This window comes from Equus caballus, chromosome 5 (assembly GCF_041296265.1).
Source record: "Equus caballus isolate H_3958 breed thoroughbred chromosome 5, TB-T2T, whole genome shotgun sequence".
Classification (NCBI taxonomy): Eukaryota; Metazoa; Chordata; class Mammalia; order Perissodactyla; family Equidae; genus Equus; species Equus caballus.
Genome location: NC_091688.1, coordinates 99294537 through 99355484, shown reverse-complemented (window position 1 = coordinate 99355484; position 60948 = coordinate 99294537). Strand labels below are relative to the sequence as shown.

Below are 60948 nucleotides of genomic sequence, written 5' to 3'. Positions count from 1 at the left end.
GAAAAGTGAGCAACGAGTGGTGCCAGAGACCATGAGTGTTACCATAGAGAAGTCCCTCTCTCCATAGGGAAACAAGAGGAGCAGGGAAAGAAGGGTCCCTGCCTAACTTTCCCTTACCTTTTGAAGTTAGCCACTAAGTTTCTGGTCAGTCAAGGGTGTGTCTAGCACTCTCTGGAGAGAGCTGAGCAGCTTTTAGGGAGGTTCTGCTCCTACCTTATGAGGTGGCTCCCCCATGTGCCTTTTTGGACTATCCTAGGAGTGTTGGTCAATAGTTTAATTCTGCATCCAGAAGGCTCTAAAATATACATTAATCATTATATTAATTAAATTAACTCCAGAAGCATGATGTGTCAAGATAAAAATTTCATTTCTTATTTTATTTCCCATCTCAAATTATAGCCAGCCCATTGCCCAGTATAATTCATCAGAGGTACTGTTATAAGATTAACATACTCTAATAATAAAATGCTAACAACATAGAGATGCCTAGTTTTGAATATAAACCTTCTCCATCTATAAAATTCCTCGTGAGACGTTAAATTCCAGGATCAAAGTCCCAAGGAGACTGAACTAGTCTGACCTTGTGGAAACAATTCGATTGTCTTAATGACTTACAACATCAAAAAAATTATGACTTGATTGTGTTACACGAGGGCTGTGTGTTGGCTGAGGCTCTTCTGGGCTTTGCAGAATTCAGCTGGCCTTGGTTCCCAACATCTTCTCATACTGGCACCCAGGTTCAAGGAGTGGCCACTGCCTGAGACCTGCTGTTCTCACGGTGGGGGACAGGAGCAAGTGAAACCAAGCGAAACACGCCAGTCATGGCTGCTTACCTCCTATTGGTTAAAGTCAGTCACCTGACCAAGCCCAAGCCAATGGGATAGGAAAAGACACTCTAGCTCTGCAGAAGCACGGCAAATAGGGACGAAATGAGCAACCGTGAACAAACTGGGGATATTGTAAACAAGTGCTCAAAAACTTTGCCCTTATGAATTAAGGTCTCCAGCTTCCACTTCTACCCCATCTTTCTTACCTTCTCTTCTGCCGCATCTCTTTGATTTCTGCATTCTTCTGCTTTTAAGGGATCCTGTGATTACATTGGGCCCACTAATAATTCAGAATAATTTCCATGTTTTAAGGTCAGATGGTTAGTAACCTTAAAGTCATCAGCAAAGTCTTTTCGCAACAATATTCAGATTAGTGTTTGATTGAATAACAAGGGGTGAGAATCTTGAGGAGACATCTTTGGAATTCTGTTTACCACACTGGCTTCAATAATAAAGTGAGAAAAACTATTTATGTACTCATATAGTGCTGGTGCATGCCACTGTGTTCTAGGAAATTGGTCTATTCAAAATATATCCATTCCCAAGGGTCAATTTTGATCACTTGCTTTTTTTTTTTTTTGGCTGAGGAAGATTAGCCCTGAGCTAACATCTGTTGCCAATCTTCCTCTTTTTTCGCTTGAGGAAGATTAGCTCTGAGCTAAAATGTGTGCCAATCTTCCTCCACTTTATATGTGGGTCACTACCACAGCATGGATGACAAGTGGTGTAGGTCCACACCCAGGCTCCAAACCCTTGAATCCAGGCCACCAAAGCGGAATGCACTGAACTTAACCACTATGCCATGGGACTGGCCCCCCATCATTTCCTTTGTGATAGTAAATCACCCACTTTTTTCTAGATTTTCAAATTTGTTGGCATAAATTTACATGTAATAGTGATTATGATTCTTTTATTCTCTCATATTTCTATGGTTATTTTTCTCAGTTGTAATCCCTCCTTTCTCTTAAATCAGGCTTGAGAAAGGTTTATATATTTTAAAAACAAACACACCAAACAATAACTTTTGTTATCCTTTTAAGCTATACTTTTATTTCTACTTAAGTATCTCTGATTTCCTATTCATAAATTCTTTTGGTTTATTTTATACTTTTTCTATTTTCCTAGGATGAAAACCTTGGGATCTTTTCACGAAGAAGGAGGAGGAGAAGAAAAGGAAGAAGGAGACGGAGGAGGAGTCCGGAGTGGAAACAGATGAAACGGAGCAAGGTTACGTCCTCACCTTTGAAAGCTTCCAAAACACCCCAAAGCCTTCCCTTAACTGAAAGGCTTCTAATTAAACCCATGCTTTTCAAGCACTAACAATTAAGATTTTTAAAAGTCCTTAAACAAATGGATTATAAATGAACTTTTGAAATGCAACTTGTTTCTGAGTTCTGTCTTTATGCTGTTGGGATTAATGAGAAGTTGATGAGAAACAGTAAAATAGCTATGTGATAATATACTTAAAATGGTCAATACTTTATAGGATTTGCTGCCAAAGTTATTTAGCTTATGAAAGATAAGTTATTCTTTTAAATTATTTAACAATTCAGAAAAAAGTCAAAGTTATGCTTGGAAAAGGCATTATATAGCAATGAAGTTCCAACGTCTACTAACAAACAGCTATTTGAAATTTTACAAAGACTTTTTAATTGCATGAGTTGCTAATGTAATACTATTTTCTAATTATTATCTAAAATACAGATATACAATTAATTCCACATGCAGCAAGTCAAAGGTACATTTATCAGATTTGATATTCAATTACAGAGCAAGGTAGTGCTGTTATTTGGTGTCCAGTAGTAAATCAGTCTGCGCCATTCTTGGTCCCCAACAGACTCTACTGTAGGAATGCTGATGGCTGAGGAATCTAATTGAGATAACAAAAGTTCATGAACAAGTTCCTCCTGTTGATAATTATTTCCTGATTTTGTCCTTGTATTTACTAAAAATGTTGGCTTTTCTTGAACAGACCACTGTTGATTTGTAACTCCAATTTCTATGCTTTGCTTTCTTGCACCATCCATTAGAACGTTACTATTTAGATAAGAATTTCTTCCATGATCTTGGAACTCATGATTTGCGTCTTGCTACCCAAATATCGCTGTATACACAATATTTTGTGAGCTGTTTAATTTTCATTTGGCAAGTTTAACAAATCGTCCAGTGGCGTTACATTACTTAACTTATGGACTTTGAGTTTATTTTTTAAAGGCTTTGAGCAATATTTGACAGGTAAGGCACTAAATTTGCTCACTGGTTTTACTGTAGAAAGCATTCTTCCAAATTTGCTAGTTTTAGCACTCATTTCTTGAGTAAGAGTTTTTTCAAGGAAACCCACAAACTTTTTTGTTAGGTTGGAAAAAGTCTGTGAGAAATTACAGAGTTTATTCCAGGATATGTTGTCAAATGTCTGCTTACTAGCTTCCTTCCTTGAGTTATCCTCGGCAGCTCTATGGTGCACATCAAAAGGCACAGCTTGTGTACCTTCCCTCCTTTCTGTCGAAAGAGCTCCTTTAGGTTTAGAAGGAGTAACAGATTGATAACTAATTAAAGATTTGAGAATTTCACGATTTCTTTCTAAAACCAAATTTGTTCTTTTTTATGGGTAAATGTTTCTGTTTTCCATAGGATGGTAAGGAAGCCTATTTTTGGTCAAAAGTAACATTTGTACATATCCAGTCTCATGAAAAATTATGGGGTTTGTGTCCTTTTGTTCCTATGGATTAGAGAAAAGAGTACTTAGTTATCAGTCTATTGAGGCAAGAAGGCTACATGTATTTTTAAACATGAAAATAAAATGGTAAAAGATTCTAAAAATGACTACATAGAAGTTTTTAATACCATTAACAATAATGATATTTGAACACACAAAAAAGATATACTCTTATGTGACATACTTCCTTCTCTTCTTAATACTCTGTTGAGATGTTAGAGGCAAAATCTAAACTTTTGGCCTCCTAAAACCCTTTTTGAAATAAAGTGGATATAAAGAAATAAATATATTTCTTAAATGTTTGAGTGTTGTCATTGGGAAATAGGAGAGTTGGTAGAATGGAACACTGTTCTGACATTTCTTAGATTTCCATGCCCGGAAACAAGAAACATACCAAAAAATGGATTGAGTCAAAGACCATAACTGATTACAAACAAAAATTAAAAGTCTGGATATCCTAATAAATAATTCAGAAAATATAAAATTATCTTTACAATGATTATTATTGTACCCCAACACTTAGTACATAAAAGGTGCTCAATACATAGCTGTGGAATAAAATAGCCAAAGTAATGGACTGAGTTAAAAATAGACTATTTTTATCACAGTAGTAGAAAATCTGTATGTATGAGCTACTCACTAAACTCTTTCCCATGTTTCCATTATAAGGTAAAATGATTAATTCCAACGGAACCAGTCAAATATGCATATTGCCAGTATTTAGTTTGCAAACTTTAAGTCAATGATTGCTACTTTTCCTTTAGAAATATAATTAATAAAATAAGAAACAAGGATCATCGAATTGTCTATTAGTGTACTTAGTGTGAAAGTTACATTAATGCCTCTGATTGCTGAAAAGACAAAAGATCTAGCCTGGCAATCTAGTGGTGATGCCAATGTTATCCATTTAGGCAGAGTACTGGAGGTTTGTCATGTTGTTGGTCTGTCCACCACCTTTGGGCATTTCCCACCTTATCAGTCTATGTCCCCTTAGGCAGAGGTATCAGCTGCCCTTGAGGTTAGGGCACAGGCGTGTGACCTGGGCTCTGCCAATGAGATGCACCTGTGAGAGTATTCAGCTCAGAAAAAGCAAGCACTGTGACCAAGTGGGCATTGTGAAAACTATTCTAGTGAGGATGGTGGTAGATATATCTAGCTTTGAAGGGCAGCAGTGGCAAAGGTCTTAGAAATATGTCCCCAGCCCAGCATCAGAATAGTAAACTGTTATCTGCTACAAAAGCCACAGCCCCAAGGGAGCGGTCTGGGGCTGTAATGGTGTAACTCCTGACTGGCTAAGCTTACAAGCCAGGTTGTCTCTGCAGCCTTCCTAGAGACTCTGGGAGCTACCAGATGGTCTATGAATGTATTTTCTGTTGAAATACCCAAAATAGATTGATAGAAAAGTGAAATAGGGGGCAGTCATTTTTTAAAACATCATTTGAATTTTATATTTATTTTATAATCAAGAAAATTTGAAAAAGCCTTCTTCATAAAGAAAAACAAAATTTTCAGCTGGTGCAAAGGACACCCCATTTTTGGAGTGGTGATTCTAAAAAGAGCATTAAGAATTGGTGTTGTCGTCACTTCAGAATGTGAAACCAAGAGGTCAGAAGGATTTATCAAAGCTTCTGGTCACTAGAGTCTAAGATTCCCACAAGTAGTAATAATACATATGTTTGCTCAAGAGTAGTGGATATTCTTATTACCATGTGAGAAGTTACTGTCTTTGCTGGACTAACGTTGATTATCTTGGCATTTGGCTTTTTCAATTCATCCTCGAAGCACAAGGGGAGCAAGCTTTTCTTTCTAACTAAACAATACTCACTTAATTGGTAATTTGTGGTGGATTTATTTTCTTTTGTACTAGAATCGTTCGTCTGCGGAGGAGATTTTCTTCTGAAAATGAACACAAGTTCAGCGTAAATGTTCACAGGGCTGATCTCAGCTTGTCAGTTCTTGTCTGTCTCCCCCCAGTCCTCAAAGGCACTGCCAACACCTCCCCCAAACCCTCTGCCACAGATTTTCAACCTGACAAGACCATCCCTTCCTACCTGGTTTGTAGGGGAAATAGCAAAATCAGAGGTGGAAGCAAGACAGTAAGACGTGTGCCTCTTTGGTTTTTGAGTAGGGAGGAGGGGTGTTATGTAGAAAGAGGAGAAACAGCAAAAGTAGAGAGAAATTTGCCACATCCTTCACTGAGATTCTGGGAGACAAGTGCTTCGCAGGGCAGCTTCATGCCAACGTAGGCTGGCCCCGGCTTTGTTAACAGGATGGAATGGTGTGGTTAGGCAGACAGAGGACACAGTTTCATTCCAGACCTCCCTTGGGTCACATGTGACATGGATACTGACTTTAGGCTTGTCAAGGAGCTTGCCATTGCAGAGGCCTTTGCCATAGCAAAGCCTTGGCATGGGTAAAGGACAGGTTAAGGACAGATGAAGGACATGACAGAGCCTCAGAGAGTTCCACCATACTAATGAGAGTTGAGAGTAGCCCCTATCTAAGTTCAGAGAGAATAGACCAGAAGTTCATGAGCTACAGATGTCAGCAGCCACAGAACATGTAGGAATGAGACCAGCAGTACAAGGGCAGTGACCAACATTCTTGGTCAACTCCCTCTTAGTGTGACTAAGTCCAGTGAACTGCTCATTCATATACTCAGATACCATCTTAGAAAGAAACAGAAAGACACAGCTCAACGTAAAGAGGCTATACCTTATTGCTCCAAAGTTTAAAACACACTGGACTAATATGATTCTTTTCATCACACAGAGTTTTAGGATCTCGTGAGAAAGAGTACATCCATGTTGCAGTGAAATTAAATTTTTGTCTCTACTACAAAAACACAATTGTATTCTCTCCCTTTAATTTTCCATGTTTTTCTCTCCATTTGACTGTAAACTTGCAGCAGAGAGAACCTGTGCTTAAGGTCTGAATGTGATGCTGACTAGCTGAGCAATCTTGGACCAGTCATTGGCTTACAGCATGGCCTAAACGGTAATAGGAAGTCAGAAGAAATTCTTTCTTGTCCACTAGAAAATAAAAGCAGAACTCTTCCTATTACAAACATCATTGAACAGAATAAAACATTAAAAATTTTAAAATAAATTACCTTTTATTTACATAATCTTCTAAGTGACCAACCAAATCAAATGATTCCCCAGGTTTTTTGTCAGTTTGAGCTGAAATTATAAAAGATTTTCATCAAAGACATATTAATATTATGGCATTTAGAAAATACCCTATATAAAATATTTTACAATGTAAAATAACATATGGAAACCACCTGGTATTGTGCCTGATCTGTCATAGCTACTCAGTAAAACTTCTCAAGCAAACAAGATAGAACTGGAGAAGATCAAGAATCTAATGGTTGGCTAAGACAGATCAAACAGAAAACTGGTCTTGGAGACTTTTGTGGAAGAAAGGCATTCCCAAATTTTCATGTCTCTCAAATATGTAAAGCCATCACTGGCCAGCAGGAAGCCTCAGATGGTTAAACGCTGGTGGCATGGAGGGAAGTGAGTTAGCAGGTGTCAAACAGATTTTGCCACCTGGCTTTCAGAAAGTGTCAGAGGTTGAACTCTTCCAAACATGCCTGGTGGCCATTCCGGTATTTCTCTACTTTCTTAAGAGTGTTCCCAGACACACGTGCTACTAGCAATAAATCCAGCTTTCTCCTTGTCCTCAAGTAGTTTCTATTCTAGTGGAGAGCTTCCCAACCTTTCCATGTCATGGCAAACATTTTAATTCATGTTTTTTGCACGGTACACTGGGATAAGCACTTGAGTGCACTTGTAGCCAGGCTACCCCAGGGCCAACCCAGCAGTCTTGAAGGCTGAAGATCAATATTTCAGCACATCTCTAACACCTTCGAGCACAACAGGTGACCACAGGATATTGGTTGGGAAGCTCCATTCTAAAAGGAATAAATAGCCAATAAACAAGCAAACCAACCAACATACAAGTAGATAAAATAATTTCAACTACTTGTAAGTATTATGGAAAAATATGAACATGGTACTTCACCTAGGGTGGCCACAGGCGGTCTCTCTCGGGGGGGATATTTGAGTTGAAATCTGAGAAAGAGAACGAGGCAGCCAGGTGAAGAGCTGGAGGAACAGACTACTAGGCAGAGGGAGCTAGGGTAAAGGTCTCACTGTGCAATCAGCTTGGAATGCTGAAGGCAGCGAAAGGCCAGCATTGCTGGAGTGCAGGAGGGGGAGAGTAGGGTAAGATGAGATAGGTAGCAAATCATATAAGACCACACAAGCCATACTGAAGAGTTAAGATATTATTCTGGTTATAATAGAGATCATTTGGAGAGTTTTACATGGAATAAGAAAGTGGTTTGATTTTTTCTTTGGAAAGGTCACTCTGCCTGCTCAGAGATGAACAATCCGTGGAAGTCAGGGGGAATGTGGATGGCAAGAGTGGCAATGGAGTAACAGTTAAGACTGCTGCTGTGGTCTAGATAAGACATGTTGGTGGATTAGACAAGGATTGTAGCAGAGGGGGTGGTGGGCTTCAGCTTATATTTTGGAGGTAGATTGAACTATATTGACTGGTGGATTGGATATGGAATATCAGGGGAAAAAAGAAATCAAGGATGATTTCTAGATTTTTGGCCTCAGCAATTGGGTAGATGCCATTTACAGAAATGGGAAAGGCAAACGGGAGGAAGACAGATGCACTGCCTGAAATAAGGGGCTGGGTGGAGATTCCCTGGCTTGCGAAAAGAGACTAGAAATCAATCCTTTCCACTGCCAACTGGGGACCAGGAACTAAGTCAAACCACACCGAGGCACGATGACTGGATCTGCCATATCCCCAGTATCTCCCAGAGGGGGAGCCCCATTCACAACTCTCAAATCTAGTTTGGCCTGAGGGCCATGAGGTCTGAGTGGCAGCAACGGGTGGTAAAACTTCTAGAAAGGAAGGAGTAAGGTGAAGTGGGTAAGTGTTGAGTGAAGAGAGAACCTTCTAAAATTCTAAAACACTGAAAAATATAAAGCTAAGAAAGACAATCAGCAAAGTCAACAAATAGAAGATAAATTTGGCAATAAAATTAAATAGAAAAACCTAAAAACAACTTTAAAATTCTTACCATATCTCAATTCTATGGTGTATGTTAGCATTCTGTCATAGTTTAATTGACAGTATCATTGGTGACATCTTAGAGTTAATAAAATAATGGTATGTTTAGGAACTTCAAAGACACAAATGAAAAACTATTCACATAAAAAAACAAGATATGGTGAGATAAAAACAGGCTGAAGTGAAAAAAAAAACACAAAAAAACAGAACAAGTCAATATAAAAACACTTGGAAATCTTGGAAATAAATAATATAACTCTGGATTACAGAACCAAACAGAGAATTAATGAATTGGAAGAAAACACCAAGGAATTCACTAAGAATGCGCAGACAGATAAATGAAAAATATGAAAGAACCATTAGAAGACATGAAAGATAGATTGAAAGACTTAAACACTTTGTCTAATAGTTCTGGAAGAGGAAAATGTAGGAAATGGTGGAGAATCTGTATTTGAAGAGAGAATGGCCAATAATTCTAACTAACGGAAGTGTATTTCACAAATTGAGGATGAGAGATAAGAAGAAATCTATACCTACATGCATTGTAGTGAATGCAGATCATAAAGAATGCAGAGAAAATTCCCGAAATTACCAGAAAGTAAAGGAATGACATTAATTGTCATTCTACAAAGGAGTGACAATTAGACCAAGAGGAGATTTTTAACCTATAATTGATTCCAGAAGCGAATGAGGCTGTATCTTTAAAGTGCTGAGAGAAAATAATTTTCAACCTAAAAATCAATATCAACTAAACTGTTATTCAAGAGTGACAGCAAAATAAAGGCACTTCCAGATATACAAGGATCAAAAAGAGTTAAGAACCAACAACTCATCATTGAAAGAACTATTAAAGGATGTCATTCAAGAAAAATAAAAGTGAACACAGATGGCAGGATGCAGGAAACAATGATGAGCACAGAATCTGATAAATTATTTATATATTTAATTATAACATAATTCATGACTTTAAAAACTAATCTTAGTTTGTATTTTAAATGAAATATTATTAATATTCCCTGCATTTATACAAACACTTTTCTCATTATTTTAGATTATTAAATATTAAATTATTTTCTATAGATTATTTTAGATGTAACAGATTATTAATTTATTATATTTTTGGTGTTTGAGACTTTTGTAGTGTTAGTCTTTGTTTTCTTTTTAATTTACCTTTATTGAGGTATAATTTACATACATTTAAATACACACATTTTAAATGTATAGTTTGATGATTTTTGACAACTATATATATATTAATGTAATCATCACCAAAACCAAGATGTTGCGCATTTCCAGTATCTCCAGATAGTTTCCCCACTCCCCGTTCAGTCACTTCATTCAACTTGTTCTGTTCTCCTCTTTAAACACACTGGTTAACTCAATGTGGGATATCTATTTTCTCCCCTCAATCTACTGTCTTGTCTAATCTAGCCACATTTTTGTGCCTTCACATGGCATTCTATGTGATTTTCCTAAAAAATGTTTTTAGCTCAGATAGCACAATTTCATCCTTGACAATTACTTTTTATATTTTCAAATCTTATTTCATAAAATTCTTATTTTCTTTAGTTTTTTGAGCACAAAAAATGATTATTGTCTAAATTATCTCCTGTTGTATGGGGTACAAAAAATGTGACCGTCAGCTATCTTTTAAATTATTTCCTTTTTTTGCTACAGAATCTCTGATACGTCCCATGTTTTGTTTTTGTTTTTCTATCTACTCACCTTTGACTCAGGACACTTAAACCTGGGCTTGATATTAGTCCAAAAATAATAGGGGTACATTTTCTTTGGATGCTCTCCTTGTTTACCTGAGTACTGTTAAATTCTCCCCTGAGAAATTAACGTGTAAATCCAGATATTTTTTCTGTATCTGCCTGAGTAGACTGACGGGGGAGCTGGAGCCCTGAAAAATCATGGGGAAACCTGTTTCTGAGCACTGCATGTGTGTGAGACCTCTTCATGACTCTGCTGTGGTGGTGGTGGTGGACACTGTCCATTTATGTGCAAGGTGCCATTTGGGTTCCAGTTTTTTACCTCTCTCTTGGGCTAAGCAATTCGGTTTTGAGAGGAACTTAGTCAAAGAAAGGCCTCGTGGCTCTTAGGCTGTTTGATGGGGACCTATGTTTTTCTTCACGCAGTTATCTTGGTGGCTATTATTCACACTTGCAAAGATGGTTCCTAGGAAATTCCATCATGTCTCTTCTGTTGTCGACCCTCCTTGCACGACTTGACTCCTCCAATTTAGGAGGTTTTCCCCCTAACTGAGTACATCTGAAGCAACACTAGGAAGCCAGGGAAATAACTGACTAAGTGTGGTCATTACGTGTTTCTCAAAACACTGCTAAGACAGACTTGGAGTGCTGCTGACTTGGAATTCAAGGGGGAGGATTTTCCATCTCTCCGTGACCCACCATTGGTAACTCCTTTTCTTTGAGTGCGTGCGTGTGTGTGTGCGTGTGTGTGTGTGGTGGGAGGTGATGATTAACGGGAGTATTTTTAGCATATCTGCTACTAGCTCTTTCAATATTCTTCCTCTCAGGAGATGGAATTGTGAATCAACTTCTGGAAAATTCTTTCAAACTACTTCATATTGTAATATGCAGCAGATTTTTTTGAGTTTGGGATTAATGTCCTCGTTTCAATTTAACGAATTTTTCTTCTTTTTCTTTTCATTTTGGCCAAGATAAACTTATATTTATGTTGCCAACGTTCCCAGAAGTCTTAATATGGGACTTTGATAAAAGAACTATAATGCCCCTTCTGTAGAGAAACTTAAGAAATTTTACAAAGGGAAATTTGCTTTGCCGACAGAGTAGAACACCCTGCCGCTGCTTTCAGGGAACACTTGAGAGAAGACACAGCATCTGAGTGGAGTCTTAAAGAATAGTGTGGGAAACAGAGGATTGCCTACTTAACAGTCCCTTCATCTCTTTTTTTGCTATCTTATTCATCTTCCTCTAAGCAACCATGTCGTTCAAGGGAGGCTGGGCTCCTTCCTAACTCAAGGGAGTGAATCTTGAACATTCTAAGCCTGTGTTTTCAAAATGTGAGCCACAACCCATCAACTTAGACAATAAATCAATTTAGTATCTCCTGACTAGCATTTTAAAAATTGAAATAGAATGAGTGCATCACATGGATCCTTAGTAATAACTGTACAAAACACTAAAATACTGCAATCAAGTTCAACTAGCAGAGAAAAACAAATAATTAGGGCTCCATGAATCTGAATCTTCTGCTCTGTGTGTGTCTGTGTGTGTATTAGACTGGGATATAAAAAGTATTTCTTACTGTGACTTATGTTAAAAGTTAGAAACTAATCCAAGGCGACAATGATTTGTTGGTTTAGATAGGGGTGCATGAAGCAATTCCAGCCAGGGAGATACAGGGGAGGTCTGCTGGTGGGGGGGTTGGGGAATATTGTCCTCATTCTTACAAGGGACCAAAGAGCTTTCCTCCTTTTCAGTGGATGTTGTTACCCATACAAGTTGTCTTGAATAGCAGTCACCATATTGTACAGCAAGGCTAGGAGGACAACTACTTGCTAAGAAAGTTAAGGAAAGTTGAGAAAGGATAGAGGAACTGGCTATTTGATGGCATCATTAAACCCCTGAGTTAACCAACCCTGGAACAGCCTTACTAATGGACTTCTTCTCATTTGAGATTATACATATCTTTATTGTTTAAGCCACATGTAGGCAGATTTTCTCTTAATTGCAGCTAAAAGTGTCCCAACTATTAAAGATGAATAGGAATCTATCAGGTGGGGAAGTATAATACGAGCATAGAGAACAGAATGGATCAAATCACACAGTAGTTGGAACGGACTGTTCAGTGCGTCTGGAATCAATATGGATAAAGAGATAGAATGAATAGAGTCTGGAAAGATCTTATATACCATACTAAGTAATCTGAACTTTACCATTTTTATGATAGGAAGTCTTTAGATGTTATTAAGTAGTGAAATACATGGTAATATGATCCTTGGTTAAAGATTTTCTTGGGGCCAGCACCATGGCCCAGTGGTTAAGTTCACCCGCTCCGCCTTGGCGGCCCGGGGTTTCACCGGTTGTGATCCCAGGCACAGACATGGCACCGCTCATCAGGCCATGCTGAGGTGGTGTCCCGCATAGCACAACCAGAGGCACTCACAACTAGAATATACAACTACGTACCTGTGGACTTTGGGGAGAAGGAAAAAAAAAAGAAGAAGATCGACAACTGTTGTTAGCTCAGGTGCCAATCTTAAAAAAAAAAAAAAAAAGATTTTCTTAACACTTATGTCTTAAAGTTAAGTGTGTATACCTGTAAATAAAGCAGAGTCTTTTTCCTTCTTATAAGCATTAGCTTGGACAGTGGGTACAGGAGAAAAGACTGTAGAACCCAATGTTCTTCCACATGCTCGTCTAGGCTGTGAATATAGATGATGCACAGGCCTACCATTTTCCACCTAAACATCAGGAAAAGTGGGAAACTATCTTAGAAATTATTTTTTCCAGGTGTATATGGATAAATAATTTATACTTAATTATTCACGTGGAATATGTAATTATGATGACTAACAGCTGTCTAGTTCTTCAAATACTTTCAAACACAATGTTTATTTAATCCTCAAAAAAAAAAATAACCCTATGAGTTGGGTGTTATTACCACTTCATGGATGAGGAATGAAATCAACAGAAATTTTAAAATTTGCCTATGCTCACACTTTTCACTAACTTTTATTTCCTTTGTCTCTAAAACATAGAGTTTATCTTCATATAAAATTTATTTCTCCAAATGCAAAGAAAGTCTAAAGTTTAAATACTGAGGAAAAAAGCCCTCTCAGTGTGAACAGAAACTTTATTGTCTCATACATAGAATAGGTACAGCAGAATAGTTCTGAGCAAAGAAAGAGAAACTTGAAAAAAATGATCCAGTTTTTCCTGGGTTAGGGTCTCACATTGGATCCATATATTTTTACTGAAATACAAATATCTAAATATCCAAAAATCCTCATGCACATATAAGTACAAACTGCATAACTTATGATTCTCCATCAACAAACCAAACAAACATTTGTTTAGCACTCACAATTTTTTTTCACACCAGACACACTATATATTTAGTTCTGGATAATATGAGATAGGAATAAAGCATATGACAAAAATCTAGGCCACAAAGAGCTCACTTTCTTATTCGATAGGTATGATTAGCATACATGGAACATTAGTAAATAACGTAATAGGGTAATATCACTAAGAACCAAGCTGATCAATAAATGAGGAGGAGTTCAGACGAGAGGGATATCAATGAGGGCTGGAATAGACAGGGAAAATTTTATCAACGAGGAAGAACTTAATGCTAGGATTTGGAGATGAGGGCATTTCTGGAGAGGCATATGACATAATGACATCTGACCAATGACATAAACCTGGAGTATTCATAAGACGGTCCAGAAAACAGCATATTTAGAGCAAGAGGCATTTATCATTTATTGAGTATAAGAGACAAGTTTGAAGAGGTAAGAAGAAGAGTTGTGAGAGGGACAGACTACAGATGTCTTGAAAGTCAAACAGAGAAACTTTAACATAAAGAAAAATCACCCAAATTGACTTGAGAAGTAGTAGAAAATTTGAACATACCAATAATTCTTAAAAGAAATGTAAATGAGTCTCAGATAACTACCTTTAAAAACAGTAACCAGACCCAAATAGATTTATAGATAAAATCTTTCAAACTTGTATGCAACAAATAATTCTCATGCAATATAACATCAATTAAATTAAAAAGTAAACAACAACAACTTTTCAGTTCTTTTTATAAGCTGGCGTAGTCTTGATACCAAACTCTGAAAAGATAATGCACCAGAAGAAGCATATAAGCTAATTTCACACATCGCTTCAGGAGCTTTTGCAAATTCAAAATAAAATACTATTCAACAGTATACTAATAGAACAGTTAATAATGGCCAAATAAGTCATCAAGAAATTAAAGTTTCCCAATAGATAAGTTATAACAATTCATCACCCAATAGGTCAAAGGAGAAAAACAATGTAATTATTTTAATAACTACAATATTTAAAGTAGAGTTGATAAATTCAACAACCATCACTGATAAAAACTGTAATAAAGTTACAAAGAAAGAATACTTTCTTAATACGATAAAGAATATCTTAGCATGATTTTAAAAATTATATAAAACCGACAGCCATAGTTAACGATAATACACTAGTCTATGGCATGACAAGAGTGACACCTATCACCACTATTTTTTATAAATGTTTAAGTATTGAGCAATGCAATAGGAAAAGATAATGGAAGTAGTAAAAACTCTGGAGAATTCTGATTCAGGATGACTAAGCCCCTGTCGGATCCACTCTGTCTCGGAAAACAACTATAAAAACTCTAGACAAAATACTCCAGAAAAAATACACACGCACACACACTCACACAAATTACCTGAGGGTCCTGGAGAGTAAACAAAAGCAAGTGACAAAGAAAAAGCATTAAAAGTTGGAATAACTGACTTACATGGGACAAAGTTGCCATTTTTATGGCTTTTAGCTTGAAGGCAGGCTGAAGTTGGCACTGCACGGGGCATCTAAAACTCTAATAGAATACTTACTTTCTTTCTGGCCAGAAGAACCAGAGGACAAAGTTCAGGGCAACCAAAGCTGTTGGAAAGTGAGAAGGGAATGACAGAAAGAAGAGAGTCAAAGATGGTAGCTCTACCACCTTCCCAGTATAAACTCTGTCTAAGTCTCTCAGCGATGCCTGAATCACGCATGTTTAGGGAAAAGTGCAAGCATCCCAGCTTGGGACAAAAGAACTGAACTGAAATCTGAGCTTCTGCTCAGGAGACAGAATTTATATTTTGAGCCCAATCAAGTTAATTGACTGCTAAAACAGAAGCATCACTACTCTTTCTTTGTAGAAATATAACAGACTCCAGAGTCTCCATATTGTAACAGTCATAATGTTCAGGACAAATGCAACTTGAGGTACAAAGAATCAGGAAAATGAAACCTAATTTCAAAAGAAAAGACAATCGACTGAGACCAACCTTGAAATAAATGACCCAGATGTTAGAATTAACAGATTTTAAGGCAGCTATTATAACTATGCTCAATGAGAAATGTAAAATATGCTCACAATCAGTGAAAAAAGGGGAAATCTTATCAGAGAAGTAGAAACTATCTTTAAAAATGGAAATTCTAGAACTAAAAAATATAACACTTGAAATAAAAAATTCACTGGTTGAGCTTAAAACAGAATGGAGATAATCAGGGGAAAGAGGTAGGATAATTTAAGATAGATCAATAGAAATTATCTAATATTAAAAAAAGAGGAAAATATTTTTTAAATAAAAGGGATTCAGGGACCTGTGGGACAATAATGAAAGGTCTGATATGTGTACAATAAGAATCTCAGAAAGACAGGAGAGGTAAAATGAAGTAGAAAAATATCAAAAGAAATACTGGTCAGAAGTTTCCTTAATTTGATGAAAGACATAGATTTATAAATTCCAGAAGTTTAGTGAACCCAAAGCAGGATAAATATGAGGAAAACCATGCTTAGGATCATGGGCATATAGGTTTTAGCAGACAACGTAGGTTTTCCCAGCAGAGAAAAACAAGTTACATACTGGGGAACAATTCAAAATACCCCTGACTTCTCATCAGAAACTCTGGAAGTCAGAACTATGAAAGCCAATAGACACTGGAAGATCGCTATTAATATGTTGAAAGAAAAAACCCAAAAACTATCAGCCAGAATTTTGTATCGAGCAAAACTTTGCTTCAAGATCCCTAAGACACTTTCAGGTAAAAGAAAACAGAGACTTTGCTGCCAGCAGAACTTTACTGCAAAAATGCTTAAGGAAGTTCTTCAGGCTGAAGAGAAATGATACCAGATGGAAACGCATCTTCAGGAAGTACTGAAGAGCATCAGCTCTGATAAATATTTGGTTATTTTTTATTCTATTACTCTCTCTAAAACGTATAGGATTGCTGAAAGCCGAAATTATAATATCATCCTGTAGGTTTTATAGTAATACTTATGAAACTATACTATGAAGGATGTAGGTAGTAAATGGATTTATAAAATTAAAAAGCTTCTAAATCTTTATGGGAAGAAGTACAATTTTACCTAAGACAAAAAAATCAGTAAAGACACAGATGATCTGAACAAAAATAACAATCACTGTGACTTAATTCATAGGTATAGTTACATATTTATACATCTATAACATATAGATGTACTTCTATATTTATAAGTATACTTATAGAATACTACACCGTATAACTGCTGAAAACACATTCTATTCAAGTGTACATAGTACTTTGAATAAGATAAACATAAGCTGAATCTTGAAACCAGTCTCAATAAGTTCAGAAAGACTGAAATCCTATAGAATATGTTCTCTAGCCACAAAAGAATTAAATTAGAAAACATTAACAGTAAGATATCTAGAAAAACTCCAAATATTAGGACATTCTACAACACACTTCTGAAGAATCCATATCTCAAAGAAGAGAGCCTAGGAGAAACTAATAAATTTTCAAAATGAATGCTGGTGGAAATATAACATATCAAAATTAATGGAATGTCAGTTAATGGCACCATTGTTTATCCAGTTTTCCAAACAAGTAACTTGGGAATTATTATTTTAAGCACCACATCCAGCCAGTTAAAAATTCTGTGAAGTCTAACTACTTAATTTCTCTCCAATCAGTGTCTTCCACTACACTCCCTTTCCTACTACTTCGGGTCGGTCCCTCACCATCTCTTACCTTGAAGATTTATGGCGAAGCTACGGAAACAGATGATGTATTTGTGTAAGACGCATTGTAGTGAAAGTCAAACCAGAAATTACTGAAGGAGCATGGCCCTTCAGGAGCCAGTGTGAACGCAGGTGAAGGGAAGTGGCAGATGTTCATTTTGAAGAGGAGTGGTCCTTCTGAGTCAAGAGGGTGGACCAGGCCATTTACAGCCATGCCTTACTGAGATCCCTTTACAATTACGGCAAAGGAATAAAAAAAATAATCAACCTAAAATAGAACGAGAACAGGGAGGGGGGTGTGTGTGTGTGGTGCACGTGCACCACATGTGAGTGCGGGTGCACATGTGTGTGTGTGTTTGTGAGAGAGAGAGAGAGAGAAAAAGAGAGAGAGAGAGACTTAGAAGTCAGCCCAGCCCATAAGAGATTTCAGACAAATTTCTGAAAGACAGAAAGTTAATTGAAGCTTTAAGTACAGTAGCGGAGTCACTAAAAAAATATTATGCTATCTTTCTATCTTTCTGAAGAGACTTCAGGCTTAGAGTTGTCAGGTATAGATTGTGGGAATGAGAACGAAAGTTGTAAAGAGATAGGTTAACTGAAATTGTGTCTGCGGAATTTGTGAACCATTTGCCACTTCCCTCATCTCCCAGTTACACTATCCCACACACAGAGTTACAGGCAGTGGTATTTAATTAATCCTAGGCTAACATAAGTGTCCTTCTCTTGATAAACTTCCTGCCAATGTGGGTTTGGCTCCCCAGAGTAAAACTCTCTTCATGTTAGGATCCAAAGGCAGGGCTACCGGGCAAACTGCCTACTCTTTTTCTTCCTACTCTAAAATAAATCTAGCTGGTTGAGAACTCTGCTATATACACAGACCAGTTAGCTTTCAATTCTGGAGAGGGGCTTATTTGTAAAATCAACGGCAGTTTCATAGAAACATTAACCTACATCTTCATTCTTAAATACGAACAAATGAAGATTTACCAGATACGATAAAAAAATCAGCAATTTCAAAGATACATATCATGATCAACGAAAGGAACACTGACACCAGAAGAAATAGATTATTCAAGAAACAGAAAATAGCTTAAAAAAATAAACTCTAATATCCTCAGAAAAATCTGCGAACAAATGTAACAGGATTCTATGGAAACAAAAAAACCCCCAAGAACAAGAAAGAAACACTGGAAATTTAAAATATGATTTCTGAAATAAAATGCAGTAAAGAGACCAGGAGAAAAAGTTAAGGAAATTTCCCATAATAAAGAGCAAAATTTCAAAGAGACAAAAAAACAGAGAAAAGCAAGATAGAGAATCAACCCAAGTCTAATATCTGACCATTAGAGAATGGAGAAAATAGTGGAAAGGAAACTAGAAAAAAAAGTAATAGACATCTTAAGACCCAAAGAAAGACATCTGACTTAGGGAAGGGTCCATTGAGCACTGAACAGAATAAATTGAAGTAATTACCACACTGAGGCATATCCTCAAGATAGCTTAAAACAACATTGATAAAGAGAAGATCCTAAAAGTTTCCAGATAAAATAAAATACGGTCACTTACAAAAGACTGAGAACTTCTCATTAGCAACATTCAATGGCATAGGACAGAGGAGCACTTGCTCCAAAGTTTAGAGAAAATACGATTTTAAACCTATAATTCTAATCCAAATTATCAATCAAGTATATGGAAAAAATAAATACATTCCCAGACATCCATGTACCATTTCTAGGGAAGTTTCTTGAAGATACATTCCAGGAAAATAAAGATGAAATCCAAGATGAATAAGAAGACACAGGATACTAGAATCTGGCTACTAAACCAAAAGTGGAATGACACAGTGACAGCAGCAGAGCACCCTTAAAAGCAATGGGTCAAATTTAGAACAAGAAGTCACTGGGCTCCATGAATAATTCCTGGAAGAGGATTGGAATGGATTACACTCAGCAGAGAGAAAGAGTAAGGAAGCTTGACCAAATTCACATATAGTAAGAAAGTTACATGCTTCTTTTTGGGAGGCTGTGTATCTTAGAGATAAAGAGTATGAATCAGACCGCTGGGTTCTTCCTGGTTCTGTCACTTATAATTTGATCTCAGCCAAGATGCTTATCTTCTTTTTGCCTCTTTTTTCTGATCTATCAAATAGGAACAATAATAGTACTTACTTCACTGGGTTGTTGAGGATGTAATTTATATGTATTTATGTATATATATATATTTGAACAGCGCTTGGCACACATAAGTGCTATATAGATGTTTGTTCTTATTCTCCACAAGAAAAGAGAAAGGCAACTAGAAGCTCCAGAGAAAAACACAAAAGTTTACAAGACAGTCAAGGTCTAAATAGAGGGAAACTAAAATAGGGAATCACTTTTGAGTAACTGATGGAAAATAAGAAAGGAGAGTCTATTGTTTTCATATTATACCCATTGAGAAGAAATGTAATGCCAGCACATCACTTTGTCCTACAATGAATGATCATTTACAATGTCACAGTAACACAAATGCTGTTCGTAGCATTTTGAATTTTAGAATTAACCCATAGACAAGACATAAGGGCTTAATCAGAGTTTCAAGGCTGAATGTAATCATTGACCTAAAAGATGTAAAAGTAAAAATATATTTGACCAGGGACGAAGGTGTGAAGGAGAGCTGGAGGAAAGGATGAGACTGCTAAGATCTTCATCTTATATAAAGAGGAGTCAGGAGGTAGTGATTAAAGTTGATGGAAAAGAAAAAAACATGCAGATATATTATTTCAAGATACAACAGTTAACAACACAAGCAAAAGAGTAACTTTCAAAGATTCAGAAGAAGAAAGAAGGGGAGAGGTGAGATGCAGAGCAGTGTAAACAAGCTAATTCAAATCTTTTTTATTAATAATTCAGTGGATAATGTTTCAAGTTGATACATTTTTAAAAAACAGCAGTAGAAGCTCATTTTTTAGAATTATGGAGTTAATCACAAGAGGAATTGAAACTCAAAAAGGTTAAACATGGTTGCCTCTGAAAAAGGAACTCAGAACAGGAACTACAGGACGGAAGGGCTCTGTGTCCTTATCAGCCTTTCTGTGTTATTTAGTTTTTTTTTTTTTTTTTTAAAGATTTTATTTTTTCCTTTTTCTCCCCAAAGCCCCCCGGTACATAGCCCCCGGTACATAGTTGTATATTCTTCGTTGTGGGTTCTTCTAGTTGCGGCATGTGGGACGCTGCCTCAGCGTGGTTTGATGAGCAGTGCCATGTCCGCGCCCAGGACTCGAACCAACGAAACACTGGGCCGCCTGCAGCGGAGCGCGCGAACTTAACCACTCGGCCACGGGGCCAGCCCCTGTGTTATTTAGTTTTTAAAGTCATATGCATATTTTAATTTGTTTTTAAAAATTTAAATGTTATATGTTTTATATAAGATGCTAGTAAATTTATTATGATGAGCAAACTTATTGTGACATTATAATATATATTTCTTGGGAGATGTATTAAACGTGAACCTAAATAAACCATGCAGATGAGGATAAACCAATAATCTGGATAGTGGATCTTGTCAATATTTTTCAAAATTATAAAAGGCAGGAATATGCAACAAAAATCACAACGTGTTATTAACTATGGCCCGACGTATGTTTTTTTCCATGTTTTATTTTCTATATTAGCAATAATTGGGATTAATAATAGTATAATTAATAACTAAGAGATTCTCTTAAATTGACTTTCCTTTGCTGATTCTCTGGATTAATTTCTCTTTCTAGTCTCCTACATAAAATCAACTGAATGATATCCGAGGTGTGCTCAATACTCAGGGCTGGTCAGCTACTTTTCAGTATGCCCATGAACCTATGCTCAAGTGGTTATCAAAAGTCAATACTCTGGGGCTGACCACGTGGCTGAGTGGTTAAGAACATGCGCTCCGCTTTGGCAGCCCAGGGTTTCGCCAGTTTGGATCCTGGGCACAGACATGGCACAGCTCATCAGGCCACATTAAGGCAGCATCCCACATGCCACAACTAGAAGGACCCACAACTAAAAATATACAACTATGTACTGGGGGGCTTTGGGGTGAAAAAAGCAGAAAAAAGAAGAAGATTGGCAACAATTGTTAGCTCAGGTGCCAATCTTTAAAAAAAAAAGTCAAGGGCTGGCCCGGTGGCCGAGTGGTTAAGTTCGCGCGCTCCGCTGCAGGCGGCCCAGTGTTTCGTTGGTTCGAATCCTGGGCGCGGACATGGCACTGCTCATCAGACCACGCTGAGGCAGCGTCCCACATGCCACAACTAGAAGAACCCACAACGAAGAATACACAACTATGTACCAGGGGGCTTTGGGGAGAAAAAGGAAAAAATAAAATCTTTAAAAAAAAAAAAAAAAAAAAAAAAAAAAAGTCAATACTCTTAGTCCCAAACCTGTTTATGGTAGCTGTTACTGTAATCATATAATTTAAATAACTATAGCATGCTCAAAAAATGGTCTTGGCTACACATCAAAAGATTAACAAATGGATGTATATTTTCATATTTTTAATTAAAATAAAATATTTAAGTTATGCATAACTTAAATGTTTTTTATGATGCCCTCTCTTAACTGACTTTATGATAATTGCTGGCCCTCATCATACGCAATAAACAATTTCTACTATAAAGACTGTCCAACAAATAATGTATTATTTTCTCTATTATCCCCATACATAAAGTCTCATATAATATTAGAGATAAAATCACTTTAAAATTTTATGTTTTTGAATCCCGTTTGAATTTGGGATTTATAGGAGCATATATAAAATTATTAGGGCTGATTTGAATTTCTATTAAGCAATTATAAGCACACAAATTAAATTTACCTCAATTGTATCCTTAAGATAAGGAAAAGGTCTGATAGACCTTGATTTTGAATTTTCTTCTACTGGCCCTAAAGAAACAAATTGAAACACAAATGATACTTCCGTACTATTAGACTACCTCTAATTTAACTCAACAAACCATTTTCTTAAGTCATAGCATACTTTTTAGAAATGTGGTTCGATAATCTTATTTGCTTATATACACATTTGCTTTTACATTTTTAGAGCTAAATATAGAATAAATGTAAATCTAGAATAATTTGCTTTAAAAGTGAATTTCTACCTTAACAAAAAAAGTTTTTAAGTGAATTTCTATTGATAAAATATAACTTTTGATTATTTAGTATTATACAATAAAGCTATATCTTCTTGGGAAAAAATGAATTTCTAAATAAAATAAAATCATAGTTGATAGTCAAAGCAATCTTTTCATTAATTCTTTTAAAAAGAGAAGAATTCCCTTAACCTGAATCCCCCCCATCTCCAATTATGAGTTTTATTAATCTGGATTATCATTTACTGGATTTTCTTAAGGTAGGTATAGTGTACGGTCAAGCACACAGACTTTAAATTTAGACAGCTTGAGACCAAAACCTGCTTTTTTTGTGTGAGTTATGTAGGCTTAGGAAAGTTATTTAACCTCTTTGAGACTGTTTTCTCATATGTTAAGTGAAAATAATATTACTTATCTTATATGGATGCTGTGAGGATTAAATGAGATAATAGATGTAAGAAACTTAATAAGGTTTCTGGTGTTCATTCAATCAACACTTATTTGTTGGTCACCTACTATATGCCAGGCACTGGGTTTGGACTCTGGAATTGTGATTCCTACCCAATAATGTACATATTTTAGTGGGTAATACAGAAAACAAGCAAAGAAACAAAGGAGTGAATAGCTATAAATTGAGATACGTGCTGTGACAGAAATAGATAAATTTTGTTTCGGGAGAGTAATAGAAGGAGGTATAACTTAGACAGAATAGTTGTTACACAGCCTCCCTGCCCTGCCCACCCCCATCCAAATTCATATCCTAATCCTCCATGTGATGGGATTTGGAGGTGGGGCCTTTGGGGGGTAAATAGGTTTAGGTAAGGTCATAGGGGTGGAGCGCCCACAGGAGAGCAACAGGGCGAAGAACTTGGCTGAATTGTGTTTGTTTTCTAGTGTTTTGTGGAAGTAGAACTCTCCAGAGATGGAAGTGGATATTTAGGTGAGATTTCTAAGCTGTGTTGAAGGGGCAGCGTGGCTCCTCCTGACTGCTCATGGTAAAACGTGAGAAGAGAGAAACAGATTGAAGCCAGAACTGTTAAGCAAAAAGGAGCCAGAATTTAGGATCTGAAAAATGCTCAGCCTGTCTATATTATAAAACATGAGCGGGCATGTTCAGAGAGAACACTAAGGGTGCTGTGGATTGGCCATGTGAGAAGGAGATGGCATGGGTGTGAGCCAGGGATCCACCCAGCCACCCCAGCAGAGACTGGAGTCCACACTGCCAGTTTGAACAGAAGAGGTTGGAGGTGGGATAAAATGAAGGACGGCTGTCAGACCTCTTGGATTTTACAGGATGGGAGCATAGAGCTATTTGCCGCAAACGTGCTATTTTTCAAAACAAGGGAAGAATGACTGTGAAGGTGATTCAGACATCATCAGGGCTGCCTCCTCAATTTTGAAAGCGGAGGCCATTACCTCGGTTTCAACAGGCCAGACTAACTCTGCCCAAAGCCCTGTGGGTGGGGCAGCCTGGAGCCTTGGGGGCAGCAACCCTACAAGGCAGAGCCCTGGGCATGGGATCCCTGCCTAGCAGAGTCCTGAGGGGGAGTGGTGGCCTCCACCTGGCAGAACTGTGGGGGCAGCACCTCTGCCCAGGTGGGTCTGGAAGGCAGAGGTCAAGGCAAAGAGGATCGTTCTCAAGCCTTAAGATCTCATCAAGTTTGCCTTACTAGGTTTTAGACTTGCTCGCAACCCATTGCCCCTTCCTTCTTTCCTATTTCTCCCTTTTGGAATGGGAATGTCTGTCCTCTGCCTGTCTCATTTTTGTATTTTGGAAACACATAATTATTTTGGTTTCACAGGTTCACAGCTGGAGAGGAATTTTGCCTCAGAATGAATCGTACCTTGAGTCTCACTCATATCTGATTTAGATGATATTTAGACAAGACTTTGGACTTTAGTAATAACATAAAACTTAATATGGCAGTAAAATAATTAAGGTGTTCTAAGATCATTTTATTGTCCAGAAGGAGGTTAATATTAAATTTTGAAAGAACGCATATTGTAATTTCTAGGATAATCCTTTAAAGCATAGAAACAAAGTACATAACTTCCAAATTAGTAAAGGGGAAAAGTGAAATTTTAAAAACTCAGTCCAAAAGAAGACATGGGAAGACAGAAAAAGAGGCATAGAAGTAAGAGGACAAATAGAAAGAACAAAATAAAAAGGTGGATTTAAATCCAAAGATACTAGTAATTACATTAAGTGTAAATGGACTAAATGCTCCATTTCAGAGACAAAGATTATCAGAGTAGATTTAAACATCTAACAACACAATAAATATAAGATATAAATCCAGATCATAACATTACAGAAAGGTGGTAATAAAATGATGGAAAAAGATACACCATGCAAATGTTAGCCAAAAGAAAGTGGAGGTATCTACAGAAATATTGGATAATAAAACAATCACTTCATAATGAAAAAAGGGTTCAATTTGCTAGAAATACGGAATATTTCTAAATTTTTATGTAATTAATAACATGGCCTAAACTATATTAAAAACCTGTAAAGCAATATTTGACAACACTACAAAGGAAAATAAATGTCTAAAATTTTTCAGTAATTGAGAGCACAAGCAAGCAGAAAAATTGGTAAGGACAGAGAAGATTTGAAAAAAACAATGAACAAATTTGACCTAAAAGAAGTATATAGAACACCATGCTCAACAACTGCAGAATAAACATTATTTTCAAGCACATACAGAGCATTTACAACAATTGACCACACACTGAGGGATAATGCAAGTGTTGACTAATTACACAGGACTGAAATCATATGGAGTGTATCCTCAAACCACAATATAATTGAGTTAAAGAGAAATAACCAAAAGATAATTAGGAAAGCCTCCTATATTTTGAATTAAGACACATTCTTCTAAATAACCAATGGGTCAAAGAAGAAATTGTAATGGAAAATAGAAAATAGCCATGATACCCTTTTTTTTTTTTAACAAAAGATTGGCACCTGAGCTAACATCTGTTCCAATCTTTTTTTTTTCTTCTTCTTCTTCTTTCCCCCAAAGCCCCCCAGTACATAGTTGTACATTCTAGTTGTGAGTGCCTCTGGCTGTGCTATATGGGACACCACCTCAGCATGGTCTGATGAGTCGTGCCATGTCTGCTCTCAGGATCCCAACTGGCAAAACCCGGGGCGGCCAAAGCAGAGCGCATGAACTTACCTACTCAGCCACGGGGCCAGCCCCCGCCATGCTACTCTTGAAGAACAAGATTGGATGACTTATTTTACCAGATATGAAGGGTTATTTTAAGCTACAAAAATTAATGTTGTGTAGTGTTGATGTAGAAAATAGACAATAAAATAGAACAGAATAAGAACTCCAGAAGAGCCCAGAGCACTAACCTCACGCTGGGATAACTGGATACCCACATGAAAAAAAATTAACTTGGACCATTACTTCACTCAAAATTTAATACCAGGTAGACTTTATATCTAAATGTAAAAAGAAGAACTAAAATATTTTGCAAGATAAATAGGAGAAGCTCTTCATGACCACAGAGTAGGGAAAGATTTCTTAGATATGGTACAAAAAGTACTAACTAAATGGGGAAAGATTTGGTTTGACTTACTATTAAGCGAAAGAATTTCTGTTCATCAAAAAGACACCATAAAGAGAGTGAAAAGAAAATCCACAGAAAAGGAGAAGATACTCATAACACATAAAACCAACAAAGAACTAATCAGCAGAATATATAAAGAGATCAAGGAGAAATAGACAAAAACCTAATTTTAAAATGAGCTAAAACTTGGATGATTTCCCAAAATGTAAATTCAACTGGTCCACAGTCTTTAGAAAAACTTCTAAAACTCAGTAGTAATCACAGAAATGCAAAAGCAAACCATAACAACACGCTATTACATATTCAGTAGATTGCTAAAATAAAAATTGGCAATTCCAAATGTTAGCAAGAAAGCAGAACAAAGAGAACTCTCACAAATCTGATGTGAGTGTAAATTGGTACAAACATTTTGGAAAGTTTGCCATTATCTATACTAGTTAAAGGTAAGCATACCCAGTAATATAAATCCTAGATATATACTCTCAAGAAACTTATACATATGCAGCAGGATGCATAAGCAAGAATGTTCATTTCAGCACTGTAATGGTTGAAAAACTGAAAACCCCAAATTTCAACAATAGAATGGATAAATTGTGATATATTCATGCAATGGAATACTCTAAGCAATGAAAATGAAAGAACTCCACCTCCACACAACATTGTGAGTGAATGTTACAAGCAAGGATAAGAAAGAGAAGCAAAATAGAAGTGAATACATATAGCATGATTACACTTACATAAAGTAAAAAACAGGCAAACTAAATTACATTCTTTAGGGATGCATACAACAGATGGTAAAAATTTAAAGAAAAGCAAGGAAGTGATTACCACAGAAATCAGGATAGTAGCAACCTCTAGGAACAAGGGAGGGAGAAATGATTTGGAAAAGGTTGAGTGGTTGTTGGCAGTGTTTTACTTCTTGACCTGCGTTCTGGTTATATAGGTCTTTATTTTTTATAATTGGTTATTATACAGTACATTTTTATGCTATACTCATTTTTTATTATGCATGCTATTTCATAATTTAAAATGGTTTAATAAGAAGGAGATTGATTAGAAAGAGGGCAAGAATGAAACGAGAAATACCTGTTGGTAAGCTCCTGTGGCTGTGTAGACAACAGATGATGACTATTTGGATTAAAACGGTGGCAGCAGAAATGATGAAAATAGATTAATTCAAGATGAGTTAGAATGGAAAGGAGTTGCTGATAGATTGGACTTTGGGAACGAGAGAAAGAGGAGATCGCAGATGGCTTCTAGGTTCAGGCTTGAGCCACTTGGCAAAGTGGTCCAGTGTACCACGGCAGGGATGATCGGGTGGGGGAGTGGAAAGAAAGTTTGAGACACATGGTTGGGAGAGGGAATCATAAGTCCATTTCTGGATGTTAAGTTTAAGATGTCTGTAAGAAGTGTAAGTGGAGCTATCAAATAGGTCACTTAGTATAGGCATCTGATGTTCAGAGGATGGTCTGGATTGAGACATAAATGAAGGAGTTAGTGGCATCTCTATAAAATTTTAAACCACAGATTGGATAAGATTATCCAAGGAGAGAGTGTAGAAACAGAGGCAGGCTCAGGATTGAGCTCTGAGCAAATACAGCATTTTAAGGATGAAGAAGAGAAATTAAGAAGTGAGACTGAGAAGGCATGAGATAGCAGGAAAACAGAAACTATGGGTCCCAAAGAGGAGAGTTTTAAGAAGGAGGGAGTGATCAACTAGTTTTGAAAGGTGGAAAAAAATCACAATGCTTTTGGATTTAGCAGCATCGTGATCACTGGCACCCTTGATCAGTGTAACTTCAGTAGAATGATAGAGAGACAGAAACCAGATTGTGGTAGGCTGGAGTTTGAACAAAAGCTGAGAAAGTAGACACAGTGTATGTAAACGAATCTTTTGAGAAGTTGGATTATGAAGAATAACAGAGAGATGGAGCATTACAGGGCAACGTGGAGCCAAGGGGCCTCAGTCAAGGACGTTGATGAAAACGATGCAATTGAACGGTTTTTTGGTAATGCCAGAGAAAGAAAAACAAAGGCAACACAAAACACTCACATTCTCTGAGGATGTATAACGCTGGTTCCTAGCTCACAGATTCCTAAACTTGCTAATCCTGTAAAGTAAGTTTCTATTAAGCAAGATGTCCATACTTGATTTTTTTTTTTAAACAATAACAAGGAAACTCTTAGGGTTGAGCTGAAAGGAAACTCAGATATTTTCTTTCTAAAAAAATAAACATAAAGATACATTTTTAATTTGTGAATTGTATAAATTGTCCATTCTGACACTTAACATCTCTTCCTCTTAGGGAATTCTTCTTTACAGCACATTGAAATCTTTCACACTGCGGTTATAACCCATATACTCTCACGCAAATGCTTTCAACAGAGACATCAAGCTATCAAAAACTTTTGACACACATTAATGAATAATAAAGTATATAATAAAAGCCCTTATTAATAAACCAAAGAAGAAGTAAATATGTTACACAGAGCATTACCTGTTGACTTGCTTTCTTGATTTTTTTTTATATTTGTTGGTAAAAAGTGAGGGCTCACATTTAACTTTTCAAAATCAACTTTTCTAGGTTTAGGCTCATTTTTGGAGGCGTACCTGGAAGAAATAAAATTAACCCAAATTAAAATAATCAGAAAATCTACAAAACTAATTTAAGAAATAAATTTGGAGAAATGCGGTGAAGTCCCAGTTAGATAAATTTAGATGTCATCTTAATACTATTACAGTACAAAGTGCAAAGATTAGGGCTGATAAAGCAGGAGCTGCAAATATTAGTGACAATCACTTGAAGGAGAGAGAGACAGGAAACTGCTGCTGTCACAGGATTGAGGGCTCTCCAGGAAACTGTCATTCACAAGCTGGTTAACCCTTTAAAAAAATATGCTGGAAATTCATTGAGTAGTGGGGACACTGCCAGGCCCGAGTCAAAGTGGTGGGATATGCAGCTAGGTTGGCCCAGATACCAGAATAGTACACCATACAGGAGTACAGCATTTATTCATTGTAAACAGGAATTTTTCTCCATGAAATGCTCTAACTGACTTTTGGTGGTATGTAAGCAAGTTAATGGTATTATATAATTAATGATATTTCTGACCTCGAAGTGCTGGAGTAACGCATGACTCAGTCCTCAGTCCTCAGACACTCACCCTTAGCTGATATCTTCCAGTCCCACATCTTTAAATATTAGCTATAGGCTGATGTCCCCAGATTTACAGTCTAGACCCCAAACCCTTGCCTGAGCTCCAACTGCTACATGACTTCTGCAGTTAGGTGTATTATAAGCACCTCAAATTTATATCCAAAGTCAAATTCTTGCTTCCACCTTCTTCCCAATCTGTTCCTTACCCACGTTTCCCCATCGCCATTTGAGGCTTAGACCAAAAACTCTGCGGTCTTTTTCTTCCTTCCTTTTTTTTTTTTTTTTTTTTGTTGAGATGAAGGTTGGCCCTGAGCTAACATCTATTGCCAATCTTCCTCTTTTTGCTTGAGGAAAATTGTCACTGAGCTAACATCTGTGCCAATATTCCTCTATTTTGTATGTGGGGCATTGCCAAGCACGGCTTGATGAGTGGTGTGTAGGACTGCACCTGGGATCCGAACATGAGAACCCAGGCCACCAAAGCAGAGCATGCAAACCTTACCTCTATGCCAGCAGGCTAGCCCCTACCCTCATCTTTGATTTCTCTTTTTCTCCTTGTCCATTCCCAATCTGTCCGCAAATCTCACTGGATTTTAGAAATATATCCCAAATCCAACCACTTCTTTCCTCATCACTCTCACCCTAGTCCAGGACCCCTTCACCTCTCATCTGAACTACCTTTACACATCTCTAGCCTTCTCCTGGCCGTTCTCTCTGCTATCATTCTTGTCACCAACACTCTATTCTCAATGCAACCGTAGTGACACCTGTAAAATATAATGTGATCGTCATTTCCCTCCAATTGTTTCCTTATCAGACTCAAAGAAAATTCAAAATTCTCACGGCAAAACGGAAGCTCTCCCCCCACTTCTCATGTTTCTAAGTAGCAGAACTTCCTTGGAGCGCCCCTCCAGGCCTCTCTCCGTGCACCCCCTTCACGCCTCACCTCCACGTGGAGGCAGAGTGAACCTGCTGGCTGCTCGGTTTAAGGAAAGGAATTTATGCTCCCACTTCAGGACCTGGGCACCTGCTCTCCCCTCTCCCTGTGATATTCTTCCCTCAGGTTCTGACAGGCTTACTCCCTTGAGTCAAATTTCCACCTCTTCAGAAAGGTCTTTTCTGCCCTCACCTCCCGTTCTAAAACAGTAACCCCTGTCATCTTAATCCCTCCAATTTACTATATTTTCCTTCGTAACATTCATCACTAGTGGATCTTATACACTCATTTATTTAGCTTATTATCTGTCTCCCCACCTTATCCTAGAATATAAACTGAGGGCAGAGTCTTTATTTGGCTCACTGTTGTATCCCTAGCATCTAGAACAGTGACTGGCACATAGTACACGTGTAATAAATATTTGTTGAATGTATGAATTGTTTTGGTAAATTTTTATTGAGCTTTCTTATAATCCTATAATTTCTAATGAGTTTTCAGTTTATTCCCTTTGGGTTTTTCAGCAAACAATCATTTAATCTTCACAAAATAATTTATCTGTTCCTTTCAAAACATGTAAATTTTTATCTTATGTTCTTGTTTAACATCATTGACAAGCACTTCTAGAACAGTATAGTATTCTAGTGAGAATGGCATCCTTCTGTTTCTAATTTAAACGGGAATGTGTCAGGGGTCCCACCCTAAGGATCGTGTTGGCTACGTAGTCTTGTTAGGAGGTACTTTTTCATCCTTATCTTACTAAGGTATTTTTTCAAATACATTTGCAAAACATACAGAGCTGTTCAGATACGGGTTTCCTTCTGATGGACCGAAGAGCACAGGTTTGGAGATAGACCCGACTTTGATTCTAGACTCTCACTATGCGAACTTCTGCAGAATATTGAGTTTCTCTGAATCTCAGTTCCTCCTACGCCAAATGAGGGTAATGCCTATCTCATGGGGTTCTTACAAGAATTCTGTAAAATAAAGTTTAGGAATTGCTTATCAAAATGTCTGGGACATAGTAAGAGGTCAATGAGTGGTACTTTCTATTACTCTTGAAATTTACTCCACTTGGTCACAGTGGAGTAACATTTATCTAACATAGTGTTGGATTCCGTTTTGTTAATATAGTGAGTTACTGAGTGGTGCTTATCCATTAACTTAGACTTGGTGACCAGGTGACTTTTTACTCTACAGCTGAGTGAAAAGGAGCATACCCTGTACCCTACAGAGATCCACCAATATTTGGGGCTAGATGTTCCGCCATGACGCCAAATAGCGGAAAACTGTAGCGGGGGGAAAAGAAAAACATCAGAACTACAAGTCATTGACCCCAGAGGGTCTGCTGTGGCTTTTCTCTCTCTTCTCAGTGTGGGAGGGCTCAGCGGTGCTTTCTCCACCAGGCTGAGTAATCGCTCATAAATACTGGTGCCTGCAAAAGGTGGAGTCTGCCATCTCATTCCTCAGTTTCACAGCTGTCAGCACATTTGCTGATCTGCCCTGTGTCTAGCTAGCTGAAAAGAAATTTGGAGAGGGTGGCGTGAGGGGGTAAGGGTAAAGCACACTGCATCCCACTGTTTGGCATGGCAAGGATGCTTGGGTTTCTTGGGGGGCCAAAAGGACACTGAGGTGATAACTAGGCTTGGGCCATTTTGCTGCTACCCCACCCGGATTGCTAACTGCCAGGCTCGAGATCCTCAGCAGAAGAAGCTGTGGAATACCCTGGAGAGCATAGGAGTGGAGGGAGAACTTGGAGAGGCATAGCTGAAGGAGGCTCTTCTCACGTGTGCCCCGCTAAGGAACTAGGCTTCTTTTTTTTTTTAAACTTTTTGCAATTTTAAGAATTGCAACTTCTTGAGGGCAAGCACTATGTCTAATATAGAAATTCTGAGGCTCCCTCTCCCTTGGGGCAAACACCCTCTCCCACCCTACCCTCCCTCCAAATGCCTAAATGGGGTTACTACATAGTGAACATCCAGGAAAAGCTTTTTTTTTTCTTTTAAATTGAGATACAATTGACATATAACATCGTGTTAGTTTTAGATGTACAACCAAAGATTTGATATATGTATATATTGTAAAATTATTACCACAATAAGTTTAGCTAATACCCATCACACGCTGGCATTAGCACATCACTACTCCCATGCCAGAGGAAAAAGAGACTAGAAGAGGGAAGAGGAGGAAGAGTGCTGGAGGAAGACCACGCCCACCTCCCACGCACAGCTGGGGGAATCAAATTTCTGGCCACACCTCTCTTCCATTTCAGCTCCTCCAACGTTCTAGATTGGCTTGTATGGGGGAAGGGAAAGCCTCAAGTGGTATGTGGGATCAAAATACCAAATTAGACAGGTTTTTCATAACCAAAATGATCAGAGTAAAATTGGAGAAACATAAAACTCTTTTATGTTATATGCTCCTGAGTTGACAATAGGCAATGAAACAGTAAAACTAATATTTTATTTTAGTTAAAGAAAAATTCTTTTTATAAGTGAGATTCAGCAATGGTTTTATATTCTTGTGGTCAGACTTGAGGATCAAGGCTATCTTTACAAAATTAATTGGAACGACTCCATCTTTGTCTATGCTCAGAAACCATTTAAAGAGTTCTTTGAATATTGACAAAACTCACCTCTGAAGCAGCTTCAAGGTGGTGTTTCTGTAAAAGACAGTTCTTTTGTAAAAGATTGTCAGACGTGCTACCTTTGCAAAATGCTCTTAAAGATTCAGGGTGCTTATGAGAGGAAGGCCAGAGTTTGGTGGAAGTACTAAGAGATGACAGCTTTTCTTTTGGTCCTTCAATAAATGCATACTTAACATGATTTATAGGAAATAAATGGAGGCTGGCCCTGTGGCCCAGTAGTTAAGTTCATGCGCTCCGCTTTGGCGGCCCGGGGTTTCAGTGGTTTGGATCCTGGGTGTGGACCTAGCACCGCTCATCAAGCCCTGCTGAGGCGGCGTCCCACATAGCAGAGTTAGAAGGACCTACAATTAGAACATACAACTATGTACTGGGGGGCTTCGGGGAGAAGAAGAAGAAGAAAAAAGATTGGCAATAGATGTGAGCTGAGGGCCAATCTTTAAAAAAAGAAAGAAAGAAATGGAACTAAGTCCTGGATATTTGGTTTATAAGATTAAATATACACAAAATCTGTGGTCAACTGATCATGACTTTCTTTTCTAGTTTACATAGTCTCTTGTCATGTTGTTTTCTTTCTTTTTTTAAATTTTATTATATGGATTAATTTTGTGGGCTTAGTTGAGGTGTAACTAAAATACAGACCCTGCTGCCTAGAAGCAGATAGACCCACAGGACAGAGAAAATGGGTCCACAAATACATTCCTTCTAGACTCTCAGGTACCTAGACAAGGGTGTCCTATTACTCACTGAGGAACGAGCCACCATTACTTTTACCACTTAGTTTTCAAGGATGGTGAAAGCTTCTGTCGTTCTACTCTCAAGCTTCTTCCCTAGAAATAGATGTGAAGAACCGGGAAAGGTCTGAGATTTGACCCTACTTACAGGCTAACAAGTCAGCCTGCTACACTTTCATACATGCTGGCAGAAGACACAAAACTCCTGGGTCAGGGACAAAAGACTATTTATTGCTCACAGCAGTAGGGGTAGTACCTTCTGTGCCAGTTCTCTGAGCCCCAATTCAACAGGGCAACAAGAAGAGGGCCAGATGACATCTGGCACACAGCGGGTTTTATTACAGGAATGGAATCCTGAGCTAAGATAACCCAACAGAGAGTAACATAGCTGCTCGTGCTCAGAGGAAGGCACTGTCTGTCTTCCAAGGCTGTTCGCTATACAAACACCCTTGAAAAGATAGTAACAAAGGCAGCCAGCGGCTCTGCTCGCAAGATGTGCAGAGATACAGGAGACCCATGGAGAATTTTCTCCCAACAGTAGGAAGAAGGAATGGGAAGGATAAGAGCCTAGGAATAAACACTGTGTTCCTAGCACTGGGTTCTCAAAGAATATAAGGGATGGAACCTGGAATTATAAATGTGATGGGTTAATTCACTGACATAAAATCATAAATCTGTTTTTTGTAAGTTGTATTAGTTTGGGACTGCTTATATATACATATATATATAAGCACATATATATATGTGTGTGTGTTTTTTTATTCATCCCCCTTCCCTCTCCTCTTTTTTGGTTTTATATTTAGAAAAATTCCCTGTGGAACTATATCCTGTTGTTAAAAGGAATATAGGCGAAGGCCTTGATTTTGCGCTGCATGGGCCGGAATTGAAGGAAGGTTGCTAACGTCCTGGGATGGGTCACTGAAGTGGCGCTGGACAATAAAGGAGCAAATCCGAGAGAAGGGCCCAGCTCAGATGGAGGCAGGGCGGTTGCTCTAAAAACTGCCCCGTCCCAACTGGCAATCTCTTACAGCCTATTCCCCTTGTCACACTTTATGTTTTTATAGGACAGCCACTTCGAGATCAAAGTCCAGAGCTTCATTCTGGCCCCATGGGATAATTTCAAATATGTTTTTGTATAATAAAAATACCCAGTTTGAATCTTCATTTTATTCATACTTAATTTTAATTTGGGTGAAATATTTCTCCAGGTAGGTTTCCTTGAAAGAATACATAGGTAGATTACATTCTAAAGTCTTTCATGCCCAAAAATTTGTCTCTCTTTTAGTCTCACATATAAATGAGGATTCATCCAAAGAGAGGATTCTTGGATTGCCATTCCGTGCAAAAGTTGAAAATGGTTGGCTGTTTTCTAGCCTCAGAGATGCAAAGGAAACTCATTCGATTTCCTTTCCTTTGTAATTAACTGATTTTTTTCCTGCCTTTGGAATTAAGTAATTTTACCATAAATTTAGTACTTGGTAATCCTTTTGATCTGAAAATTCGAGTCTATCTTCAAAATAAAGGCATTCTTCCTAATATTTCCTCATCATCTGTTTCTCTCTCTCCTGATTTATGTGTTAAGTATATTCACATATTGAGTATTCTGAAACTGTACTACGTATCTCTTTTCAATCTGATTTCCATATTTTTTTTATTTTTGTAAGATTATGCCTCGATTTGGTCTTCTAGATTATCAGTCCAGTTTTCATCTGCATTCTATTTTCAATTTTCCCTACTCAGTTTTTGATTCAGAATACTTTTTTTTAAATCTCTCTTTTCTCTGATTATTTCTGTCCTTAAAAGCCATATTTTCTAAAGTTTTGTTTTCTGCCTCTAACTCTGCCTCATTCGGAGTCGCCTGTCCTGACCGTTCGGCCTCCTCTCCCTCCTTCTTGCGAGTCCCCTTGGATGACCCATGGTTGCTGTCTGACCGCTCGCTTCCAAGGCTGTGGGCTCCTGCAGCACCTGCACAGGTCGGGCTCTTTGGGACTCAGGTCGCATCAGGCGGTGAGAGCCAAGATTTTTTTGCAGTGGATCAGTGGCAAACAAGCTGTCATGCGAGGGTTTCTTGATTGAGGGAGGGAGACACAAAGAAGCCTCTGGAAATGGTTCTCAAACTTCCAGCTGCATATTAGAATCATCCGGGGTGTTTGGAGATAAACCCACGTGCCCAGACTCTTCCCCACTAGTTACACCGCAGTCTCCAGGGTAGGGCTCGGCATGTTTCTCAAAAGCTCTCAAGTGAGCAGCCACTCTTGAGAAGCCCTGCTCTAGAGTCTCAGGTTTCTGCAGGGCTGAGCAACAATCGGAGTCCTCTTCCAGCTGCAGAGAGGAGGAAGCATCCAGCTCAATAGTGGAGCTCCCCACAGAGAGCGGGAGATAAGGCTGTCCCCTTCCCAGAATCCTCATGGGGCCTCAAAGGAGCCTGTGCCCACATCACTGAGAAATTGTGTGGGTAGCGAGCAAGGCATCAATCTGTTTCTACTCACATAAATGTCTCCCCTTCACGGTTCCTGCTCCTGCCCTGCCCCACCCCACCCCACTTACCTATTATAAGTCACACTTTACCTAAGTCACTTGGAGTATATGACCTGCATATTAAAATCAGGGAAGAAAGAATTTGGCCAATTAAATTTCACTATTGGCTGCAACTGTATTCTCTATTCATATTTACTCACCTTTTCTATATGTAAGTTTATCCTGTCATAAAAATATTTCTAAAAGAAATATTGGCAGGTCTCAATGTGGATTTATTTTTAAGAAAATAATTTTTCTCATGAGAAGCCCTTATTCATCTAAAGGAAAAATATTCTTAATCTGTCTACCTGCCCCTAACTTGTGTCCTATTTTGTCCCACTTTATAAGTGGTAAAATTGCCACTTTCAGCTGATAATCCAGCGCTGAATGCTTAGGTAATGGAAAAATCACTTTGTCTCTCTTTTAAAAAATTCTTTGTTTCAGGTAATTTTTTAAAGGGACTTTTGTTAAAATGAGTGTGGCTCTTTCATAAAAGGTCCAACTAGGAAAATTTGCAGAGAAGGGTACGTTTGGTTTTTATTGAGAAATCTTAAAGACTATATACAAATTAAAGGCAAAAGACTGAGAGACATTTTGGAATAATTATAAAACTCTCTGCTTATCAGGAAATTAATCCTAGGAAGATCCTTCTAGCAAATTTTGGGTATTTGAGGAATACCTTTATCAGTCCCCATTTATCTAAGAAAAATGCAGAAATCCTGAGCTAATAGTGTCATGGAAGAGATGTCTCTGGGAGTAACTGAGAAAGAAATCTTAAGAAATTTTTTTTGTGACAAAGATTGGCCCTGAGCTAACATTTGTTGCTAATCTTCCTCTTTTTTCCTGGGGAAGATTGTCACTGAGCTAACATCTGTGCCAATCTTCCTCTATTTTATGTGGGATGTACCACAGTGTGGTTTGACGAATGATGCTAGGCCTGCGCCCAAGATCCAAACCTGCAAACCCTGGGCCACTGAAGTGGAGCACACGAACTTAACCACTATGCTGCTGGGCTGGCCCCTTTAAGAATTTCAATGGTTCTCAATCCTGGCTTTATGTAAGAATCATCTGGGGAATCTTAAAAATAGTAATGCCTGGGCCCCATTCCAAACTAATTTAAGTAGAATACAATATTTTAAAGGTCCCTAGGTAATACTAATGTGCAGGTGGGTTGAATATTACTACTCTGAAAGCAAAGCTCAGCTGCAAATAAACCTGGAGGGTTTCCCCCATTAGGTGACCACAGCACTAGGCTGGGAGCTGCTCTGATATTCAGCAAGACAAGGAAAAACTAGAACAGATGTAGGTGTTGGGTGGCATGAAAAGAGTGGGACATGAGCTAGAGCAGTGACTCACAGGGTGGTCCCCAGACCAGCAGCATCAAAATTACCTGGAAACCATTAGGCATGCAAATTATCAGGTACCAGCCCAGACCTAGTGAATCTAAAACCCCAAAAGTGAGGCCTAGCAATCTGTGTTTGAACAAGCCCTCTGTGTCTGAGGACCACTGGGCCACAGCCGTGTTTCTCAAACGTCAGTTTCCCTAGGAGTCATCTGGGGAATCCTGTTAAATGCAGCTTCCGTCTGGGATGGGGTCAGAGATTCTGCATTTAACACAAGCTCCCAGGTGACAGCGATGCTGCTGGGTGGAAGACCACACTTTGAATAGCAAGAGGCTAGAGATCAAAAATGAAAGAAGCATGTAGCTCCCAGAAAAGTCTCTGGGCCAGGTGGTGGCAGTTATGACACAAAGTCTAGGCTAAGCTGAGAGTTGAGTGAATTAGATCTGACATCTTGGCGCAGCATAGGAGCAAGGGGTGTGAGCACTGGCATGGGCTGGTATCCTGAGCTGTAAGTAGCATAATTTATAAGCCTGGGAGCTGCATCTCAAGATGTGGGGGAGTCGACTCTATCCACTATAACCAACAGGACCAGCATATCATTGTTGACATGAGGATAGAAACTTTCTGCCGGGTGCTCTGTTATTTAAGCAATCATTCTGTTACGGTTAGAAAAGGACTTACTGCAAGACGGGTTGCTTCCTGGAAGAGGCAGTTTCTGGAGATACTACAAATTCTAGAAAAAGGTCGGGTTCTCTGAGGAGCCCATGGAATTTTTAATTACTCCTTTTGCTACTTAATGATATATCTAAAATCTAAATCTGAGTATGCTCTGCTCTGTTTAAGCCCTTCAGTGGCTCCTCGCTGCTATAGGAGGCTGTCCAATGTTCATTACCTCGCTCGTAGGCCCCTGGTGAGCTGGCCTTTACTACCTGTCCAGCCTCATTTCTCACCAGTCACCCTCCAGTCTCTACCCCATCTCCCAGTCAAGTCCAGCAACACTGAACTATTCTTGGATTCTCAAATGAGCTGGGCTTTCTTTAGCCTCTGGGTGACCCTTCGTCCACATTATTGCCCTGGCTGGAACATCTTTCCCACTTTGAAATCTTGTTGCCTCTTCGCTAACTCTCTGGGTCTCGCCCGCCGTGCCACCTCCTCAAGGAAGCGTTTGCTGACCCTCTCTTTGGGACTCTCTCTGCAGCGACTGATGTCTGCCTGTTCGCTTCTCTGAATCCCCCACTGAACTTCAACACATAAGTATGTTTCACCATTGCTGCAGCATCCACAGAGTCTATCAGTCACTAGATAGAGTCAAATCAATAAGTGAAGATTACAGTAGAATGTGATATCAGAGCTTTGTTAACAAAGATAAACTCATTATTTGCAAGGATTTTTTATCTGAACTTGGTTTAGAGCCCTAGAAACAACAATAACTTGTGTTAGAAGGAGAATCATTCAAATATGAGTGAAATCTAGGGTTATATTAAATAGCGATTTAGATTCCACTTCTGAAAATAAAAGACTAAGTGGTTTGGACCAGCTATCTCTCTAGAGCAACTAGGTATCTACACAAAATGTTGAAAACATTTGTTTAAAGACATCTGAGAGGCTCCCAAAGCAGGAAGAAATTGAGGGGCCACGAGCTAGGGGAAGACAGAAGCTCAGAGGGCAGGCCTGGCATTCGGGGCTGCGTTTTTGTCAATTTTATAATCAGCATCAGAGAAGCAAGAAAGCTGTGTGGCGCTTCTGACAAACTCATGGGGCTGTGGGAACAAAACTGGAGTTCAGGGCCCACCAAAGAGGAAGGGTCCTAATACATCCTTCAGGTGAGGGTTGAAACCCCAAAGGTTTATAACCTAGAAGTAAGGTTGAACCATAAATAGACCAACCCTCGAAAAACCTGAAGTCCAGTTTTGAATCATTTCTACCCTGATCTAGGATTGCTGATGCCCCTAGTCTAGCCACTTGACAAAAGCCAGCACAGTCCTTTCTGGAGAAGAGAGCATCGCCTACAGCTTCAAATTATATCTCCACTTTTTCAAATGCAATGTCCAGTTCTCAATAAAAAATAACGAGGCATGTGAGAAGATAAAACCATATGTGACCGATACCCAGGGAAACAAAAGATAACAGAAATAGACCCACATGGGAGCCATAAGCAGCTACGCTTAATTTGTTCAGAGAGTTAAACGGTAATTTACAACATGTTTTATTTCTTCATGTTTCATAAATTAATCGGGTTATCTTTTTACAGATAGCAGCAAGTTAACTCATGTTTTGCTATTTTAAATAGTTCTATTTTATAGAAAAAATTATACAAAGTGTGTTAAAACTATGAGTGTTACTAGGAGCTCTATCATTTTCCCCAAATCACCAACATCTAAAGAACTTGGTTTCACTCTCAAAAACAATACAAAGCCGCCACTCGAGGAAGACAGGCAGAGGGCAGACAGAAGCGGTCTTGGAAGCAAAAACCACAGCCTACATTGAAAGCTGCTGCTTGGCCTTTGCCACATGTACTGAACCTTCTTAGTTTCTTCAGTCAAGTTTTATTTCCATTGGCCTAGGTTACACTCTGATTCTTGTGTAAATTCTTGAAATTTTCCTGTACTTTTTGGGTTTTTTTTTTTTTTTTTTTTTTGCCAGTTTTGGTCCTCTGGGCACTGATCAAACCAAATTTACTTGGTCTTTGCATCTTGAAAGTATGTGCCTCTTTGTCTTTATAATTTAGACACTGATTTCAAATTTCAAGTTAGCCAGGTTTACACTTAACTGAAAGGGAACATTACTCAGCTATTGGTCTTACATTAACACAGGATCAATAATGCCTTTATAAACTTAGGAAATGGTCTTGTCAGACAGGAAAGGGGCAGAAGCAGTATCATCTTGGAAAACACTGCCATAAAATATACTGCACATTGTCTTCAAGGGTGTCTGATGGGTCATTAGTCATATATTATACTGTTAGGTAATGACACACATAGACAAGTTTAAAAACATATACAAACAAAAAATAATACAAAATAATATATGTTATTTTTTCCCTTCTCCACATTCCCAACTACCATGTTATGCATTTTTTCTGTGTATTATTAAAATGTTCTATTTTAATATGAATAGTTTTATAAATGATTTTGAAGTAAAGTCACTGGCTGTATCTACATGAAAACTAAGTAGTAAGGTAAGAAGTTTGTGGAAAAGCTACATTATGCAAACCATTCATATTTATTTGTGCTAGAAACAAACTCCTTTTTCTTGAGGCTCCATAATGGAAACATATTCTAATGCCCTGGTAAGTCAGGAATAACAAACATCTGGGTGAGCTGTATTTTGTGTCTTGTTTTGCTTTAGATTTAGCCATGTTTATCCAAGTGTCTTCCAGACACCACCGCCTGATGCCCCTCAGGTATCGAAAACTTAACTAATCCAAAAGAGGGCTCAGCTCTTCTCACTGTATGCTCTTCTCCACCCCATCTGCTCTTCAGGACATCTTCCCTACCCAAGTGCAAGGCGCCATGTGCACCCAGTCACGAAGCCCAGAAGCTGGAAGTCACTCTATTGAACAGAGCAGCAATAAGGCACACAGGCTCTGAAGTCAGACTGCTAGTGTTTAAATCCAGCCTCGGCCACTTGTTAGCTGTGTGACCTTGGGCAAGTTATTTAACCTCACTGAGATTTGGATCCTTCATCTGTAAAACTGCATGTAACACACTGGATTGTTATACAGAATAAATGAGATAAAAACAGTATCCACCCAACCACCAAGGTCCAATTGATTTGAAGTTCGATGGATTCTACTTCTCAGTATTTCTTTTGTCTGGGCTCTCCGCTACATTTCTGATGCCTAAAAAGTTACGTAGCATTACACACATACACAATGCCAGTGAAAGGCCAAGCATGACATATTCAGCCCACTCCTTGTAAGTACACAGGACACTGCAAACACACAGTATACTGCAAGTACACAGGACGTGTAAGCACACAGTACACGGCAAGTACACAATATCCTGACAGCACACAGTGCCCTGTAAGCATATAGTACACTACAAGCACACAGCACACTGCAAGCACACAGCACACTGCAAGCACACAGCACACTGCAAGTACACAGTACCCTGTAAGCACACAGCACACTGCAAGTACACAGTATCCTGAGAGCACACATACCCTGTAAGCACACAGTACCCTGGAAGCACATAGTACCCTGGAAGCACACAGTACCCTGGAAGCACACAGCACCCTGGAAGCACACAGCACTCTGGAAGCACCCAGTACACCGCCTTACTTAGTTTTCTAGGCAGACTTTCTTTTTGAAGTATATTGGTGAAAGTCTGAAATAAATCCTGACATTAATTTGGGATAGTATAATAGAGCTCAAGAAAAGTCTTTCTCTAAAAATTCAGAATTGTTATTACTATCTGCAATTATAACCTGTAATAATGAATATTATAACAAATATTTTATAAATTAGGAATATTCAGAATGCTAATCTAGCATTTTTGGAACTTACCACCATTATGAAATACACCTATGCTTGACAAAGCTTACATGTAATACAGACCGCATAAGCCAAGACAAATACACAGCAGTGCTTTCCAACTCCAAACTGAGAGTTCTAGACAGTTGTGACCATTACCTTTTTGTTTGCTTAATGCCACATGATCTGTCCTCTGCGATCTTTGATACTGTCTTACGTGTGGACGTAGCAACAGGCTCTTCAAATTCCAACTGAAAATCAAATGTCAGGGGTGTCACCAAAGTCTTTTTCTTTACTTGACTCTGAAGCCTGTTTTTCTGCAGCAAAGCCAAAGTACAACATTGAAAAAAATGAGTACTTTTCATATAGGAAAAATCCTGTGTAAAAAGGTCAAAATTAATCTCACTTTATTCACACACACACACACAGAATTTATGTGGCAGGCAATAATGGAAAAATCTCCCAGATTGACAACTGGGGGCCTTGTTAACAACCACCGCTGCATGACCTGAGCCACTCTCTTCCCATCTGTGAAATGAGGGCGCTGGACTAGACCATCATGGAGGCTCCCTCCGAATTCTAAAATTCAGTGTTTACAAATGACCCGTATATTCAGCCAAGACAATGCTGATGTGGAGAGTTGCTGGAGCCACAGCAGGCAGGTCTCTGCAACCTGCTCCTTTTCCTGTAGACACACACGTGGCGAAGCAACCAACCTTCCTCCGGGCACACGAGCCAGGAACAGAGCTAAGAAAGCAATTGGAAGAGGACTTTGTGCAAATATTTATACAGATGGACTGAAGAAGAAAAAGGATATAGCTGAAAAGTGCATTCAGGAGCCTAAAGAATTCTCTCAGAGCGCAGCACAGAGGGATAAAGAGATGAGAAGTTGGAAAGCAAGTCAAAGGATGTGGGGGGGCCGGCCCGGTGGCACAGCGGTTAAGTTCACACGTTCTGCTTCTCGGTGGCCTGGGGTTCACCGGTTCAGATCCCGGGTGGAGACATGCCACAGCTTCACAAAAGCCATGCTGTGATAGGCATCCCATGTATAAAGCAGAGGAAGATGGGCATGGGTGTTAGCTCAGGGCCAGTCTTCCTCAGCAAAAAGAGGAGGATTGGCAGTAGTTAGCTCAGGGCTAATCTTCCTCACAAAAAAAAAAAAAAAAAAAAGGATGTGGAAACGGCTGCATCTGCCAATGTGTGCAACGGGGATTGCCCTCCTGCTGTAAACAACTAGAAAATCTGAGAAAATACGTACAAACAACTGCAATCAGGCATTAGGAAACAGGCAGAGCAGGACTGTGATCCCTGAGGGAAGGAAAACAAACGAGGCAAACCCTACAATAGCCCCACTTATTTCCTGGAGGCAGTTTCCTGGCTGAGGCTGAGGAGGGTGAACTCAAACCAAACCTGTGACCTTGACCTTGCTGAGTTAAGAGACACAGATTGCACCAGGAATCACGCTCTTGGGCGTTTTCCCCAGAGAAATGAAAACTTATGTTCATACAAAAACCTGTACACATTCATAGCAGCTTTACTTTTTATTTTTATTTATTTTGCTGAGGAAGATTGGCCCTGAGCTAACATCTTTGTCAGTCTTCCTCTATTTTCTATTATGTGAGATGCTGCCTCAGCATGGCTTAATGAGTGGTGTGTAGGTCCACACCCGGGATCTGAACTTGTGAACCCCAGGCTGCCAAAGTGGAGCACATGAACTTAACCACTACACCACAGGGCCAGTCCTCATAGCAACTTTATTTCATCTTGTTTTTTTTAGCAGCTTTATTGTTAAAAGCAAAATACTGAGAACCCAAATGTCCTTCAATGGGTGAGTGGTTGACACTGCACATCCAAATAATGGAATATCGCTCGGCAATAAAATTTGTACGTTATTTATCATAAAAAAGCTATTGATTCACACAAAAACCTAGACGGACCTTAAGGGCATTATGCTTAGTGAAAAAGTCAATGTCAAAATTTGACATATTGAATGATTCCATTTATATAACATTCTCAAAGTTACAAAATTATAAAGATGGAGAAAGATAAGCCACCTCCAGGGACAGAGACGGAACCGGGGTGGGGTGTGGACACAGGCGCAAAGAAGTAACACGGGGGAGTTTTTTGATGGTGAGGCACACACGCTGTATCTTTGTTGTGGTGGTTACAGAAATCCGTAATGGGATAAAATTGCATAAAACTACACACAAATGAATAAAGGTTACAAAATGGTGACAGCTGAACAAAGCCTGTCGTCTAGTTAACAGTAATATGCCAGCGTCGGTATTGTTATGACTCATGCTGGTTTTAAGATTGTATTAGAACTACATTAAGATGTCACCACCAGGGGCAACGGGGTGGAAGGTAATGGGACTATTTGTACTGTTTCTGCAACTTCCTGTGGGTCTATGATTATTGCAAAATGAACAGCTTAAGAAAATAAAAAGGCAATTACCAAAGTGATTTATATATTGTTATCTCATTTTGGTCAATAAAAAAGAAAGACAATCGGGGCCGGCCCGGTGGCGCAGCGGTTAAGTTCGCACGTTCTGCTTCTCGGCGGCCCGGGGTTCGCTGGTTCGGATCCCGGGTGCGGACATGGCACTGCTTGGCAGCCATGCTGTGGTAGGCGTCCCACGTATAAACTAGAGGAAGATGGGCACGGATGTTAGCTCAGGGCCAGTCTTCCTCAGCAAAAAGAGGAGGACTGGCAGTAGTTAGCTGAGGGCTAATCTTCCTCCGAACAAAAAAAAAAAAAAAAAAAGAAAGACAATCCACCTTCATAAACGTATGTGTATTATGTACATGTACGTGTATATTTATATTATGAATACTTATATGTAAAGATAAGTGTATGTATACACACACATTACACATTTGTATATCTTTGTAAGAGCGCAAAAGAAGATGTGGACGGATAAACCCCAGCTGCTAAAGCTTGTTCGCCTCAGAGGAAAGGGTTGCAGAGAAGAGGCCAGAGACCATTTTTCTTTACGTAATTTTCCTTGTGTATAATTTTCTTTATACATATCTATATGTTGCTTAACTTATTTCCAAAAATGTGTTTCGATTTTATAATTTAAAAAATAAGGAAATGTTTAAAGAATGATTATACTTTTAAAAGAATTTCCAGAGACGAACTCTGCATAGGAACACGAAACGAGATAAGGCACAGACATGCTTTGTACAAAGGAAGCTCTTACTGAAGGCAAGAATTAGTAATCATAACTTAAAATATATAAGAAAGGAGTTTCATGGCAAATTAAATAGATTTATCTCTGATTATATTTTCTGAATTATGTTATTTTCATTTTAAACAAAAAATCTAAAGGAAAAGAACTTTGGGATATCTAAGTCTAACATGGTTGCCTTCCTAAGTTACTCCTGGTTTGCTATGTCAAAATTTTGATAGCTATAATAGAATGAATTTATTTCACTTTCCAATATTCCTCTACTTTATTTTCTGAATGAAAGGAGATAATTATGGAAAAAAAAGAAAATCAAATCATTATTCACACATCAACGTTTTCATTTTCAGATTCACAAATACATTCATTCACTTAAGAGTTCCTCTCCGTGGGGTCTTCCTAATTTCTCAGACTCCCTGCTCTTTATCCACGCCTCACTTATCCACATTGTTATATTATTTTGCAAGTCTGTGTAACCAAATTAAATTGCTCATATGTGCTAAAAACTTGCTTTTTGAGAATTATGTTCTTTGCTAATATTTTACATTGAATTTTATAAGAGTTTCACCTTTTTTACTTTAATGTCTATGAACTATTTCTAATTTGGTAACTACACAAAATATTTTCTTCATTTTAATAAACAAACCAAATAACTTTTTATGTGTGTAACATATTAGTAAGAACCACAGGAGTAGTCACATTTACTGTCTGACTGCCTAAGATTGTTTAATCTCAAGCAGTTTAGCTACACCATGACCGAACATGGCAGCTATCTAGAAGTTACCTTAATTAAGGTACCTTAATTAATGTTATTTAATTAATTATAGTATCCACTTACATAGACAATCTTTCAACTAATTATTTGTTTTTTACAAATTAGTTTGTGTCTTCATATTAATGCATCATTAGCTAAAAAGTAAAAGTAATCATTCACACTTGGAACAGTAACCTTTTAATGATTAAGTTGAGTTTTACCTTTTATCTTACAAACCTTTGCTCTACGGGCCAGGAGTATCTTTGCTTGCTCATCCAGAACATCCAATTTCTCTAAGATTTTTCCTGCCATTGTCAGTCAGTAAATTCCTATTTAAAAAGGAGAAAAAAGAAGAAATCTCTAAAGCAATTTAAATTTAAACATATGATTGATTATTTAGGTGTAAGTTAAAAGACCCATCTTTACATTACTGTTTTGGGTAACAAAATAGAACTATATAGATCATGGAATCAATCACAGACCTGTAGAGGCACCCACGTTTTGGATAGAAGGTCACATGATCAGAATTCCCACATGTGAGTTGGAGAAAGTCCAAGATTACCGTATGAGAAACATGTGACTCAGAACTGAAACAAGGGCGTGTGGCTTGATTTACATCTATTTTCTTTTTGTCATGATATAATTTTAATGAAAGTAAATGCAAAGAGCTCACATTTATACAACTAATTGCATTCCATTTGAGTTGGTCAATGATGGAAGCCTGTTCATACAGCACTTAGAAGGCAGGAGCGGCAGCCAGGCTGGTTAGGTGCTACTGCCGTAACGGTTCACATTTGCTCATTCATTAACATGGTGAAAATTTCATCTGGGGTCAAGTGATCCATATTAGGCTTGGGGGCCTGAATGTTAGACATCAGGACCTGGTCTAATTTATCTCCCTTTTCAGAGGAGAAAATTAAAAGCCACAAAGTGCCTTACAGTGCAAACAAATAGCTAGGGGGAGAATGGAGGCAAGGGTCAGGAATATTAACCCAAAACTCCCTCTATTTTATTTATTTTTAAAATTTGAGTAGATGATTACGCATTCAACATATTTTTGTTCAGTGAATTGAATGGGCTCCAGTGGCATTTAAGTGTAAAAGTTAATACAATTCACAGCAAGTACTGAATTCATCAATATTTCTAATGAACATCAATGTCAACACTAAAGTTCTTTCTAACTCAAAAAAATCCATGCTGGGGCAGGCCCGGTGGTGTAGTGGTTAAGTTTTTGCACTCTGTTCGGCAGCCCAGGGTTCAGATCCTGGATGTGGACCTACACACTGCTCATCAAGCCATGCTGTTGGTGGTGTCCCACATACAAAACAGAGGAAGATTGGCACAGATAGCTCAGTGACAATCTGCCTCAAAGGGCCAATCTTCCTCACCAAAAAAACCCAAAACAAAACAAAAAAAAGTATGCTATTTCTCCCAGATTGTATATTATTCAATCAACATCACACAGAGATAATAATGCTTGAAAAGACAAGGATTAAGGATCCTATGCCAAAAGCTCACTTTATTTTGTACTTGGTTTCTTTTAGCTCTCTTTTCTGCTCTCTCTTTCACCGTGTGTTGCCCTAGGTGTGAATTCCTGGTGTTCTGATGGGTTTTTCCATCCCAGCACGCCTTCCACCATTCTGCTACATGAAGATGCTCCCCTTCCATCCCCGGAAGCAGTCCAGTGTGACCAAGGCTTTTCTGGACCGTGGGGCTGCAAGCAGACAGCCCACCTTGTTACAAACCACATAACCTTAGGTTGCAGGGCAAGGCTGCGGGCACAGTGAATGCCTCAGCCTCTCTGGGCCTACAGGACAGGAGGGCACAGACTTTGGAAGAGAATGTAGATTCTGTGAACACTATATATTGTCTTTCCAGACCCAGGAACCAGCCCTCTCACACATCGCAAGAACACCTAAGGAATTTTAGTTTCTGTGTGCCCCTTAAACATGATATGAGTTCAAGCAGGGGGAGAAGACTCCCATAATTCTCACCAACATCTTTCACTGGGGACAAGGATTTCTACTTCTCAATGAGGGAAAGAAGGGTAAATAACTGGAAGAAGCAGCATATAGAAGCGAATGTTTCCCAGTTTGGGGAAGGTATAAATGACAGAGGGACAACTGAGACGTGCTGCTGACCTGTGAGAGGGAAGAGAAGGCAGATCTTTTAAAAGAGGAAGACACTCTATACCTCTCACTTTTAGAGTCATCTTCAGCACCACATCAGACATTTTAAGATGCACACATCAGCCCATTTTTTAGACACACACAGCTGTAATTTAAGAGAACGTTTACGGTTTCGATTTAAAATTATTTTGCTATGTGTAAATTATTTAGCTATGATATGACTTCTGGCAAGCTGCTGTGCATATCATGAGTTTTTCTGAAGTGAGGAAAGTTAGCCAACCAAGTATTTTCAAGGGTGAACGACAATTGTACGAATACTAGATTTGACAGTTAACGAAATTGACAGAATGTTATTAGTTTTAGTTTTCAGTTTTATTTTCAGATTTTGGAGACAACACCTTTTCTTTTCTTTTTTTTCCCCAGTTTGCAAATGTTTTCCTAGGTCCTTGGCAATGTGCAGTGGTTCCTATGGATGAATGGCCCTGGGAGAAAGTGGAGGTGAGGAAATGCCACAAACCAACTTGCTTGCTTTCATCATGATACCAAGGGCATCAAGGGCCTCGCCTGTGCCTCTTCACATCAACACTGCGAGCAAAGGAACGCCAGGTCTAATATGATGGTGTATCCCAAATGTTTTGCATGCACTAAAAACCAATCTTTTAATGCAAAATGTATCAAGACTGCATTAAATGTTCCTCAATTAGACCTCCTGTGTTTCAGTCCTTTCTTGATTCAGCCTTTAATTTTAATGTCTACTTTGAACCAGCATATTGGTTCCATACTTCTACATCCTGTTTCTGTTTCTTTGGGCATATATTCTGCTTCATTATTCTATTTCTGTGAGCATGCATCATCATTTGATGATGAATGTTTATTTGTTCATTTGGCCACTGGCTACCTGCAAGTATTGCATGAAAGACATTGTGCTCAGCATCCTATCAAATTTACTGAAGCAGTTGACACCTGGCAGACATTGTTCTTTGTGACACGCATCTTCCTAGGCAAAGTAGATGGCCTCTCCCATTCACTAAAAACATGGAGACCATCAAGTAAGAACTTGTCCAACTTCTACCTCTCATACGACTGTCTTATTTGCATCCTTTCCCACCTCACCTGTGTTTTGACGTTAATGGAAGTGTTGCCTCTCCCATCCAAAGTCAATCCCTCCCAGTGTACTCTAGGCCCTACTGCCTCTGACCTCTTTGGAGCCACTTCCATCGGTTATCCTTTCTCTCCTGTATCTCTCAACTCTTCACTGGTTTATTTTCCCCAGCGTTCTCAAATCTCTTCTATTTTTAAAAAAGAAAAACTTCTTCCCATGACCCTACTAGCCATTATTCTCTCTCATCTTCTCTTTCTTGCCAAATTTCTTAAAACTGTAGTCTACACTTCAGGCTTCCAATTCCTCACATCCCTTTTCCCTCTTAATCTACCATCATTCGGCTTCTTTCTAAACTACTCCACTAACTCTGCTCACACAGGTCACCAGGGTCACCATTTTATAAATTAGTCGACACTCTTCTGCTCTTATTCACCCTATTTAAATGTTTACAACTTTTGCTAATGTTGACCACTCCTTTCTGTGAATCAACTCTCTCTTGGTTTCTACGACAACAGTAACATCTTCTCACCTTCTCTGAAGATTCCTTGTCAGTGTCTTCAACTTACTCTTCTCCCTCAGGTCAATTCCTAAATAGTAGTCTCCCTAAGTGCTCGGCCATCTTTTTCCTCATTCTGTGTGTTCTTCCAGGATGACCTCCAAAACCCATGGCTTCATCTACCACCATCCATTTACAAACAAAATCTCTCTTCTGGGTTCTGAACCTACATATTTAGTTCAATCCCGATTTCCCACAGGGAGCCCAAATGTAGGTCTAAAAGCAAACTCATCCTTCCTCTCTCAGCCAAAAGTCTCTTCCAACCTTTATTACCATGTTAATTATCTCTTAGGCATACAGCCCACAAACTTAGGAATCATAATGGTTTTCAACCATAGTTACACTGCAGAATGAACTCAAAAACTTCCAAGAAATACAGAGTCCTGGGGCCAGCCTGGTGGCACAGTGGTTAAGTTTGCACGTTCTGCTTTGGCAGCCCGGGGTTCACCAGTTCGGATCCCAGATGCAGACCTATGCACTGCTTGTCAAGCTGATGAGGATTTTTAGGCTGCTTAATTTTAAAATGGTTTATGATGAGGATTTTTAGGCTGGTTACTTTTAAAACTGTAGATGAGAAGCAGGCTCCGAGGACTGGAATTTTGCTTGCTCTTTTGAGACATTTGCGTTTGTGAAGGAACGGGGGATGACCTTGTAGGGACCTGAAATTGGCCACCCCAGGATATGTCTCTTTGGCATCAGGATTGTTTTGGGCTGATTGCTTTCGATAAACTGGGACAGGGAAGGAGGCTCTGGGGAATGGAACTTGCCCTTGTTGGGACATATTTACATTTGTAAGGTAAATCTCTATCTGTAAAAGGTGCCTCCCTCTCTGTACCAGGAAGAAGAGGAGAGATGACCTTGTCCCTAGAAGCTCTTAATGGGGAAGGCAAGAACTTAAGTTGGTTGCTGTCTGGCAATCTCATGTAACTGGTTTAGGGTGGTGGCGTCTAACCTTTCTAACCTTTACTTAATCCGATTTGATTCTTGTCTAAAATCATGGGATCACCCAATGACTAGACCCCACCTGCACTGATACCATTTTAACTTTTTTTTCATGTTCTTTCCTTTGTCTTGTAAGGAGATGAATCATATACCTATGCCTTAAATTTAGCACTAACCCTCAACTGGGGGCAGCAAAAGCTCTGACTGCCCATGGGTCCTGTCCCCATGCTACACTAGTCTCTAAATAAAAGAGCACTACTGCCAGATCTTAAGAGTCTAAGAAATCTTTCTTTCGACTCCTCGGCTCACCGACCCTGCATCAAAGCCATGCTGTGGCAGGCATCCCACATATAAAGTAGAGGAAGATGGGCACAGATGTTAGCTCAGGGCCAGTCTTCCTCAGCAATAAAAGGAGGATTAGCAGCAGATATTAACTCAGGGCTAATCTTCCTCAAAAGAAAGGAAGAAAGAAAGAAAGAAATACAGATTTGCACTTGCCACCCTAGATCCATTAAGGCAGGATTTATGGAGTGAAGACCAGGGTCTATTTTTTAAAGCCATTCTGATGCAGCTCTTCCCCAACCAGGATTTAGACACCACTCTCCAGGAAAACTCCAGCCTACCCTTCCCTACATATACAGAATCCCTTTCTCTTGTATATGCCACACCCTACACATCTTTTCAGTTTTTCTCCTGCTATCCAATCCAAGAGTTTAGGATTCCATAACTTGTTGCCTGGATTTTTGCAATAGTTTCACAATACGTCTATGCATTTGATCCATTCTATCCTCTATTTTACCCATTCTACCTTCACCAGCGTCCGAATTATTTTTTCAAGAAAAATGCAATCGCCTGCCTGCTGGATTAAAGCCTCAGCGCCTCCCTACAGCTTTCAGGACAAAGGTCAAGCTACTTGGCTTCTCCCGCGGGGCTCGTGGCTTGGCCTCTGACGGAGGGAGTCATTTCCCTCACCTGCCTCCTCCTCCTGTCGGCATGACATCCCAATCCTGATGAACAACTTGCAGTGCCTCAAATGTGTTGTATTTTCCTTTACTTGTTGCTTTGCCTTTGCTGTTCCCTCTGCATACAATGCTGTTCTTCCATTCGCTGTATTTCTAAGTCCTATTCATCCTTCAAGACCCAACACAATCTCACAGCTAGAAGGACATGCAACTAAGATATACAACTGTGTACGGGGGGGTTGGGGAGATAAAGCAGAAAACAAAAAGGACCCAACACAAATGCCACCTCTGCCGGGAAGCTCTCCCTGATGCACTGTGACTTGCTGTCCGTGTCCACGCTCACACGATTGCCTCTGTAGGCTGCTCTCCTAGTACCTCTCACCCTCTCTCCAAGCATGCGATGTACTCATTTGATTCCCCCTCTAGACTGTGTGTTTCTTGAAGGCAGGAATCGTGTCTAATTTCTCTTTGCATCCCTAACACCTAACAACCTGAATGAATGAATTAACCATCAGCCAAAGAGGAAACGGATGACTGTAAACGCTGTGCCTGTTTTTACCCTGCATTTACATTTAGGAGTATGCACACATCTTTGGCAGAGTCCTGTGGAGGTTCTTCCAAACCAAGCCATAGTGTTAAGAACATTGCTTTCTCTCCCACCGTCAAACTCAGAAAGGTAGTATAGTGCACAGGTTAAGAACATGGACTCTGAGTCAGACTGCCTGGGTTTGACTCCTTGGCTCTGCTGATTACCAGCTGTGTGACTGTAGGCTAATTGCTTAACCGCTCTGTGTTGCCCCATCTGCAACATAGGAATAACAAAAGTGCCTACTTCGTGGAGACGTTAAGAGCTTTAAATGAGTGAATGTAAGCGACATATAAGTGTTTGGTAAGTAAAAGAAGTAAATATAAGTAATGATACACTTACCAATTAGAGATAAGATGCGTAGGATTACCTATAAATGCTGCAAAATGCATGTTCTCCATCTGCATATCATTTCAGTTTTTTCTGCCGTACTCGCCACCTTTTGATTGCCAATGGGCTCCGTATGTCTGCGGGCCTGCTTGCTGTCTTCACGGTATATTTCTTCAATTACACCCACGCTAAATCTCGGGAAGTTGGGAAACAACGAGAAGTTATTCAGCAGTTCAGTGTCTTCTGTACCATGTCATCTGATCGTCTGTTTCCTTTCCTTCTCTAGTTTTCTCATAGTTTTACTTCTCCATTTTCTATTAAATTCTTATTCTGAGTCCAGTGAACAGAAACTAAAACTCAATGTCCTATAAAGCACAAACATAGGCCTTGAATATATGGTGACTATTTACGGAGACAACCCTGATAAGCATTACCATGTCCCCACGCTGGAGACTCATCAAAGAAACAAAATTCATTCGTGCTCAAGTAAATAGATTTATGCATACCGCTTTCAACTGACGTTCACTGGGGGTGGGAGAGATGCTGTCACTTCTTAAATACAGACGGATATGTCTGAAGCGTTCTTATACGTACTTACAGGTGGGGGGAAATGCTCTCCTCTGGAATGTAGGGTTCTTATGTGGTCACAGAAACCCATAGAATCTTGGGGTTAGAAGGGCTCAATAGCCAATCGCATAATTCCATCCACAGTGAGGCAGCATAGACCCCGACCAGATGAGCCCTCTCTGACCCCTGACTCCAGTTCCTTTGCCACTGGCTTCCTTCACACCTTCAACTTTCCGCTTTCCCTCCCCTGGGTTGCTGCGCTGTACTCTTCCGAATGTGCCTGCCCTTTTCCTTCCTCTCTTCCTTCAAACATCCATCCTTCAGAACGCCATCAGAGCTGTTCCTCAAACAGGACACTGATCAGCTCCGGCTCCAGCCCAGAGCCCTCGGTTTTCTCCCGATTACCTCCAGAATAACAAGGAAACTCTTCAGATCACATACAAGATTGTTCAAGAAAAGACAGTCCAAGATCTGGCTCCGTCCACCTTTCCAGCTAATTTCCCACCATGTCCCATTTGGTCCTGCCATACTCTACTACCCCCGCTCCCTGGACGCGTCCTGCCCTTTTCCCAAGCACGTCCTTCACTCGCGCTTTTCCTTCCACTTGGAATGTCCTGTCCGCCTGTATTCCGGCCAAGATCCCACCCTTTACCAAATCCTAGAGTGAAGGCTACCTCTTCTGTGAGACTTTCCTGGACATCCTCCCATGCCTTGTCCCAGGGACCATCTCTTTCTCTTGTGTGCTCCTATTGTCTTTGTCCTTCGTTACAGAACTCAGCACACTGTGCTACAGAGATTCACTCTTTGGCAGATCTCTTCCCCACCATTTTGAAAGCTTGTTTAAAGCGAGAATTAATTTACCCACCTCAGCATTCCAGCACCAGGCAAAGATTTGACACCTACATGGGGTCTGAAAATTACAGTTTAATCCAGAGATGTCTCCAATTACGGATAAACCATAATCCCAGTTTATCTGTAATGGTATTAATTCATGATGACTTACTGGGGGATGAAATATGAAGTTGAATGAATTATGATAAAATGTGGTTCTTGCCAAATCTAAACTCACTAAAATTATTTTCAAAGGAAACTTGGATTCATGTTCTTAATTCCTGGGTCAGTAATGACAGTTTTTGGAAAAAGAACACAATGAAATAGAGAAGTTGGCAACCAGGGCGAAATAAAATTTCCCAGTCACCCTCACCACAAATCATCCCCAGGCCTCATGGCACGGCCTTGGCTGCATCCAAGAACAATTTCAAGGTTGCAGGGCCAATATTACAAGCACATCAGAGGCTGAGTCACTACCAAGATAAAAATATCGAACTAAAAAGTCACTTTTAAGAGCACTACTTCATTTGAACAGTTAGCACCTTTGGGACTGAAAAAAAACCCAAAAACAAACAAACCCCCCAATGCTGCCAATATAGTAGGCTCTGCTGAGAAGGCTCCTCAGCAAGTTCCAAACGTCTCCCACTAAAGGAAGACCTCAGAAAACTAAGAGAGCTTCTAAATTCACAAACTAAAGAGCAGACCGAGCAATTGTCTAGAACACAGAGGCTTAAACTAAAATTTACTTCCATGATCTGGGCCTTACCCCAAATGTGACCGGTGTCATGTAAGAAGAGGTTAGAACACAGCACACACAGACGCAAGACCCTGTGAGGACACAGCGAGAAGTCGGCCATCTGAAGCCAAGGAGAGAGGCCCAAGAAGGACCCGGTCCTGCACACACCTTGATCTTGAACCTCTACCCTGCAGAACTGTGAGAAATGCATTCCTGTTGTTGTAGCCACCCTGTCTGGGGTCTTTTGTTACGGCCGCCCTGGCCAACTAAGGCAGCCCACAAATCCTGAGACCTAATTTGAAAACTCATTATTTGAAGATTTAATTATGAGACCTGGCCCACGTGCTTCGATCCACAGCATGTATTTTCTTGCCCCCTTTTGGTTATAAGGGAGACGGAGAGAAAATTTACTTTGCATTTTGAAACTCTACTAAAATTTGCCCGTCACCAACTTGCAGTTGGATGGTAAGCTTCTAAGGAAAAATATTAAACATCTTTCAAAAGTACAATGTATATGGTCTGGGGAGTATGCAGGTGAGCAACCAATCAGATAACGATCAAAAGAATCCATTGGCAAACTGGAAATGGCACCACAATTATTGCAGGGGTGATTAACTCCCACCGGCTTATTCCAGCTCCCTTCTGTCTCTGACAAATTTGAAAAGCACCAGTTATGCAGCTTGGAGCCGACTCACACCTGGTGCCCCCACCCCAGGTCACCTTCCCAGGGGCGCCCCCACCCCAGGACCTCTCGGGCGCGCGGGGGAGCCTGGAAACCAGGGAGACCAACTCAAACACTCTGTGCCTGCTGTCCTTTAAGGGAAGCCAAAGTTGGGGGCGAAAGTGAGGAAGCGAGTTAATGTTAATTATAGAAGAGGTAAAGGCTTCTGAACGAACCTGGAAGAGCCGCTGAGCCCGCCCCCCACCTGCGTCCCGCCCTCACCTGAGCCGCCGCGGCCGAGCCTCCAGCAGCGCAGCTGCACACCGGGCGCGTCTCACCTGGTGCCCGTCTCTGTCCCCAGCCGATCCCGCTGGAGGAGGGTCCACCGACCTGGGGACGCAAAGGGCCTAAGAGTGGATAAAACGATGTTTCCTAGCTCGTCTTCCGTCTCCACACAAATTTTAATCTCCAGCCTGCCAAAGCCGCTGCCTCTTCCAACCACAGCCACTTTTTTCTTTTCTCTTCTGGCTCTGGGGGTTAATTGTTCCCCTCTTAGCCCCGTGACAACGCGTCCTGTGTCCATGGAAACAGTGTCCCGAGTTTTCCAGCTTGAAAAGGTCTTGAGAGAGCAGTTCTGTCTCCTTGGAGGGGTTTCACTCACTTAATTTGTCACTAAAAGTCAAAGCGACTCACCAAATACTTATGGATATAAAAACTATTGTGCTGAAAGAGTGGAAGGAGAGGCTAAGAAAAGGAGACCGAGTGAAAAGAATAGACTCATCACCTAAAAATGACTGACTTGGAAACATTCTTGACTTGATCAAGAATGGTGGGGCATTTCTGCAACACTGATTAATTTTTAGTCAAGAGTTACGTTGGTAAGCATTTCAGGAATGTGCCTTCTCTGATACAAATCAAAATAGAAATAAAAGCTTTAAAAAACAGCATTAATCATCACAACACAAATCCATGCTAGTGGCAACGGCAGAAACTTTACCAAAAAGTGGTTGTATGTAGCTATGTAGTAATCAAAATCCAGCTAGAAATGGTTATTCATAGGCAATGCATGAAAACATTGGAATCAATTTATTTCACATATTTAAAAGTAAGAAATACAATAATAAAAGTGTAAGGTAGTTTAATTCTATCACATTTTAAAAATCCTATCTATTCAAGTACAATGATTTGAATGGAATTGGTAACTAGACTCTAGCTGATGGTGGTGATTTGCTAAGATTATTATAATGCTTCACCTCATAAGTTTGCACAATGATGAAATGAGCTCCTTAAATAAAGGAGAATTGAGTTCAGAAATATCAGCCACTCACAGTTTTAGTCAATAAAATTTATAAAGCATGAATCATATAAAATTCTTATAATATTATCATTATCTCAGTTACTATTCATGGAACATACACTAGGTGCCAGGTACTAGACTAGAAATTTTCAATGACATCTCTCATTTTATCCTTCACCTTTCATTAAACCTTAATCTTTAATTACTATCCATAGGAAAGATATCATCTTCAACTTTAGAAATTATCAAACTCAAAGAAATTACATGGTTTGCACATCACACAATTAATAAGTATTAATACAACACAAGGTATTTTCTCTTTAATAACAAAAGTTTGGTAAAATGTACACCAGAGACAATTTAAATGAATTCTTTCCTAACTGCTTTAATTGCTGTCAGTTAAATTCAACAGGTGTTTGCTAAGTGAATTCATGAACCTATTATAGATAAATATTGGGTAAAGGAGCCTAATGAATGTTTTATTTAAAAAGCATACAACTGCTTAAAATATAAATTACAATCTGTAAGAAAGCAAAGAAAGTGATATCTTTCATCCTGCAAGGAGTTTAGGTCAAGCACAAAGTCAGAGGGCACTTCCCCAAGTCCACCCTCACTTCTGACACGAAGTTCGAACCCTTAGGTTCAATAACTAGTAGAAGGACTCATAGAACTCACTGAAAGCTGTTATACTCAAGATTGCAGTTTATTACAGGGAAAGGATGTAGATTAAAATCAGCCAAGGTTGGGGGCTGGCCCTGTGGCCAAGTGGTTAAGTTCACGCGCTCTGCTTCAGTGGCCCAGGGTTTTGCTAGTTCGGATCCTGGGCGCGGACGTGGCACCACTCATCAGGCCATGCTGAGGTGGTATCCCACATGCCACGACTAGAAGGACCCACAACTAAAATATGCAACTATGTACTGGGGGGATTTGGGGAGAAAAGGTAGAAAAAAAAAAAAAGACTGGCAACAGTTGTTAGCTTAGGTGCCAATCTTTAAGAAAAAAAAAATTAGCCAAGGAAAAAAGTACATACAGCAGAGTCTCGAAGTACCAACTGCAGGGCTTCTGCTGTCCTTCTCCCATGGAATCAGGACAGGTTACTCTTCCAGTATCAATGTACCACAATACATAAGGAGTACCACTGACCAGGAGAGCTCACCTGAGCTTCGGTGTCCAGAGGTTTTAGTGGGGCTTCATCACATGGGCATGACTGATTGATTGATTGATTGCCCATGTGGCTAATCTCACTCTCCAGGTTGATGGGCCCAAAGCCTCCGCTTTGTCACACTGTTGGTCTTTCTGAAGTGACAAGCCCCCACTTTAAGACTATATGGGTGTGGCCAGCCCGCCACCCTAAATCACTTTGTTAGACCATCCAGTATGCCCCTAGGCCCCCAGGCAAACAAAGATAGTTCATCAGGAACATTCCTAGGGCCCAGAGATGACCTCCCAGAAGCCAAGGGCAAAGGCCAGAGCTTCTCTCTGGGCAAGAGATTCTTTACTGTAAATTCTTTACTACACATCTACTACATTTGGTGTAGAAAGTATCTAGATTTTTCTTTACCCATTCAGAAATGGTGAAAATCCTGTGTTTCCCTATCCCCACCTTCTGTCCTCTCTAGAGAAGGGAGCAGTATTTTTCTTGCCCCCCACAAATCATGAGGCCTGAGAGAAGAGTCACTATTCTTCAACCTTCCTGTTGTTGATGCAAGTAATCCATAACCAACCTATAAATCAGAATCAGGGTGAGTTTATTATGAGTCAGCGTGAGGATTATAACCCAGGAAGGCCCTAGAAGGTGTTCTGGAGAAGCGTGGGTTTCAGTACAGTCTGATATCTTTTTAGAACAAAGAACATACATTAAACACACCCAAGATATATTTTCATCAAAATTTTAAAGAGGTATTCAGTTGCAAGTGAGCAGGTCAACATGACCATGATGTCAGGAAAGGGACTTATCTGGGCATTAACGATAGGGGTAGGAGGGGAAGTCTGCATTCTTGTCTTAAGAGAGTGCATTCTTTAGTTTAGTGGATAAGCAGATGTACAATGTGTGTTCGATAGGTCATAAGTCAGGCTTTCTAGTTCAAGCCGAATCAGTTTTGAAGTTGAATAGGTACCCCATATACCTCAGTATGTGAAAATCTCTTGTCACTGTTGTCTCTTTCACCTCTTTATTTTCCCTCCTCCTTCATAAGGAAAAGCCTCCCCTTATGAGGTTCCTGCAACCATCCCTCCACACCTACTTACCAGGAAATTCCCAGCCATTTCCCATTTTTATAGATTTGGGAGCTTTCGTAGTCTTCCTTTCCATGTCAAATTCATGAAGTCAACAGTTTTGCCTCAAAACTCATTAACCTCCCAGATGAAAGCTACCTTTACTTCGTTATCCTCTAAAACTATAGTCTGAAGTCTTGAGGCCTAATAAATCATCTCTGATCACGACTTCTCATCCTCTTAGCCCAGTACCTCTCTTACTCCTAGAGAAGAGGCTCTTCAGGCCCTCAGTGACCCCTTCTCTTCTCATTCCATTTCTCTCATTAGCAGATCCGATGGACATCTTTCAGACACTATGTTATTTGACCCCTGTTCTGAATTTGACACTTTTTACTTCCGGTTCTTTGAAATGCTGCCTTCCCGTGGCTTCAGTGATGTCACTGTCTCCACGACTTCTCCTGCCTTACTGACAACTTCCTTCTCACCTTCCTTTACGAACTCCTATTCCTCTGCCCACTCCTTGAATGTTATTTTACCCTGGGATTCTTTCCTTTTCTCCCCTCTCTTCATTCCTTCCTGGGCTTGACATTGCCCTCACAATACAGTCAAAATTACACAGCATAGAATATGGAAACTTCCGCCATCTGAGCCCATCTGTGTTGAACTGAGTTCTGATTTCCTTTCCAGCTTTATCTCAGTCAACCCCTGGCACACTAAATGACAACCTTATCAGTTCAGGTAAAGTTTTCAAACATTCCTTGTTTTCATATCTGTGTCTTCGTTCATGCTCCCTCAGTGCAGGCACTTTAGAAGAACTTATTCAAGCTCCCGGCTTTAAGGAGGGAGAATGTTATCTATGCTGTGCCAATGAGACCACTGGCCACAATTCCCCCACACCACAGTGATTGGCTCAGGGAGAGGGAGACGATTCACGTGAGGCCAGTCAGAGCCCAGGAAATTCAATTCCGGGACTTTGAGCCCTGGGGGGAGCCGACCCTCCTTTCTCCTAGTCTGCCTTAGGCTCTGGGGGCCAGTGAAGAGCCTGAGAATAGAGCCAACCCAGAGGAAACAAACCGAGAGGTGGATGCTGCTGGTGTCATTTGAGCCCAGGGTCAAGCTACCACTGGAACTAGAGCCACGACCAGGGTTTTTCAGCTGATGTGATAATAAGTTCTCTTTGTGCATAGCCAGCTTGGATTTTGTCAGGGAAGTGGGAGAATCCCGCACCCTCCTTTTCCTTAAGGTTCTTATGGCTGGTCAAATAGTTAAAAATGCAGGTTAGCAGGAGAAAATCAAAGTTTAATAGCACGTATACACGGGAGAAACTCAGGGGACATTGAGTAACTCAGCCAACTGGCCAAGGCTGTCTGATTAAGCATCTTCAGCTACAGATAAGGAGGACATTTGGGGTAGTGATTTGGGGCTTCAAAGGGGAGGAAGGCAACCCACCTGGAAATGGCAAAGCAAATATTTGGTAAATAGACTTTGATAAGAGTGGGCTTAGCAAGGATCCTCCCAGTCTACCGGAACCCAAAGTTATCTATGGTGATGGCCTGTCCTGGGGACAGGACTTTATTTTAAATTTCTTTTAGGCAGTTAGGGGGGAAAGGTTGAATGTTCTTGCTGAGCACAAGAGCTCCAAGATTCAGTTGTGTCTTTGTGCCCCTCAGCTTCTCCCTATCCCCCCAAAGTCCACACACAAAATTCAAAATTCTTACCTGAACTTGACTCTACAATACTGAGGAAGCACATATTCTCAAGTATTTGAATTATTAAATCCTAGATGTTTTCCCCATAAATCCTTTCCTCCTATTAAAGATCACAACTTTAAACATATCCCTTTGTTTAGCATCTAAAATGTTTTGCTTGCTCAACTTGCAAAAACACAATATTTAAAGTAAAAGATTGTTAGATCTAACTTCATAAATATTTAAAATTTGTGCATGTCAAAAACATCATAACAAAATTTTAAAACATGTTGAACTTGGAACACTGCCCAACATGTGTAAACAGAGTATCTTAAAAATCTTACAAATCATTATAAAAGGACAAATACAATAATAAAAAAAAGTGTGTTGAATATAAACAGTCCATATGCAAAAGAATACCTACAAATGACCATTAATTATATTTTTAATATCAACAAAATATTCAAAGGCATATGGTCTTAAACCAACAAAATATAACTTTCCCCTT

General features: G+C 39.4%; 1 protein-coding gene across 1 annotated transcript; it reads right to left on the bottom strand.

Annotated features, from left to right (window-relative positions):
* Positions 1–2453: 2453 nt before the first annotated feature.
* On the bottom strand, positions 2454–56034 carry C5H1orf141 (chromosome 5 C1orf141 homolog). Its single transcript, XM_070267500.1, is given in 10 exon segments — positions 2454–3546; positions 5250–5439; positions 6656–6725; positions 12949–13093; positions 22238–22305; positions 28592–28704; positions 42057–42214; positions 46077–46168; positions 52459–52634; positions 55580–56034. Coding segments are annotated over 8 exon segments (1407 nt in total). The 5' UTR covers positions 46152–46168; positions 52459–52634; positions 55580–56034; the 3' UTR covers positions 2454–2958.
* Between the last annotated feature and the right edge of the window lie 4914 nt (positions 56035–60948).